The sequence below is a fragment of the Tachysurus vachellii genome, chromosome 6 (genome assembly GCF_030014155.1).
Source record: "Tachysurus vachellii isolate PV-2020 chromosome 6, HZAU_Pvac_v1, whole genome shotgun sequence".
In the NCBI taxonomy this organism is placed as follows: Eukaryota; Metazoa; Chordata; class Actinopteri; order Siluriformes; family Bagridae; genus Tachysurus; species Tachysurus vachellii.
Genome location: NC_083465.1, coordinates 15,386,103 through 15,448,377, shown reverse-complemented (window position 1 = coordinate 15,448,377; position 62,275 = coordinate 15,386,103). Strand labels below are relative to the sequence as shown.

The 62,275-nt window shown below is 36.1% G+C and overlaps 5 protein-coding genes and 1 pseudogene across 7 annotated transcripts; 4 read left to right on the top strand and 2 right to left on the bottom strand.

Annotated features, from left to right (window-relative positions):
• Positions 1 to 4,301: 4,301 nt before the first annotated feature.
• Positions 4,302 to 14,518, top strand: LOC132846789 (nuclear valosin-containing protein-like; annotated as a pseudogene).
• A 3,236-nt stretch (positions 14,519 to 17,754) lies between these two features.
• rassf4a (Ras association domain family member 4a) lies at positions 17,755 to 41,708 on the bottom strand. 3 transcript variants are annotated; one of them, XM_060872491.1, is made up of 12 exons: positions 39,665 to 39,724; positions 32,897 to 32,974; positions 32,728 to 32,803; positions 22,083 to 22,231; positions 21,259 to 21,335; positions 20,964 to 21,023; positions 20,642 to 20,808; positions 19,508 to 19,609; positions 19,341 to 19,392; positions 19,118 to 19,239; positions 18,323 to 18,420; positions 17,755 to 18,111 (listed from the first exon to the last, which is right to left on the bottom strand). In XM_060872491.1, exons 2-12 carry the CDS (start codon positions 32,950 to 32,952, stop codon positions 18,042 to 18,044), a joined length of 1,029 nt encoding a protein of 342 aa, XP_060728474.1. In that variant the 5' UTR covers positions 32,953 to 32,974; positions 39,665 to 39,724; the 3' UTR covers positions 17,755 to 18,041. The 3 variants fall into 3 exon arrangements, with proteins under 3 accessions (XP_060728474.1, XP_060728473.1, XP_060728476.1); XM_060872490.1 differs by lacking the exon at positions 39,665 to 39,724 and adding an exon at positions 41,555 to 41,708 and having other exon boundaries at positions 17,756 to 18,111; XM_060872493.1 differs by lacking the exons at positions 20,964 to 21,023; positions 39,665 to 39,724 and adding an exon at positions 41,555 to 41,708 and having other exon boundaries at positions 17,758 to 18,111.
• On the top strand, positions 24,837 to 25,708 carry si:ch73-6k14.2 (protein DEPP). The gene is made up of 2 exons (XM_060872495.1): positions 24,837 to 24,985; positions 25,149 to 25,708. The coding sequence occupies exon 2, from the start codon at positions 25,150 to 25,152 to the stop codon at positions 25,555 to 25,557; it is 408 nt and encodes a 135-aa protein (XP_060728478.1). The 5' UTR covers positions 24,837 to 24,985; position 25,149; the 3' UTR covers positions 25,558 to 25,708.
• LOC132847317 (uncharacterized) lies at positions 34,335 to 35,601 on the top strand. The gene is made up of 4 exons (XM_060872496.1): positions 34,335 to 34,495; positions 34,697 to 34,814; positions 34,917 to 35,000; positions 35,155 to 35,601. The coding sequence occupies exons 1-4, from the start codon at positions 34,432 to 34,434 to the stop codon at positions 35,264 to 35,266; spliced, it is 378 nt and encodes a 125-aa protein (XP_060728479.1). The 5' UTR covers positions 34,335 to 34,431; the 3' UTR covers positions 35,267 to 35,601.
• On the top strand, positions 38,885 to 40,701 carry cxcl18a.1 (chemokine (C-X-C motif) ligand 18a, duplicate 1). The gene is made up of 4 exons (XM_060872497.1): positions 38,885 to 39,039; positions 39,122 to 39,254; positions 40,061 to 40,138; positions 40,463 to 40,701. Exons 1-4 carry the CDS (start codon positions 38,970 to 38,972, stop codon positions 40,545 to 40,547), a joined length of 366 nt encoding a protein of 121 aa, XP_060728480.1. The 5' UTR covers positions 38,885 to 38,969; the 3' UTR covers positions 40,548 to 40,701.
• Positions 41,709 to 43,815: 2,107 nt separating the features above from the next.
• On the bottom strand, positions 43,816 to 52,729 carry tmem72 (transmembrane protein 72). Its single transcript, XM_060871388.1, has 5 exons — positions 52,605 to 52,729; positions 46,993 to 47,059; positions 45,622 to 45,693; positions 45,342 to 45,481; positions 43,816 to 44,760 (listed from the first exon to the last, which is right to left on the bottom strand). The coding sequence occupies exons 1-5, from the start codon at positions 52,672 to 52,674 to the stop codon at positions 44,378 to 44,380; spliced, it is 732 nt and encodes a 243-aa protein (XP_060727371.1). The 5' UTR covers positions 52,675 to 52,729; the 3' UTR covers positions 43,816 to 44,377.
• Positions 52,730 to 62,275: the final 9,546 nt, after the last annotated feature.

Genomic DNA, 62,275 nt, shown 5'->3' with positions numbered 1-62,275 from the left:
GGTGCATAAAGTTGCAGTGTCCAACAGTAATCTGCAAGCATTGATGGATTCCAGTGTCCCTGATATTGTTTTTCCATTGTAGTAATGTCCTGGTGAATTTCAATTCAATTTAATTCAATTTATTTGTATAGTGCTTTTAACAATTCATATTGTCTCAAAGCAACTTTACAGAAGTATAGAAGCAGAAGAGAAAAAAGTATATATATGTATACTTATATATTAAGAATAAAAATAAATAAATGAATACATACATTTAAAGTTTAAGATTAATTTAAAAATATTTTTGGGTGACGACTCGGCGGTATAGTCACAAAGCCAAAGCTAGCACTAAGACTTGCCCATGGGAGCACCACTCCTCTCTGCGTCACATGTCTAACAGGTTTGCTTTCCTCAGTGAAGCACCCGCTGAGAAACATAAAAGAGCTCTGGGTATAGGAGACTCCATCTTAAGGCATGTGAAATTAGCTCAGCCTTTAGGGGCTCCAGCAGCACTGGTTAGAACTATTTCAGGACCCAGGGTGCCAGACATAGTAGGTAATCTTAGGGTATTAGGCAAGCATAGGCACTCAAAGGTAGTTTTCCATGTAGGAGCTAATGATATATGCCTTTGTCAGTCAGTGATTACTAAGAGTAATATTGTTGAGGTGTGTAAATTAGCAAAGGCGATGTCCGATGCTATTGTATGCTCTGGCCCCATCCCAATACAGTGTGGCGATGTAGCTTACAGCAGGTTATGGTCGCTGAACTGATGGATGTCCAGGTGGTGCTCCAAAAACAATGTGGGCGTCATAAATAATTGGAGCACTTTTGAGGTCAAGATTGGCCTGGTAGGATGGGATGTGAGAGGTGTTGCTCTCATTTCTTGCAATATAGCACTTAATTTAATAACAGGCTTAGTTAATCAGTGACATCCCGGAGCCAGGGCCAGGGAGCAGACAAGCAATTAGTAAAATAAAATTAGCTCATAGTGAATGCACAGCCAGCACCTTTGACCTGAAGCTAGAACTGTTAAATATAAGATCTCTGCGATATAAAGGTCTTATTGCTAATGAAATGCTTACTGATCAGAAGTTTTATGTTCTATGTTTAACCCAAATGAGTATGTCACTTTAAACGACGCTGGTACGCCCAGTTATATTTATGTACAACAGCCACGCCTAACAGGCAGGTGAGGAGATATCGCAGTTATTCATGATCATAAGTTAGGTGTCAAGCAAGAATCTAGACATATGTTCAACTTATTCTAAGTTCTTCATACTAACATATGTAGCCACAAAAAATAAGAATACTGAGTCAGTTCCTCTAATTGTTATTTACAGACCTCCTGGACCATATTCTGAATTTCTCTGTGAATTTGCAGATTTCATTTCAAACCTAATTGTTTCTTTAGAAAAAGCAGTAATTGTTGGAGACTTTAATATTCATTTTGATAAGTTAGAAGATCATCAGACAGTGGATGCTTGCTAACTTCCTTCTGCTTAACTCTGACAAGACAGAAGTGCTTTTATTAAGACCACAGACAGCCAGAAGTAAACTTTCTAATTACAGAGTAACTCTGGATGTTTTTTTCTACTACAGAATGTGCTAAGATAAGAAATATGATGTCATTACATGATGTAGAAACACCAGTTCATGCATTTGTTACCTCTAGGTTGGATTATTGTGATGCTTTAGTGTCTAGATGTTCCAGTAGGCGCACAAACAAGCTCCAGTTAGTCCAGAATGCAGCAGCTAGCGTTCTAACTAGAACCAGAAGATATGAACACATCGCCCCTATCTTATCCTCATTGCACTGACTCCCAGTCAAATTTCACATTGATTATAAAATACTATTACTAACCCATAAAGCTCTTAATGGTCATGATTTTTTATGATCCGTCACGCCTACTTCAATCAAAAGGTCTGACTGAGTGACAAAGCGAGTGACTGACTGACTGAGTGAGAGAGCGAGTGAGTGACTGACTGAGTGACAGAGCGAGTGACTGACTAAAGCGAGTGACTGACTGACAGTGAGAGAGTGAGTGACTGACTGACTGAGTGACAAAGCAAGTGAGTGACTGACAGTGAGAGAGTGAGTGAGTGACTAACTGAGTGACAAAGCGAGTGAGTGACTGAATGAGTGAGTGACTAACTGAGTGACAAAGCGAGTGAGTGACTGAACGAGTGACTGACTGAGTGATAACGCATAACGCATTGATTACTATAATGCACTCTAAGTACTGCATTATCAGAACTGTCAGTCATCACATCATCAGTATACGTTACACACACTACTGCTGCTGTATATTATACAAAAGCATAATATTGCACAATATTGTTATTTGCACTTCCCACACTTTATGTACATAACTGATCAGTCATATATTCTGTATTCATATTTAATACTCATACTGTCTATTGTATCACATCTGCATTGTCTTGCATAGTCTGTATTATTTTGTCTTGTATAGTATAGTGTTATTTATGTCTGTACCTTTGAGAGTCACAAAGAGCTGGAACCAAATTCCAGTCAACCAAATGTCAACTGATTCTAATTCTTATTCTGATTGTACAATTCTATACTTAAGTGCACAGAATTTTGCTGATTTATCAGAAGTGAATTATTTGTTTGCATTGAAGCTTGGACCAAACCTCCCAAACTTTAGCATTCCACAATGATGTTTCAAGATGTTGGCGGTAATGAAGAACCTCTGATGGTATGATTTAACCTGTATGATTTAACCTGTATGTCCATGTAGTGTTAATTTCGTCACCTATTTTTAATTTAGTCTTAGTCTTGTGCCAAATGTCCTTGTTAGTTTTAGTCATATTTAGTCATTCACATATCTTTTTTTGTTAGTCAAGTTTTAGTCGACTAAAAGTCTTGTCATTTTAGTCTAGTTTTAGTCAAAAGAAAACTCAAGGTATCTTAATCAAGTTTTAGTCGACTAAAAGTTTTTTAATTTTAGTCTAGTTTTAGTCAAAAAATTGTAGTCTTTTTTAAAATAACACATTATTACTGAGATTATTACTGATAAACATTTCAGTAAAAAAGTGTTTCACATATCTCAAACATTGGTTAAATGTCGTAATTACCTGACAAAATACACTTGTTGAATGATTTTTGTTGAATGCAAATGTTAAACGTGTCTGGTTTTCAATTTCTGATTTAGGAGACACATTCACAAATGATTAACATGCTCTGAAGAGTATTTTATTTTAACCAACACAATTCAAAAGCTGCGGCCCAACAGACTCCGACTGACAACTTAAGTTACAAAGGTTTTTAAAACTGTTTTGGTTGCCTTGTGTCTCAGGTTTCTGTTCAAATCAGAAATAAAATAAATATACTCAGAAAAACTGAAAAGAATAGGCCTACTTTACTGTGGGCCTAAAATACAACCTATTTACAGTCCGCGCATCACAAAAGTATCAGTGAGAAGTTGAGAACACTCGTTTAAACAGTGCATACACTCGAACTTGACTGCACATCACATTTTTTACTTTATTGATACTGCTTTTAATCGTAATGCAAAGACCGGTCATCGGGACATACTGTAAGCTGTCATGTACAATAAAAGAGCCTGCGCAGCGACAGGAAATATAATTTTTTCGTCAACAATAATGCATGTTAGTTTAGTCTTAGTCAGCATTTTTGGACAGTGGTGCAGTCTTGTCATCGTCTCGTCTTAGTCATGAAAAAAAGGTTGTTGAACATATTTCGTCTCGTCTCGTCTGACGAAATTAACACTATGTCCATGCTAACATTAATTAGGATTTCACCCAACAAGTTCAAACATTTTTTAAAGTGTGTGTGAGAGTGACTGACTGACTGACTGACTGACTGACTGACTGAGCGAGTGAGAGAGAGAGAGAGAGAGAGTGAGTGACTGACAGTGAGAGAGTGAATGAGTGACTGACTGAGTGACAGAGCAAGTGTGACTGACAGTGAGAGAGTGAGTGACTGAGTGACAGAGCGAGTGAGTGACTGACAGTGAGAGAGTGAGTGAGTGACAAAGCGAGTGAGTGACTGACAGTGAGAGAGCGAGTGAGTGACTGAGTGACAAAGCGAGTGAGTGACTGAACGAGTGAGTGACTGACTGAGTGATAACGCATAATGCATTGATTACTATAACGCACTCTATATTGGTCTTAGCCAGTCTTCTCTGTCTCACCTTCAATTAGTCCAAAATGCTGCTGCACGTCTTTTGACTGGTGCAAGAAAATAAGACCATATAACACACATTTTGACCTCACTTCACTGGCTGCCGGTGTATTACAGGGTTCAGTTTAAAGTGCTATTATTTTTTTCAAATCTTTAAATGGTCCGACCCCGACATACTTTACAGAACTGCTTCACCCCTACAGTCCTGCCCATTCCCTTAAGTCAGCTGATCAAATGCTTCTTGACACCAAAAGGTCAAAGAGGAAGCTTAGAGGAGACTGTGCCTTCTCTGGTGCTGCTACTAGGCTATGTAACAACTTGCCTCTGTACATCAGACAAGCACCACCATTTCCTTGTTTAAAAACGGTTGAAAATGCATTTCTATTCCCTGGTTTTTGTTTAATTCTAAATTATTGCTGTTATCATTTAATTTTGCTTCTATTTAATTATTTTACTATCTGTATTTTATATTGTACAGCACCTTGTGTTCAGCTTTGGTTGTTTTAAAGTGCTTTATAAATAAAGTATTATTATTATTATTATTATTATTATTATTATTATTATTATTATTATTATTATTATTATTATGTGTAAAGTGTTTTCTGTGTTTGTTGTCTTTAGGAGTTGTTTAAATTACTCGTCCATATTCGTTATATTGAACTGTTCCGGCGGCTAGGAGTGGGGCCTCGAGTCCTTCTTCATGGGCCGCCCGGCTGTAGGATGGCCCTCTTTGCTCAAGCTGTTGCTAAGGTGAGTGAGAGAACGTTGATGTTGCAAATAATCACAGCCTTGTGTGACTGGCTTGCATTATATGGGCAGAAGTTTTGTTGAGTGTTGAGGTTAACGGGTCTCACTGACAAACTTTATTTATTTGAAACTTGTTCACAAGAGGAGTCACACAGAAATTCATAAATGAAAAAAGAAAAAAATTAATAACTTGATAAAGGAGACTGAGGATAGAGTTAGGTGGAAACTGATTATTCGCTGTGGCGACCCCTAATGGGAAAAGCCAAAAGTAGTTGAAGAAGATAATTGAGACTGAATATTGTTTATTGGCCTACTATTCAACAAAGATTGATGCTTGATTCCTTTCTGTTCTTTAATAGCCATACGTTAGGTATTAAATAGTAACTACTACGTAGCAAATCTAATACAAGTTCATATAAGTGAGTTTGTTGGAGAGGTTTGGCAGTGGTTCTTTGTGATCTGAGAGTTTTCTGTGTAAGTGTAGAAAATGGAGTTGCCCATATTGACGGTCTCTGCTCCAGAGCTGGTGTCGGACATTACGGGGGAACCGGAGAAGAAACTACGTGAGCTGTTTGAGCAAGCTGTGGTAAGTGCAGTTAAACACATTTAAAAGAATAAATATACACTAAATTATTGTCTTGTTAAATGTGGAGTGGACATGTACTATATACATACATATAATATATACCATTATATTTAACACATAGTATTTTTATCTATAACACAGTCACGTTTCTGTTACTGTATAGAGCTGTCTGAAATACCCCATTTTGGCCAAATCTGAAAGCAGCTACAATGCTTCTTTCAGATTTGGCCAAAATGGGGTATTTCAGACATGCTTTCTGTTCAAACATTCATTCATCTTATGCACACAGAAATCATGGAAACCTAAATGTACCATGATGAACAAAATTGTAACACTAAGAATGTTTTAGTATTAAAGCACTTTTTTTGATTTCAACATTGTAAAAAATCCTTTAATGTACACATGACATTTAGGTTCTCCAGATTTTTCTAAATTAGCCACCTATAGAAGATAGCTGTTCTAATGTTACCTTCAGAACCAGACTCAGGACATCAGAAATGCTCCCCAGCTGACAAATGGGATATTAGCGTAGTGACAATACACTGAAGTGTCCATTATAAAATTCGCAGCATATTGCACAGCTGTTTATTGTGTATGTGACTGTTATTCAACATTAATTGACTTTTTACAGATACTGATCTTGCTCTAAACATACACTATATGTATGTGGACACCGAACATCACATTTGTATGTGGTTTGTCCCTAAACTTGTCACAAATTGGGGAGTACTGATTTGTTTAGAATGTCTTTATATCCTTTTTTGTTAATTTCCTTTACTTCCACTAAGAGACCCAAACCTGTTCCAGCATGACAATCCCCGTGTGCACAAAGCAATCTCCATGACAACATTGCCAAGGTTGGAGTGGAAGAACACGGAGCCCTGACCTCAAACCCATTGAACATGTTTGTGATGAACTGGAACACTGACTGCACCCCAGACCCACTCACCCAACATCTGTTTCTGATTTCCCTAAAGATCTTATGGGCTAAATGGGCACAAATCCCAAAAGCCTGGCACTAGAGAAAATCTTTCCCAGAATAGTAAAGCTTATTGTAACAGAAAATTGGGATAAATCTGAAATGAGGTTTCAGAATGCACATATGGATGTGATTGGTCATGTGTTCCACCTTTGGTCACGTAGTGTACACTCAGCTTCCCATCTTATATACACTACAGTATATCATAACTGTTTATTGATCTGTTATTCAACATTTATTTCTACTTTTCCTCTATATATATTTGCATATTTGTCTTCCTCCTGTACAGAGCAGGGCTCCCTGTATTCTGTTCATTGATAAGCTTGATGCCCTCACACCAAAGAAAGAGGTGGCCTCCATGTACATGGAGAGACGAGTTCTTTCTCAGTTACTCACCTGCATGAATGGTGAGTGTTCTGAGATAAGCTAATGATTAAAATAAACCATCTGAATAATGGTTTGTTTCAAGACATTTGGTGAAATAAGCAGCTTGTATTTTTATCATGCAGGTTTTTACATGTGTGTGTTAGTGCTAGAGAACTTTCAAATCTGTTTGTTCAGCAGATGTTGATTTTTCTGTAACAGCAGCTCTGATAGATGATCTAGCATGGATAGGATGCAAAGGTTTGCTCCAAATGTTAAAAAAAAAAAACAACAACAAAAAATAAACGGTAAAATAAAATACAAAAAATAATGAAAAAGTAGGTTTGAAAACCTTTTATAGCTTTTCTGGATCTCCAATAATGGCTGAGATCAATGTTACTGTTAAGAATAATGAAGAGCTGCACAGAGGATATGTTCAAAGACTGAGGAAGTTATGACAGAAAAGTCAATTTTTCAGAAATTGATGTAATTTTGTTTTTCCCCACTCCTTTTGATTTAAAATACTTAACCCTTAACCCTCAATTTGCTCAGTTATATAAAATGAGATAAAAATGTATGTTGCTCTGGATGAGGGCATCTGTCATATGCCATAAATAAATGTTATTATTTAAATCTATGTCTTCCTTTATTCTTATCGCTTTTTATATTATTATTTTTAAGGGTATACAAGCTTTTGCTTTTAACTGTGTGTTTTCTTCGGTCATATTCTCATCCTCTGACTGTATTTTCCTTCCTCTTTAGACTTGAATTCCTTAAGTATCTCAGCTCCGGTCTTAGTTATTGGAGCCACCACCCGGCTTGATTCTTTAGATCCAGCATTGAGAAGGGCAGAAAGTTTTGACAGACTACTCTGTCTGCGAATACCAGACGAAGGAGCGCGTTTCAAGTACGTAGCCCTCAGACCTACACTGCAACTTCTCCATGTGCTGCACCTCTTGCAAAGCAATGACCTTTATTTCATATATCACCTAATAAACGATTTCTTTACATTTTCCTTTCTCCTATGCCACAGAATTCTTAGTATTCTTTGTACAAATCTGAAGCTGGCAGCAGACGTTGACTTTACACAGCTGGCACGGCTCACACCTGGATATGTCATTACGGATCTGATAGCACTGTGCCGGGAGGCATCCAAGACTGCTGTAAACCGACTCCTGTTGCCGCAGCTCGAGAGTCAGAACATCACTGATGTACAGAATGATGTCAGTACCAAAACTAAATTTAAGTGCAAAACTAGGTTTGCTTATATCTGTGCCTAGTATCAAAAGGGGAATTCTTTCCCAGACATTCTCAGACATTTAGGTTTTTGTCTGTCCGCCTCCTGGTGGTCCAGTGGCTGGATCCTGCGCTTTTATTGCCGTGGGCCGGGTTCGATTCCCAGGCAGGGCGCTAACCCAGCCACTGAAGATTTCATTCTCAGTGCCAGTCCTAAGCCTGGATAAAATGGGAGGGTTGAGTCAGGAAGGGCATCCGGCATAAAAACCTACGCCAAATCTAATATACAGACCACGTGATCCGCTGTGGCGACTAAGAACATGGAGCAGCTGAATGAACAACATCAACATTTTGGTTTTTGTCTGTATTAAACCGTGGTTTTAATGAACTTCACCTGTTGTAGCAACTAAATGGATAGGGTCTGATCTATTTTGAAAAACAAAAACACATGCGTGCAAACCGATGTTACTGTGCATAGAAGGTCTAGAAGACTTGTGGGCTTCCACACTGGTAGTCTAGTCTGAAGGAGAGCATGGTTTGCAGAAAAAAATTGTTCATGTGAAAGCAGTCATGTGGCTTGGGAAGATTAGAAGGGAATCTGTAGAAGGTTCCCAACTCGTACTCGGGCCTGTTAAGGAAGTAAAGTAATCTGCGCATGTGTTTTATCATTAGTTTCCACCGAACATGGGACACAGAAGAGGTGAGGTGCCTTACTGTGTTCTGCATGCATGTTTCTGATGACGTAAGCTGAACACAAACCCAGCAGGGGAAACAAATGCTCTCAGATTCTTACTGTCTAGTGCTTCAGTATCTCCTAACAGTCATTATCAAGTGACCAACAAATCAAATGGGATTGTTCTGTTTTCTGCAAATGCAGTAAAGTGAAAATTTAAATGATTCTCATGCACCATTTATATTTGTCTTCAGGTTTTTATTCCTGTTTGTGATTTGCTTCACACATTGAACAGTGTTTAGATTGTAAAAAAATAATAGGTAGGAATCCAGTTAGCTTAATTGCTGATTTATAAATTAGGTTATAAGTCAGAAAGTTCATACTAGGTTGAAGTGAGAATTGCAGAATGCTGAAGGCATATTATGTGTTAGTAAAAAGAATTTCTACACACACAAAGAGGTGGGTGAAAGGAAGAAGTAGTGCCTCTTTTATGCTTTGAAAGCCATTTGTTTTTCTCTTCACCAGCAGGGAGAGCTAGAACGACTGCGGTCTATGCTGAGAAACGGAGACCCTCAGCGTGAGGAGCAGCATGCTGATTTCTGCATCGTCATGGATGACTTCAGGGAGTCTTTGGCACGGGTCCAATCATCTGCCCACCTTGATGGCTTCGCCACTGTGCCTGGTGTCACCTTGGATAATGTCGGTGCACTGCAAGACATTTGGGAGGAACTCGACATGGCCATCTTGGTAGGATTAGCACACAGTTTAGTAATGTTCAGAAATCCATTAGATCATAACATGAGATAAAAAAAAAATGTGTGTGACTGCGAAGCTGAAGCTGTAACAGTACATGTTAAAGCAAAAAGTACTGAATGTACTAAAATATATTCTGATAAGTCCTGATATAATTGTTTATTATATATCTATTATCTTTTATCCTTTAACTCAACTTATACTCAGGCTTGACCTGTATTACCCTCAAAAGTCTCAGTTTGATTCAGTTGTTGATGGAGTTGAATATCTGGTATTTGACTTTAATTACATGAGCACATACAGTACACTTGATACAGTGACTTAGCTGCAGGTGTTTGTGTGTGAGTTTTAAGAATTTCTTTCTGCCGGGCCATGTCATGTTCCTAACTAGCTGACAAACTACCAAAGCCTTATATTGCTTGTGTGTGAATGTAGAGATTGTTCAATTCAATTCAATTCAATTCAATTCAATTCAATTCAATTCAATTCAATTCAATTCAATTCAATTCAAAGCAGCTTTACAGAACATAAACATAGAACAAAAGGTTATTATAAAGAATAATATAAAGATTAATAAAATACAAAATTCAAGATTAATATTAGATATATTTAAATACGTTTGTATTTATCTCCAATGAGGAAGTCTGAGGTGACTCAGGCGGCAGTGGCGAAGAAAAACTCCCTTAGATGGTAAAGGAAGAAACCTTGAGAGGAACCAGACTCAAAGGGGAACCTCATCCTCATATGGGTGACATTGTGATATAGACATTGACATAGTGTGGGTCATGCACTGTGAATACAGGGTGAATAAGGTCATCATTAGCATATATCAAGATCCATTGTTAACCTGTATGTTTAGAGTTGAAGTGTTTATAAAGCTGCAGTGTTTTGTAGCCTTTTAAAAGATTTGGGATTAGAAAGTGTGTGTGTGTGTGTGTGTGTGTGTGTGTGTGTGTGTGTGTGTGTTCAGGCTCCTTTACGTAGTTCAGAGCAGCCCGAAGCTCTGGGATTGAGATCCCCTGCCAAAGTGCTGCTCGCTGGACCTCCAGGCTGTGGAAAGACCCTTCTTGCCAAAGTATACCGACGTTTCCTCTCTAGATTTGCTCTTTTTCTGTATCTCTCAGTTGTTATGTATTCTTAATGATTGATTTGATTTCAAAGCCAACATCAGTTCTACAACTTCATCTAGAAGTAGAAATCCACAAAAAAAGTCTCTAAAAGATAGAGAGTAAACATGTGTCTCTGCTAGAAATGTTGTCTCTAAGCAGGGTTTGTAAATTAGCAGCCTCACAGCTTAACTAACCTTCTCTGTTTATTATTACAGGCTGTTGCCAACAAGTCTGGTTTAAACTTTATATATGTCAAGGGCACCGAGCTACTGAACATGGTGAGTTCCATAGGTGCTCACATGCCATACATTAAAAATCATGCTTTTTAAATGAATCATAATGCTTTCAGAATGCTGGTTATTTGTTAGAAGGCATGTATTGTCATGTAAAATGGTCATTTTCTTGATACTGATGTATATAAGCGATTTGTAGAGAGCTATAAGCTCAGGTGATGTTAGATGATGATGATGAAGATGATGATGATGATGATGATGATGATGATGATGATTGCACCAATGGTCAAAGTAATAGTGATCATCATAAAGAGTTATTAGCAATAAGGGTGACAGTTGTAGTATTAGTAGAGATTGTGTGGTCTAAGAAGGTGGGTGGATGGGTTTGGTAGGAGAAGGGACATGTCTTCCGCAGACTCTCGGATGGTTGTCATATAAGACTCTGATATTGATCTCTGTAACTGACAAAACAAGACAGCCTGCTATCTTAGCATACAGTATATTAGACATGAAAGCATATTTCTGGTCATTGTAATCTCTGTAATCTTATTTCTGTTTTTAAAAACAACAATCTACTCTTATTCTATATAGAACATATTATTTGCATTATAGTGACCTGTTTTAATCCTGTCTATGTTTTTAGTGACATTTGTTTTTCTCCTGCTTTTGATTCTGCACCATCTCTCTCTGATAGCTCTAAAGATAATAGGCCAAAAATAAAAAGAAATTTAATTAAAGCCCAAAGTATATTTGCATGTGGCGGCTGATACACAGCCTATTTTCAGAGTTACTCCTGTAAAAAGACCCTTTTTTCCCTAATCCATTATTAACTCTTTAGAACTTCCAGCTGATTTGGTTTTTGGTATGTAAAAGATTTCTCATGATAGTGTTGAGCTATAATGGCAGATCACAATGCACAAGCTTATCAGTCTCTATTACTTAATACACAGAGGCTTTAATGACTCTGAACTATTTCCTCGTGTCAGGTGCTATGTATAAATAAAATTGTACACATTTTTCTTAAATCAAATTCTTCTGCAGGATGTTGGTGAAAGTGAACAGGCAATTCGCCAGGTGTTCCAGAGAGGACAATACTCTGCCCCGTGTCATCTTTTTCAATGAGATTCATGCCCTTTGCCCCAGGCGTTCTGGCCATAAGGTAATTACACAATATAGCTCTCACTATTTGGTGTGAAGTTACATCAGGTTTAAGAGAACTGCTTTTATACATGTATACATGCAAACGCCGCACACACAAGGCGGAGGCGGGAATTGAACCCCCAACCCTGGAGGTGTGAGGCAAACGTGCTAACCACTAAGCCACCGTGACCCCCATGTGCTGAGATCAATGGTTAATTTCACATTATGTCTTAGTCGAACAGTCTTAAGTGTCTTTCAGCTCAGAGGAGGATAAAAACAATGGGAGTTGTTTAAGTTGAGAAAGCAAGATAGGATTAACTCTGATCTGTAGGGCACTGTGCCAGGTACACACAAATATATGAAGCAACATTTGAGGTGATAAAACTATTTTTTACACAGGGTTGATGAGTAGCTACCTGGACACTTTGTGTCTTCTTTAACTTAATAAGAAACAGTTCGTTCCTATGGAAATCTTTCCTACATTACTGTATAGCACACCTTTACAGTATAATCTTCACTTCTGTTGATAGAATTGAATACATGTACTTAGTGATTGAAAATGTCTCAAATGGCTTTGGTTTGTGTGTTCAGTCTGAAGCCAGTGTACGTATGATGGACCAGTTGCTGACTGAAATGGATAGGTTGGGGACACGTTGCCAGGTTTACATCATGGCTTCCACCAACCGGCCAGGTAAAAAGAGCCAGCAAAGCATTTCATGCATGTTTATGTCTTTTCCAACATTTATCTGATGACTATATTTGATTTGGGTCAGATATCATTGATCCAGCAATGCTTCGACCAGGCCGTTTAGACAAAACATTGTACGTGGGTTTGCCTCTGCCAGAAGACAGACACGCTATATTGCTCACTATTACCAAGGTGAATTTATTTGTTTTATCACGATAGCTGTATTAATCTGCTTGTATAGACCAGTAACAGGTACTGAATTTCAAGTAAATTGTTAATAATCCATGGAATTGCCACAGAGAGGAACTAAACCTCGCCTGGACTTAGACGTGAACTTGGAGGAAATTGCCCATGATGAACGTTGTGACCGTTTCACGTGAGTATTAGACAACAGGAAAAAATAAAGCTAACTTTGATGGAACAGAATAGAAAGTTTATTATATATATATTAGGAAAAAACTAGTGTTAAGTCTGTAACAAATTTAGAAATTAGTTCCTCGGGAGCTCTTGGTTGCACAATTCCACTTGACTACATAATGTTGTAGAAAGGACATTATTTACATTAACATTATTTTCTCTCCAGTGTCACCCAAATAATGATGGGTTTCCTTCTGAGTCTGGTTCCTCTAAAGGCTTCTTCCTTATATTATCTCAGGGAGGTTTTCCTCACCACCGTCACCTCAGGCTTGCTCATTAGGGATAGGTGTTATATAGAAATAGTAATTTAATTTTAAGCTTTACCATTTTTATTCTGCTTCTATTCTTCTGTAAATCTGCTTTGATATAACATCTATTGGTAAAAGCGTTATACAGATAAATTGAAATTAAAGTGAATTTTTAATTGAATTTATTCCCGCTCTGGGCAGCTGAATCCACCTGTCATTGGAGCCTTTGCATGTGGTGCTATTTAAATTTTACATTTCCATTCTATTTTCTGTGTACAGAAATGCCAATAATTCCTTTCTATTAACAAATGGTCCACACTTGCATGTGAAATGCTTTAATCGTAGTGTCCTCGGGTCCATTGTTACTTTGATACAGAGCACACATCCTCCTCCAGCTCCCACTCAGACATACGAGTCAGCAGGAAAAATTTCGAAGAGGCTTTCAGGAAGGTGCGGCCCTCCGTTTCCAAACAGGTAAGTGCACTAAACGCAAGAGTGCCGGGTACAATAATACTGATATGTAGCGATCTGAAAATATACTGTTCTCCCGGATAAATAAGTCAAGAAAAGTGAGCGAGGGAACAGTCCATACCTTGAGCAGCTTGTATAGTGTCTGCAGTTTAGTCTGCTAGACATGTTTATCCAAAATAAGTGCATTTCTGTAACCCAGCATCAAGTCACAAGAGCTAATGATTCCCCTAAGATCGCTATTAGCTTCAAAACCTGTGGCCTAATATATATATTAATAAATAATATATATATTATTAAACGTAGCTGCTATTTATACACTGTTTTCTTTGGTGGAGCAAAGTCAGCTCTGGCTCCTGGTTTGTGGTTGTAGAAAAAACTGGTCTGTGCTACGTGGAATTTGTGCAGCAAATGATCTTTGCAGGCATTGCGTAATTTGTCATTCCTCTGTTAGAAAAGCAAATTATTCTCACCCTCTGGGCCTTTGATGCCAGCTATCATCTAGCTATTATCTAGAATTATCGTCAGCTATTATCTAGAATTATTATGGGGCTTTCAAATTCAGAAGAAGCCAGAATTCTGATTCTGTTTTGCTTTATTCCACACAGGACCAGCTCATGTATGAGAAACTGCGAGAATCTCTCACCAAATAGTAGTCGAGAGGACGGAGAGTGCTGTTTTTCTTATTCTTTCTTAACATGTTTTGTTTTCATTGATGTACTTCAATATCATTCATTCATTCATTCATTCATTCATTCATCTTCTACCGCTTATCCAAACTACCTCGGGTCACGGGGAGCCTGTGCCTATCTCAGGTGTCATCGGGCATCAAGGCAGGACACACCCTGGACGGAGTGCCAACCCATCGCAGGGCACACACACTCATTCACTCACACAATCACACACTACGGACAATTTTCCAGAGATGCCAATCAACCTACCATGCATGTCTTTGGACCGGAGGAGGAAACTGGAGTACCCGGAGGAAACCCCCGAGGCACGGGGAGAACATGCAAACTCCACATAACAAGGCGGAGGCGGGAATTGAACCCCCAAACCTGGAGGTGTGAGGCGAACGTGCTACCGTGCCCCCGTACTTCAATATCATTCTTCAATATTATAACATTCAACAATAACTTCAATATTATTCTATCGACCTTGGTTCCATGAGGGCCGTGTTGAAATAAACATTTTTTGGACAAGTGTGTATGTATGTCTGCAAATACACACACTGAAAAACCTAAATTATTATATGACATGAAGGAATTTTTTAATCTAGTTTAATAAATTCACACAAATGCAGCAAACCATAACACCAAAGCAGGAATGAAATTAAACATGGCCATGTATTATTAACCCACACAGAGATTTCAATGACTGAAAGTCTTTTCCAGCATGGACTCTAATACTTATACAGGAAATCATTTCTCCAGCAGAATCGTCCCTGCAGTCACACAGCTGTACAGATGTTTCTCTTTAGCTTAGCATGTTTGATGCATTCTCTATGGATCCATAGACAATTAAGGTCTCGATTTAAAGAAAGACGCATGCAGAACTTTCAAGATGTTTGGTGTAGTGATTTGGTTGAGCTACCTTCAGCGAGTGCTGCCATTTTGTGTTGCAACCATAAGCTTTGTAAGAGAAGGTTACTATATTTAGGAGCATAGTTACCGCATACAGTAGTGCCTCTGTCCTCAGGGAATAAGCAGTCTTTCAATTGATGTGAATGTTAAATGCAAGTCTTTTTTATGTGTTTGGTTGAGATGAAAGTCTGAAACCACTGCCCTGTTTCTTGAGCAGGTTTAAGCATTCTTACAGTTCATTCAAATTAGCATAACTTTGAAATCGGATTAAGATATAGTCTTCATAAAGGAAGAGTTTGCAATTTGGCTTATGCACATTTCTTCTTGTGGCACATTTGCATTTACACATGCATCTTTGTGAGCAGGATTTATCCAATGTAAAAGGCAGGTAAGAATTAGTATAATTTTGTTTAATGAAGCCACATGATATCTTCAAATCAAAAAGTAAACTTCCACAGTTATTGCATACAGTACCATGTGTTAACATAGCCCCAATATTTGACCACCTTTTTACAAGTTTTCTGGTTTATCAATACTAATAGTCATAATATAACTTTAATTAAAAAAATGTCAAGCTTAGCAAACTATTTCCTGATAACACCCTTAACAACATTTACATTTACAGCATTTGGCAGACGCCCTTATCCAGAGCGACATACATAAATGCTTAAATCTCGATCATTGGATACATTAATGCTGGTTCAAGAAACCGACTCAGACTAAGTTTTATCATCCATACTAATCTTGTCCAGTTATCTTTAAACTTGCAAAAAAAATGTCTCCTGAAATATGATTGGCCTACTGTGGACATGTGTTTTTTTGTTTATTTTAATAAAAACATCATTAATAGAAAACCATTTACAGACTAGTACACATATGGAGCAAAGAGGATAATACAATCAGGGCTGAAATATCAGTCAAAAGCAGGTCCTGAGAAATTGCCTCTACATTGTTTCCCATGATGCCACTGTGTAAGAGTGGCACTCCTGCCAGCAGACACTGATTACTTGTCTTATTCTCATCAAACCAGCTCCTGGAATAGCTCGTGGGAACTGCTACACTGCATAGGTCACTCACAGAACAATGACTTACTCTGCAGGGCTCATTGTTAGCATGCAGGAAACAGCAAATGACTTTTTTTTCTTCTTAAGGAAAACAACTTTCTCAGTGAATTGAGATAATGATATTTCTCATGTAGCATAATAACAATGTATATATTAAATTGAGGCATAAGATTGTATAATATTGAACTTTAGTAGTGATTTCAAAACTCAACATCAAATTCTTTGTAGAAATTCTTCATTACATGCCCATTGCTGATTGGCTACAGTGCAAATCACACTTTTAAAAACTGGCTGATATTTACACAGACAATACAGATACGAGTTTAAATGATTTATGAGCTTTTTTGTGTGTTCATTTTACATCCATACCACTTATCTTGGGAGTCTATCTCAGAGGAAACAGGGAACAGGAAAGGGGAATCCATTGCAGGACACAGTTGCACCCACAAAAGCACACCTATTTACACACCACAGACAATTCACACACATTTGATGGCTTCAGTAGGAATTAGTGTTAAATCTAGTATTCATTCAGAAAAATAATGCTGATTTTTCATTTGTTCCAAAGATCCTGGTTACACAACTCTACAAGACTATATACAGTTGTGAAAGGACTTCATTTATCACACTACCTGCTGTCACCCAGATGAGGAAAGGTTCTCTTGTAAATCTGGTTTGTCTTGTTCCTTCTTTCTCGTATTATCTGTGGGAGGTTTTCCTTGCCTTCGTTTCCTCAGGCTTGGTCATTAGGGATAAATATAATTGAAATTTTATGATGTATTTTTGTAAAGCTGCTTTGAGACAATGTCCATTGTTTAACAATAAAATACAAAAAAATTTAATTGAATTTAGAGATGCCAATAAGCCTACAATGCATGTCTTTGGACTTGGGGAGGAAACCAGAGAATCCAGAGTAAACCCCCAAAGCATGGGGAGAACATACAGAGTCCACACACACGGAAGTGACAGGAAAATAACAGCAGGGGTGATGGCCCAAGACAAATGTCCCTACTGGGGACAATAAAAGTTTACCTTACCTTACCTTACCTTACCTAATCACTAAGCCACATATACTGTCAGTTTTGCACAACATTAACATGAGCATGCAAGCGTTAAAAAAGGAATCCAGGTTATTCAGAAGAATGGACGACTCATTATAATAACATCATTGTCACAAGGCTAACTGAAAAGCAGCAGTGAACATGTGGTATTCAGTATGCTGCGGCTGTATGCTCTCTGCACTAAAGCTGTTCACTAGAATGACCACAGACCACACAGAAACAGTTAGACTGAACATCTGGATCATTTTTTTATTACATATTCTTAAAAAAACAATAATAGTGTACTATTTTCAACCAAATACATTCAGTGTAAACTCATGATAAGCCGTTCAGTAAGGGCCACTAACTAAAAAAAACAGCATTTAAAAATACTTAAGTGCTTTATAAAGTATTTTGACAGTAGCGTCTGGCATTTTGTGACTCCTGAGTATTCTATATGAAATCAGGTATTGGTACTTACAAACCCCTATGTATAAATCTTATTGCATCTATTATGTTCTCAGTCAAAATCAAGTAAATACCTCTCACTAAATCAAGTAAATTATCTTCTCACACACAGTCTGTACTTTCAGAAATATCCTTTAGCTGCTGTAGCATCATCGATTTCAATACACCATACCTATGAAAGAGAATGGAAATAAAGATTGGGTTGGTAAATGAAATACATACTTGGCTTTCAGGCTTCAGGTTAATAATGTCCTCAGGAAAAGAATTAACTTATCTATCATTATTGTCACATAGAGGAGAAACAAACTGTAAAGCATATCAGCTTTGCAGTAGACGTCACGAGAACAATAGTACGATTTTATTGTTTGTGTGATATGACTTACTTTTGTGTCAGTTTTGAAATCTCTCTCTCCTCTTCTTCCCTCAGTTTGGTGACAAAGCTGTTCAACACAGGCATCTCAAACTTTATGTACTGTGCAACCTGGAAAAAATAGTTTTTTTTCTATTGTATTGTGATATTGATATCCGAAATTTCATCAATCAGTCTTATTTGTCCATTTACTGTAAGTGTGGCAGTCTGGGAAAATTGCTCACTTGGTCATATTGATTTTCTACCATATATACTGTAATCCTGGAACCTACAGGCTATAAACTGAAATACGTTTCTTTTCTGCATGCATCTCATTAGACATTGTGTCAGGCAAAATGTGTTCATAAACAATGTATTAGGCCTGTGTCCATTTGTCTTTATATGCTCTATTCCTGTAAGTTTCATCAAAGCCTGACATTCACTGTGGAAGGAAATTCCACTTGGTATTTTTAGACAGACTGACTACAAATCACTAAAATGCTCAAAGTCACAGATATCACATTTTTCCTACTCTAACATTTGATGTGAACATTAACTAAAGCTTTACTGGTATCTGCATGATTTTGTACACTGTACTGCTGCCACATGATGACTGTGCAGGTGTACAGGTGTTTGTAAGTGAACTGTGACTGAATATTTATGTCATTTCTAGCAGAAATATCACACACGATTTGGCCATTTTGATATACGTATTTTTCAGAATTCATCTACAGCAATATCAGATGGATTTTCCCAGACCACCACACATGTGTAATTGTTACTGTTAGACTGTATACATGTGTTTAATGACACAGGCAGAAGGACTTACATCATAAGGAACCTCTTCGCCAAGATCCGTTTCCATAATGAAAAGTTTGGCAATTTTTTCACATGGTCCATATAGCACACGTGACACCAAGGGATACCCATCATCTTTAATCTTTGTCCTTTCTGAATTGTAAATAATATTAAAACTATTAAACATGAATAAACAGCAGGCTGGCAGTAATTAGTAAGGAAAGAGATAGAAAAAGCAAAGAAGCAAAAATTACCTCCTGATTCATGGACAAAATAGAGGGCAAATTCATCTGCTTTATTTTTGACCTGTAGAAACACAGTATGATAAAGTGTATAGCTTCAAGACTGATGAGATTACGGGTTAATCATATAAGACATTTATATGTTATACTCTAAATGAAAATGTATTCAAATACCATACCCGAAATTTATTCAGTAGCAGACTGAGCACTTGTAGTGTTGTCATTGTACTGCTCACACGGACATTAGTTACTGATCCATAAGCTGGGGTGAAGATTGATGTCTGAAAGAATCAATCAACAGTAAAATACTACATTATTATTGCCACATAAAGAACATTTTCAATGGACAACAATTGACTGACACACAATATAAGGCAGCATTAGGAACGCTGCATTAATCTAATATGTCTCTTTTTTATTCAAAACAATAGTCAGTATAAGTAAATACAAAGACCTGCCGAATCCTGCCCTACTTTTTCATGTTGTGTCAGCTTATAAGGATGTCAAAGTATTTAGATATTCATGCGTAATTTGCTTTCATTTCCTGTTCGTTAGTTTACTCCAGCACTCTTGAAGGCAGCATACCTATCCACCATTACCAACCACCCCTGAGACAAATCATAAACACACAGCTTCCTGTCCAGTTTCTCCACATCTGCAGAAAGACCTTTCTGACCAGGCTGACCCTTAACCTTGAGGAGTGCTGATGAGAAAAGCAGGTGACAGGCCTTTGTGAAGAGTGTGCTGCTGTCAGGGGAACGCCTGCACAGGAAAGCACTCCCTTTCAACACCTGCATCCATTCATTACAACTCTCTGACCTGCAGGACACTCACACCACCAACACTCCCCTTTACACTTACTGCTACAGTCATTAGTAAGAGCTCAAGGGCACTTTGCCAGTTCCCTACAAGCACTATTGTGCCGTGCTCATCTTCGCTGACATTCCTTTAAACATCCATTATGCAGACTTTCTTTCCTCTGTTAGAGTTAACAATTAAGCAAATTACCAACGAGTGACTCAAATTACCAATAAGTGACTAGAATCTCAAGGAATTTGGGGTACGAGCTGGGCAAAATCACACACACACACACACACGCACACCAAACAATTTAGGGATGCCGGTCAGCCTAAAGGGCACATCTTTGGAGTTTGTTCTCCCAGTGCTTTGAGAGTACTCCTGTTTCCTCCCCCAGTCCAAACACACAAAAAGTAGACAGGGTTCAAAGCCCCTAACCCCGTAGGTGTGATGCAAACAGCTGTGGCTTATCAGCCAATGTGCCACCCCAATGTGAGATATAAAATGCTTGTCACCTTGTGGTTGTAAAAGTGGCCATTGATGGAGAAGCGATGCCTTTTAACCCTTTGTAAATCTCCTGAGGATCGTTGTTTGGACCGTCTTTGGACGTTCATGAAGCTGGCATCACTTCTCGTTCTTGGAAGTTGAGGAGTTTCCTCTTCTGAGCTAAGACCATCAACATCTACAATAGACAGGACAAACCTGGTGAACACATGAACTTTTTAATATAGCACTGTAACTCTTCAAAACATGCTGCTGTGTACACATCCACCATCTCAAATTAATCACACTTGAATATTGTAGAACAGCACAAAACGAAATTAGCTGCATGAACACCTGCAGGAAAACTGGTGAGCATGTGTACGTGGTGGAAACGATCCGTCACGTAGAAATGATCTAGAAAAACAATATGGTTAAAAATAAACAATACATAAATATAGACAATACAGTTTCACTGTCAGTGAGTCATGTACACAGTCATGAAGTATTGTCTTTGTTTGAGACTTACACACATGTTTACATTGTATGTGGGATTATTACAAACACATCTGATGAAAGATTTATAGTTGTTATATCTTTCCGTCATTGGCAAGCCCATAGAAAACAAAAGCTAGGTTATTTTTGAACTTACTGTTTTTTGCTGGTACAGTAACCTCATTGTTGTTGGACTGAAATGACAACTGAATGGGACTCTTTTGGTTTTCATTTCTGTCAGCAAAGAGAATATATAGTACAGGACATTTAGTGCACTTTAATTCAACAACATAGATCTGTTTAATTAATGTTATGCCACTCAGTGCTCATAATTGGTATCAGATGTATTTAAACAGTTATTTCAGTTTGAAAATTACTAAAGATTATGTATACAGATACAAATTCTTCTATTTTTATCCCATAAAATATTTATATTTGGTTGCATATCTTAATAAATTCAGTTAATACAATACAATACAATACAATACAATACACTTCAATATGTTTTGTAGCACATCCAGCAACCACATGATAAGATCACTGGAGTGTTAAACTTATAGAAGCTTAAGATTTCCATGTGTAGGGAGGATGTTACACGTGAGACAGAGGAGGGAGTGTGACAGAGGAGTATGACTTCAATCAAGCTGTGTATGCTCAGACTTTAGTAATATTGTGGGTCATTCTCTATAAATATGCTATTCAAGTGACACAAATCAACCTGCATCTAGAGGCTATGGATGAGCTCTGAACAAAAAATGATTTGAAATTCTGTTTGCTTCAAATGTATGTGCCAATCTGTTATACTACTATACTTTTTTACTTCATTCTTGTAATACAAATTCTTATATGAACTTTATATAATATAATCAAAATTCCTCATCTAAAATACACAGGAAAGATGATTACACTGAGTTGATGAAAAAAAAGAATTATTGAGATTTAGGTAAAAAGAAGCAGTGGGTGTAGCTCAGTCCCACCCACCTATGTTCTGTCCCTGGGCTCTCTGGACTCCATAATCCTGTGTTAGCAAAGTGAAAGCGCTCATGGTCATCCTGCATCTGCAGTCTGATTGGCCTCCGCAGGCCCCAGGAGATGTTGAGTAAACCCTCCATGATCAACTCGTCCCCTTCCTGCAGTGACAAAAGAAATAATAATAAGCGTTAATTTTTCTATTGGACAAAGGAAATCCTGTTTGGCTCATGTTCAGCCCAGTTTTGTTTCATGTCTACGTGCTAGAAAGCATTCAAGGGCCCAGAATTCCTGTTCTGAGACTCTAGAGCAGTGGAAAGTCACATAGGGAGGTATCCGCTTCAGACAATCTACCTTAGGTCACATCTTGGAGTGTGACACTGAATCATGACACAGCGCTGTCTTAAGTCACGTCCACCTTATTATGTGTAACCTGAAATGCGTATGGAAATTGTTCTTATTTTGAAATAATAATGAAAAATACTTTTAACCAAAATCTCTATCCTTATAATCAATATTATCATAATAATGAATGTTCAATGGCATAGATGTATCTTTTTAAATAATCATTTAAAAAAAATTCTTTTAAATAACACACACACTAAGGACACATTAGAAAGACAAAACTATTTTGCATCTCCTAAGAATCTGCAGTGACAAACACTTACTTTTAAAATACCCTGCATACTGTATCAGTCATTGAATAACCACTTCCATAGTTTCAGAAATTCACATAAGGCCAAGAACCACTACAGAGTGCAGTACAGCAGCTGAGACTAAAACGTGCCATGTGCAACACATGTCTAATCCTTTCAGGAACTAAATGGATAATCCTCATCCAATCCCCATGTGAGTACATCACTTAACATGGCCAAAAAAGCAACAGATTAAAATTGAATGCTGAATATAGCTGCCTTTAGCACACCAGTGTCCTAAATCCTGGCTAGCAACACTCAAAGTTACACAAATAAAATACAATGAATACAAATTGTTTTAAACTAATATTAGTTTTAACTTAATATATTCACTGTTTCTTATTAATATTGTAGTATAGTTTAATGTCTAGTACATTATTACTGTAATGATTTACTAAATAAATAGCACTTAGTTCACCTAATTAATCTGCTTTCTGCTTTGGACTCAACTATGGCTACCCCTAGTTTAAGCTTACAGCTTTCTTACACCTATACAGCTGACAAGATTTAAAGCCAATTGTTACATCTTTAAAGGAAATTACACAATTACATAAATCATTTTATTTACTTACTCAATAATTAAGAATGAATTATGCTTCATTACTCTACATGAACAGAAGATTTAACAGGATTTTGGTATTAAAATTGTATTAATGTTTTTATTTAATTACTCAATTACTTTTCCTGAAAAAGTCTTTGATTAGTTTCATTTTTATTTAGACCGTCCACATACTTTCTGCCCAGTTATCTTTTTTTTAGATATCTGTTTTATCTAATCAACTTCAGTGATGGTCTTAACACAGAAGAGGAAACTCCGACATTCATGCCAGCTTCATAAATATCCAAAGATGGACCAGTGATAAAACGGATCACCTCTCCATCATCTGGTACTTTTACAACCACAGCCATTAGCTTTGTGGAGAAACTCTTAATTTGTCTAAACTGTTCTTCATAATTTATTGCAGGAGTTCCCATCATTTTGAGAAAACAACTCCCAATGGACATTATGAACTTGCTGTGACCCCAAGCCTTTGCAATCAGCCTGCATTTTTTACTCCAGTTATAATTTAGAATTTATTGAGATATTGTGATTATTAACATTTAAACATTTTATCATGCTAATAATGTGTAGCATGAATACAAACCTTGCAAAGGGACCATCATTTTCATGGCACACAGACATATCCGACTACCCTGTTTTCACTGTGTTTTGGTTGAATCTTCTAATTTATCATCATCAGGCTTGTAAATCCATATTTAATAAATATTCTCTGCATACTTTCACATTTGTTTTCTGTTGCTACAGCCAAAGAGTCACTTAATGTTTTAAGAACTAGAAGCAGATACAGTACATCAAGTACATAAACACACTAGTATAAACTGTACCTTGACTTATAAACTAGATGGGAAAACACTGCATTAAAGCTAGTCTAATTAAAAACTAACAAAAAAAAAAAAAAGGTTATGTGGTTAATTTATAGTCATTTGGAGTCATGAATACATTTTTATCAAAAGTAATCAACTCTAAAACTGTTCCCAACCTTGTGCAAATTTATATGGATTATAATGTAATGTTAATTAACTTAACAGCCTCAAACTTAAGTATGTATGAACACTTTTACTCCTAAAATGACAACAAAATGACAAAAAAACAAAAGCGAATGCTCTATTTTCCCCCTTAAACATTAGTCGGTCCTAAAATGATCATTCAACACTCTAACAATAAAAGAGATAAAAACAGATGAGTGAGAAGTTGAAGCCTTCCAAACCCATTCCCACATGGATCCCTGAGGCCCTGTATGAGTACAAGAAGGTGAAATGGTTGATATACTGCTGGCAGCAGTCTGAATAAGGGCGAGTGTGTGTGTGTTCTCTTGAGTGAGCTAGGTGGAGGGCCGAGTGCTCCCAGGGTCTCATTGTGTCTGAAATATAAACAATCAGGGCAGCTGCAGCAGTGAAGCACGGTCATCTGCCAGGCCACAGCTTCCTCCACCCTCTCAGCCCAGCACATACACACTTCCTCCATAGAGAGCGAGGTCAGTGCATGGCTATATTTAGTGTCATGAGCCTTGGCTTACACCCAGCAGTGGTATAAAAGGCTGTGCCTGTAGAGCAGATCAGACTCATTTTACAGACTAAGAGCAAGCAGCTGCTCCCTGACACAGAGCAGTATCAGGACTACATCATAACTCACAAAACACAAGCTTATATCTACTACAGGTGAGTATTTGCTTTCAAATGTATTTGATGTTAAAATTTTTTTAAAAATGTGACATAAAAATAGATTCGCAAAGCCTTCGGTTATTATTATGATTAAAGCTGAATATGCTCCATAACAACCAGAAGTACTGTAGCTCAATTAAACTTTTTGATGTCTCTCCAGCATGAAGCAGAGAAGGCTGCTATTATCTGTGGCTCCTTTGCCAACAATAACAGAGACTCATGAGGATGCTTCACAGACGGGATGCTCCACGCAGTCTATGGAGGAATATGTGGACTCTATTAAAAAGCTGGCTCAGCCTGCATACGGCCCTGTGCGGGTTGTGAGGACTCTGAGGCCTCGTCTCTTTTCCAAGCCTCTGGAAAAACACTTGGGAAGTATCAGCCCACTTCACTGTTCCTACAGGACCCCACGCTCGCGTGTAAACACACTGGGACTAGATGAGCTTGCACACAGTATCAGCAGCCACAGAGACCCAGTGGACTGGCTCTTTGCACAGACACAGTTACCTGCACCTCGAGACGAGCTGCGCAAGACTGACAGTGCACCAGCTGCCCTGAGGTTACTGTAATAATCTACACACAACAGAACTGTGATGCACTGGACTGAGATACGATACACTAAAGGATGTGGGCCGCAGTCTTAATTATGTCATAATTTATTTGTGTGTTTGTATTTAAGTTTACACTGGATGTTTTTAATAAAGTTGAATATTTTGGTTATTGGGCATTTTCCTTCTCTGAAAACACAGTTTGTTTTTTAAGCATCAAACAGGTTTAGTAAACTAGTGCTAACTGCAAACAAACAAACAAACAAACAAACAAACATGGAGTGACATAGTTCTCTAATTCTTTAAACAACCATTTATTAAATCACAATTTATTTTTAAATTTATAAATTTCTTACATTATTATTTATTATCATGAACAATACTGTATAGTCTATGGGTGGGTGGTGCTATTAAGGTTAAATCATCTTTATCTGAAGTTTATTTGTTTAAAAAAGTGAATATTGTTTACCTCTAAACTCAATAGAGATGATAAGAAACAAGACTGTACCTTAAAGGAGTTTCAAAGATTTTTCCAAGAAAAACTAAAACAGGTACAATTCTGTGACCATGAATCTGAACGTGATTGTCTGATTTTATGTGAACATCATCATAGCACTGAGCTACACAGATCTGTGACCACACAAGCCGGTTAAAATATTTTCGGATCCTATTATTTTGTCATTTGTCATTTAACTAAAAATAGATTTTAAAAAAATACAAAAATACAACTCCTACACTCATCTACTCAACCAGCACCAGAGCCAAACACCTATATCTTAATTTGTACATAACATTTTACATAAGCTAGATGTAAGAGCATTTCTTCATCATCAAATAATACATACAATATACATACAATATAATAAATCTACAATAATGGCATCCATAAAGCACACTTAAAAATGTGTATACTGGTGAAAATATCTATAATGAAGCTCGTAGGCACAAATACGTAGGCACAAACACAGAAATATTCATCTGACTATAATTTTGTATTGACTAGTAAAACAGTTCATTTGAACATTATGTAATGAACATTATGTAACCATGTTAATTGTGAATAGTGTCCCCACTGCTCTGAGATCATTGAGACAAGCATGTGCACATGCAACACAACAATATTTTGAAATGCAGATCATTTACATACAGTACAGGGATTGATGTAACCAAACAGGTTTGGGTGAGCCGTCCATAATTTATTCTGTGGTGGTAAAAAGGATCAACGCTGAAACTGTTGGATAAGCAGTACTGATAACGCTTGGAAACTGATGCCTAATGCCATATAAGTCACATTCTGCTCTTTTATACAAGTTATAGACTCATGCTTAGTTGTTATACTGTATCTATACACACACCTAAAGGTGTCATTTCTTCATAATAAATGCAACTGAGTTTAATTCAGATCTATGAATTGTTTAAGCAATAAGTCGAACAAAAACAAGAACCGTCTGTCAGTCAAACATGCCAATATTAATGGTTACTTAAAAAACTAAGTGGGTTTGAACAAAAAGTGCTTATTTCTAAATTATAACATTTAAATAGAAAATATAGGACATTTGGATCCATGTTCTCGTGTATCTTTGTTATCTCAAATACAAATGTCTTCAGTGTATAGGGAAAAACAAAAGATTAGGTCTTTCTATTACTTTTGAGAGGACTGCAGGTCAATGACTGTCAGCTGGCTCCCTCTACTGGTTAAAAGCCCACAATGCAGAATGTGTGAAAAATTTTCCACCACAAACAGAGAACGCTGCTATCTTTCAACTCAAGCAGCAGCTTGTGACTGTAGATTTTACTGGGACAAGATGACATTAACAACATCACAGCTTCAAACAAATTTGAGTCTGGAAGCTATCACACATGACTGATGCTACAGACTAGCATTTAATGAATCCAGTTTTTGTGTGAGCAAAGAAGTTTTTGTCCTTTGGCTGATAACTCTTCGTGGTCGCCACAACAGATCATCCTTTCCACAAAATTGATTTCGATTTTTTTGAGGATTTACACAGCATGCCTTTCCTGACGCATTTCATCCAGGCTTAGGACTGGCATTGAGAGTTAACCCCACAGTAGCTGGGTTGGATTGAACTTGAGCCACAGTGATACAATCCATCCATAATTCAGCCGTAATTTCCCAAATTTTGCAATATACACTCACTGAGCACTTTATAATGAACACTATACCAACACTATGAAGGTCCTCCCTCGCTGTCATACAGACTGAATTCTTCGTTGCATGGATTTCACAAAATGTTGGAAACATTCCTATGAGATTTTGATTGAATTACACAATTCAATTACGCTGCAGATTTTCCAGGTGCACTTTATGCTGTTAATCCTTTTCTACCACACCAAAAAGCTGTTCTGATGGATTCAGATCTGTGACTGGGAAGATCACTGAAGAACACTGAATTCATTGTCATGTTCATTAAACCAGTTTGAGAGTACTTTTGCTTTTTGTGACATGGTGCGATATCATGTTGGAACTAGCCATTAAAAGATGGAAAATTGTGGCCATGAAGGATTGCACACAGTCAGCACCAGTGCTCAAATAGCTGTGGTGTTTAAGTGATGATTTAATGATGATTTGAGGTTGTTTTGTATTATAGCTGTGGTGTTTAAGTGATGATTTGATGATGATTTGAGGTTTTTCAGTATCACTATAGTCTTCCTAATAAAGTGCTCTGTCAGCGTAGATGTGCCACAGTGTGCTTTTTATCGGATGTCTTCTAAACCACTGGTACAAACTGGTACATTTATTTCCTCAAAAGACTTATACAATTTTCCTATTTAAACTCAAACTGTCCATTGGCTAATCAATAAGGGGTTGCTGCTCTAACTGTATTTGAACCACTACGCCATGGGAAACAGTGGAAAACAGGCAAAAAAATAGGAAAAAAAAGAAAAAAAAGAAGAGTCATCAGCATGCTCTTAATTCTCAGCTACATCAGCTACATCCCCGTGTTCATAATTATTCGTAACTAGAGTTGAATATAGCAAACCCACTCATGCAGTGAGTATTTTTTTAAAACATGTACATTTTTTTTTCAAGTGAAATTGGTTCTTTATTTATTAAACAGAAGCACACAAATAGCCCTCTATAAACCACTGAGATGCTTTAAACCACTGAGATGATTGAAGTAAATCTGTTAGCCATGTTAAGAAATGCACATATCAAGTATGCACATTCAAACTTCCCTCTTTTCTTCCCCTCATAAGACAGGAAATATTGCCTTCTATTACCTTGTCTTATTCAGTTTTACATAATCAGTTCCCTCTCAGCCACATGTTGTAGCGTCTCATGCAAGTATTGACAGACCAGATATAAAAGACGTGTAGAGTTTCACATATTTAACAGTAAAAGCCTGTGCTCAGACAATAAGAGCCTGAGGACTAATGACATGATTATAAAGTATAAAAAATCATTCATTATACACAAGATGCCATGTTATTTGATGCCATAATGTTAATTACATCTGTTTACCACATTTCCCCCCCTCAAGGAACAGAGTAAGTCAGTTTATGTGTTTGAATTATGTAATTTAAGGATAAAGCAGTTTATATTATGCTTCTTTAACATTTGGGGTAATTAATTACTTTAATATTACAATTTATTCACATACAAGTCAGAGAAGCAGTATAGCTTCAGCAGGCTCTCAATAACTTCTGCATTAAATGCAACCATCCAAGCATGCTTTATACAAAATATACTAATTATACAGCAGTGTTACCTCAGGCTTGCTTTTTAGGGGTAAACATTATGGCTAAATTTGAATTGAACTTTAAACGTTATCATTTATATTCTATGTTTTTATATTTCTGTTAAACATCTTTGAGAAAATAACAAATGAATGAAATTGAATTGTAATTTTGTTGAGCACTAAGACCATGAAGGTCAAATACATTTTCTTTCACACACACACGCACACACCCTCTTCCTCTGATTGTTTACTTTAACTGACTCACATCCTGCTCAAGAACAGCTCCACTCTGTCAGTCATTATGCAGGGTTCCTACAGGTTTCTTCAAGTTAAATTCAAGTCTTTTTAAGACCTTTTTAAGACCATTTATATAAAAAATGAATACCTATTTCACGTCCCTACCAGCAAAGAAAAACTAAATCCTTGAACTTGTGTTCAATTATTTTTCAAATGTGGAATGGGTAAAAGATAAGCCAAGCAGTGTGAAAAATAAAAACATTTCAGTAGGCCACAAGAAAGTTTGCCAAACTATGTTAAGTTGTTTTTTAACATGAGCTAGCTACTTATTCCATGCTGGGAATATGGGGAACTGAGAAACCCCTAAACAATAAACATCGAAAATCAGAACTCAACAATAAATTAAATTAAATTAAGAAACACAGTCAATTCCTTAGCTCTTCACTCAGGGCAGCAATGTCTTTATCAAGGACAGCCAGTTCCGTCAACTTCTCCTTATGGCCTCTCCGCAAGAGGTTGGACCTGGAGATCAGGTCAGTGTTGGTGTGGACCCAAAAGCTGTGTGCAGATCCACTCTAGTTGCGGCCATAGCTGGAGGGTCTGCAGCGCTAGCAGCAAACTGGCTAACATTAGCTCCTGTTGCCACTTCAGGCACATTAGCAGATAGCTGGCTAACATTAGTTGGTTGAAACACGCAGGCGATGGAAGAAGTTTGTTTTTGTCCATTGAGAACGTTTATGTGCTTGGACGACTTGGCATGAGACTCTCGAATGCCTTCATTCCCATTGTACCTAGCTGAATCCTTTTTTTGCATATGGTGCAAAGCGCCTCAAAAACGTTGTTGTCCACTGGTTTTAACCAATGACAAAGAGTTTTTATCCAGCCACGCTTCATTAAATTTACATTTCCCCATAACCTCAGAATGAAATTGGTAGCTAGCTAACGTAAAAACAAACTTTAAAAATATAACTGCGTGCGTCAGTCAACCTTTCCTGTGGAATGCTGAGATTTTCATTGATTTCTCGCGCTTCTCCTTTGCTTGTTGTGTTGTGTTGTAGTCTACGGCTGTGGTGTCGCAGCGCGTGATCTTCCTTTACTGAAGGCATCGCGTGTTCGCAGTATTTTGTACGGTGACCCGGGGCTGCGTTGCGTTCTCAATTATTGGTTCCGCCACTCTTTTATACTACGTCACTGAATCAAAATAATCGTGGTTGACAAATGAAACTTTTGAGGAAAATTACAATATGGAAAAGTTACATACAGCACAATTTTTAAAACCCAGACATCAAAATTCAAGACTTTTTAAAGACTTTTTAAGGTATTTTTCCAAATTAATAAATTCAATGCTTTTAAGACTTTTTAAGACCCCGTGGGAACCCTGTTATGTTATGCCACTCTAACAAACATCTTTTAAAGCATGTGGACTTGATCAGTGTAACTCAAGTGTAATTATAATTATAATGCTTCTTGAATACTAATCATAATACTTCATGCAGTGAAATACATTTAACTTAAATTCAACAACAACTGTACAGTAAACAGCAGTTTCAGTGTCAGGTCAGTGGAAAACCACTTTATGGTTAGCTCAGTGATGCTCATTAATCATCGTTCATCCTTCATCCTTTAAAGAGGGCTATGTGTGTGTTTCTACTTAACGAATACAACTAAATTCATTTGAAATGTTAGGAATTTCCCAACGTGACCGCCATTAATCATTCACAGATTTCACATGCAAAACGTCAGATGTGACTCTATTGTACACAAATGACAAGTAAAAGCAACAAAAAAAAATCCCATAAAAACAAACTGAAGCAAGTAAGTAACTAAAAAACTAAAAAAATGTGCCTGAAACGTGTTACGTCTCAAACTCGCCTGGCAGCAATGATCTGACCTTTTCACTGAAATCTTTTTAAAAAGGCTTTCAGAGAATGACATTCATATGAGCTGTACCATCAAAGAGTAAATATTGTTCTGCAGACTGTAGACTGCTGTGGATCTTTTGTTACAGCAAACCTACAATCACACAATCTTCATGCAGTATACAAACACTATAGTGCTTAAAAACATGCTGAAAACAAACCATCCATGCGTGGCTGTGGGGATTTGTGTTCTGGTGCTGAGGCACTATGAGAAGGCTGTTCATGTCAGTGGGGTTTGAGTTCATCCCAAAACTGTTCAGTGGGGCTAAGGGTCAGGGCTCTGTTCAGGCTAGTCGAGTTCTTCCACTCCAAACTTGTCAAACAATGTCTTCAAGAGCCTCACTTTGTACACAAGAGTACTGTCATGTTGGGGCATGTTTTAGCCTGTTAATTCCAGTGGACTTATTTGATACTGTGCAACACTGAACAACATTTTCTATCTGCCTGAGCAGACATTATTAAGCCCATAGACAGCCAAGATCATGAAAGGATCATATGAAGACAAAGACAAGAAAGAGTAATATAAAAAGGGAAATTGCGAAAATATCATAAGGCCAGTTGTGCTGTTGAGTTCTACAAAACATAACTGTAGCATTGTACAAAAGCTTGTAGCTTTTCTAGCACCACTGTTTCTGCATAGATGTAATTGACAGACCTGACTTTTTTAAATGAATTTTTAATGAATGTATAGTTTTATTGTTTAGTAAATTCTTTGACAAATATTTCCATGTCTCATATGCTTAGATTTATATTTAGGAAAATTAAAAAGAAAAAAAAGACAGAAAAAATTAATGCGCCAAAAAGAAAAAAAAAAAGAAAGAAAAAATTAATGCATTCTTCCTAATGCATTTTGGAAAATATAGGGGCCGGGTGACTAAAAGGATAGATTTCTCATGACTCTCATGGATTGGCTGGCTGCTAATATTGTGTTTGGTTTAGAAGTGGTGATAGTCAGATTTATCTATTACAGACACACTTGAATGAAAGCTGATGGGGATTTCTTTTACTTTTTTTTTCTCTTTTATTTCTTTTTATTTTATCTTAGACAAAATGTGTCTATAATTCTTCTTATTTCTTACTAAGGTTGTGTTGGCAACTGTTTTGTTTTGTAAAACACAATAATAAAAAAAGAATGCCCGATTAAAATAATTTTAAAAAGCTTGGTGTCACATTTAACAGGAAGTCTAGAGTATAATAACACAAAAAGCTATCAGCTAATCTACTTCCTGAACCATTCAAGGACTTTCACTGATGGCACACAGAACTCAAGACCAAGAGAGTAAACATTATCTAAGAACCTGGACTGAACTTTCAGTATCTGAGTTTGCACATACCTCTCGGAGACGAAGCTGAAAACTCTTTCCTTCATGGTAGCAGTTATAAGTTTTCAAAATGGATAACAGCTCTGTCCTTAAATTAGGATTGAAAAAAAAGGGTGGTTAGGATTTTGGGCAGCACATCGGAAATGCTATAAATAAAGAGCAGTATGAGAGTTGAACTCACTTTGAGATGACTTTCTCTTCATTAACTCTGAGAAATGAGAATTGAGCAGGATTCATGATGGAAGATTTATCCTCTTAGCTAGAAGGCATGAGACAGATAGATAGATAGATAGATAGATAGATAGATAGATAGATAGATAGAGAGAGAGAGAGAGAGAGAGAGAGAGAGAGATCATTTAAGCAATGCATACAGTACACAAAGGCATGAAACACTGCCACGGTGTTTCATTCAGCTGGAAGAATTGAAAGTTAATGCAGTTTGGGGAAGGCAAGAAAAATAATGTTTACTCTTTCACCATTAGTCATGTCACAACAGGTGAGGTTGTACTGGCATGTCTTGAAGTTCAGATTTAAAGGTGAAAAACGACCTCATAGATTTTTATATTTGGCAGCAGAAATGAGTTATCAAAATTGTTTATAGTAATATTATAGGAAATGTTATAGTGTTCAGGTTTCTATTACTGGAAAACAGATATCTCTCTCTCTCTCTGTCTGTCTCTCTCTCTCATACACACACACACTCACACACACACTTAGCTGCAAAACATTAATAATATATTCATAAGAAATCAACTTTTTGTGTGTCCAATTGTGTGTGCATGAGCACTTAGACCATTAAGAAAAAGGCTTAGGGCTTATCTTATAAATTTGTAACCATTTAATTTGTAATTACTTGAATTCATTATACTGATACAGCTTTTGTGTAGGAAACCAAAATCTTTAGGAAATCCAATTATGTTTATTATTACTCATTTAGCACTCTTCTAAAAATTCTGTATAACGTGATCCCTAAAAAGGACAACCGAAAGGTGTGTCTAAGTCCCTTGGGAGTGGACAAGAGAGTCTTAAGAGACTTCAATAATCTTTGATAGCTTCTATAATAGCTAACTTTAAGTACAGGACTGGTCCCTGTTAAACCTAGTTAAAATACAGCAAAGTATTTACAGAGTTACAACACTCATTTAGTTTTAGTAGGGTTTATGAGAGAAATGTATTGTGTGGGAACGATAACATATTGTGAAATGTATTGTGTGGGAACTAATCCCACATAAAACTACTGTAACACAAATTGCTGAAAAGGGTTAATGGTGGCTATAATACAAAGGATATAGGTCTTGTTTTGGTCTCACAATGAGGAGCTACACACTTTTAGTAGTGTTTTATATACATTTACACATACGCGGATACACACACACACACACACACACACACACACACACACACACACACACACACACACAAGGCATGGAAGAGAGGTAAGCAAAGCATGGGAAATACAAAGACAACAAGGTTTCATTCTTTTGTTTCATTCAGTGCCTGCTGGAGATGGACCAAGTGAAAGTAAATAGCAGAGATTGAGGTGGGGAAAATAATAAAATCACATGATTCCCCTATTCAAGGCTGCTCATTCAAAGCCATTTCTTATAAATCCCTATAGTTTACCTCAGCAGTGAAGGAATTTTCAGGGCGTGGCTGGGAAACCCCATTCACACAGTTTATAAAAGCCACTCTGTACAAAACACTGGCAGTGTTACAATGAAGTCCACACTACACACTTTCTCTGCTCTTCTGGTTCTGGGAATCTGCATCCACTTCACACGTGAGTAATAATCAATCACAGATCACAGAGAGAATTACAGGCTTTGTTGAAACTTACAGTAGATTTAGAAAAACGATTTTGGGATATCTTGTAAATATGTAACCAATCAATTTGTCATTAATTGAGATTTTAACGATGTTGATTTATTACATAAAATACAAAATCTTACAAAATCCAATTATGGCATATTTCTTTAAGCAGAGTGTCAGCATGTTCCTAACCGATGCACATGTGTAAAGTCCAGGAACGGAGTACTGGGACCATTTTCAGATTTCACACTCACTTTAAAAAGACCTGGATGTACGAGAGACGAGATCATGTGAGTCACATGGCTTAGATTAGTCCACAGTTTCCTCAGTTTACTCATTTAGTCCACGTTTTCCTCAGTTTGCTCATTGTAAATCTGTATTTGTAAATGTAGAGTGATCCTGAAGAAGGACAACCGAAAGTTGTGTCTAAGTCCTCACGGACCTCAAGGCAAAAGACTGTTGAAATGCTGGCACAGGTAAGGTATCTAACTACCTTGAACTTTAAACTTTTTAGTTTTACAACCTGGAAAGTGTGGAATAATTGTTCAGGCGATGAATCTTTTGCAAGGATATTTTGTACTTTGCATATCATTTTATTTAAGTTTTTCATTGCCTTGATTTCTTTTAAAGAAAACAGGAAGAGGGCAAAAATGTGAAGACATGCATGGGAAGACTCAGACCACGACAAAAGAAAAAGCAGCATGGCAAATCGAAAGAGAAAAAGATAACCAGTGCAGCATGATGGCAGCTAATGTGGTCCTGTAAACACACTACTTTCAGTAATCACTAGCTTCATTTGTATTTGTATACTTGTAGTGGTATGATTTACATTTTTTTTCTTTTTATAAAACAATCTTTAGGCTGGCCTAAAGGACTGTCCTGTTAAAGCTAGGTAAAAATCCAGCAACGTAATAAGGCCAGAGCTAAAATGAATTGTTAGTTGTAAGATTGAAGTGAAGTGAACTGTATTTTGCACATGTTTGTAAATTTTTTTTTAAATCAGATTTTTATATGTGTATAAAATATATAATTTTTTTACTCATCTTTATAGAATAAATGTAAAAAAAAAGGGCAAAAGTTCTCTTTCAATGTTTCTTACTTTCTTCTTATTGCATGCATTTCACAAGCAATAATCAGTGAAATAGACCCTTTTCTAATGTTATAAACTTCCAGTCAGAAATCTTAGAATCATTATTAGTTAATTAATTCATTTATTAATCTCCAGTTACAGAATTATCAAGATCACACTAGGTTACAAATAAACATGTACAACATACTGCTCATACGTTAACCAGAAGTCGTCTCCACAGTTCTATATGCCATGACTTTTATTTTGCAATAATTTTACTGCTGTGTGTTATTGCTGCCTGTTGATTTGAAAACTAACACCACATCAGCCATAACATTAAAACCACCCTTCTAAAAGTGTATAGCTCCACCTTTTGACACCAACAGCTCTGACCCATCGAGGTATGGACTCCACAGTACCTATATCCTTTCTATCATAACCAGCATTAAACTTTTTATCAATTGGTGCTACAGTAGCTCTTCTGTAGGATCTGATCAGATGAGCTAGCCTTCACTCCCCACAAACATCAATGAGCCTTGGGAGCCAAAACCCTGTTGCAGGTGATCAGTTGTCCTTCCTTGGACCTCTTTTGGTAGGAACACCCCTCCACAAGACCTGCAGTTTTTGAGATTCTCTGACTGAGTCACCTGGCCATGACAATTTGGCTATTGTAAAAGTAGCTCAGATTATTACGCTCGCCCATTTTCTCTGCTTCCAACATGTCACCTGTGAAGAAGTGATTGTTTACTTGCTGTCCAATATATCCCACCCCTTGACAGGTGCAATAATAAATGTTACTCATTTCACCTGTCAGTAGTTTTAATGTTAAAGCTGATCCGTGTGTATGCAAGGATGTATGAATTAGGGCTGTACAGTAGCTATCGAATATTTTAGTAATCGAGTATTCTACCGAAAATTTCATCGATTAATCGAGTAATCGGATAAAATGTATTTTTGCTTAATTAAAGAGCAATATTAAATATGCAAGAGAAAATAAGATGGGTCTCTTAAAATGAACAACTAATTGGTTTCCATGAACTTTTGATGAAAAAATGAACTTTTATTTTTTAACCCTTCTACAGACCTGGGGTCTATTTGGGGGTGTGGTAGCTCAGTGGTTAAGGTGTTCGACTACTGATCGAAAGGTCATTGGTTCGAATCCCAGTAGACCAAGTTGCCACTGCAGGGCCCCTGAGCAAGGCCCTTAACCCTCAATTGCTCAGGTGTATAAACTGAAATAAAAAAAAATGTAAGTCACTCTGGATAAGAGTGTCTGCTAAATTCTGTAAATGTCCTAAAGAAAATGTCCTATTTGACTCATCTGGAAAGTTTAAAGTGTCATAACTTGGGTTTCCTTCTACAAATTGGCCTGAAATTTACCAGGATGTAAATTTTGTCTATTTTCGTTGAACTATGTGTTCGTAAAATAAATACTTTCCTCATTAAGTCCTCCCGAGTCAATTAGAGGGGCAATAGGTCACACTTTTGCCCTTTTCAGCGCAATGAGCATACATACAGACACAAAAATGCAAACATAAAATGTCCACTAACAGATGCACCCAAAACACACACACACATGCACACACACACACAAATTGGGCATTGCATTTCATTAGGCCTCCAAAAACAAAAAAAAGCCACACATTTGTAAATATTTCACACTTTTGATATGCCTTTGCCTATGAGAGGGCAAAATATGATCTACCAAAATGATGCCCCACACCCACACACTGTTGTGTTTTCATATTCAAATCATATTTGTTTCCCAGTCTCATCAGTCAGCTTTGACCTGGGGATGTTTGACATACACCAGCCAGTTGTTATCCAAAATAATATTTAATAATTTTTTGCTTATTTTACTCAAAAACATTGCATAATTTTATGAGATTTATTGTTTATAAATTAAATATAATAAAAAGCATAAGAGGTGTAAAGGAAGTTTTATTCACAATAAATTATGCCATGTTTTTGAGTGGTGTGTGTGTGTGTGTGTGTGTGTGTAGCCCGTTTTTGGGTGATCAGATGGCATCTGGTAGGCAAAATAGACATAACAAGTGTAAAATGTTCACAAATGTAAGGCTGATCACACAGAATGGTGAACATTGTAGAATTTTTGATTTATAAGCATTCAAGTCAATTTGACCTGGAAAAAACAGGTTTTATTATTTACTGACATTAAAAATGGTCAAAATGGTTTCAAAACAATCTCCTGGCTTTGAAAATACCAGCCTGTAATTGTGCATTAACTTTTGTGCCTCTATAGTGAAAATAATTGAAAATTTCTGTTTTTTTTTTTTTTTACTAGAAAATGAGGCATTTTTGCATATTAATGAGGTCAGTCCTTTACAAAAACCTTTGCAAAAATATATGTTAATATGTTGTAAACAAGTTGGACAAAAAAAGGTGAAAAAAAGGCTATCATATATACTTCATTTTTTATAAGCAGTCAAAACAGACAAGGTCAACTTGACTCGGCGCTCCTAATTTGCATAGGAATTCAGATGAGGTCTGCAGGAGGGTTAAATGCATAGTATGCAATTCATACAACAATATTTTCTATCGAAAATAAACATTTAGATATTACCCTTTGTTTCTCTGTCTGTACTTGTACTGTGAACAATGACAAAGTTAACTGAGAAGAATTAAGTATATTTAAGTGCCAAACATTCTGGGCTTTAAATGAACCCTTTTCTGAGATGCAAAAACAAAAAAATAAATTACTTTCAAATTACTTTTTAAGTATCAAAACTAAGGCATACATTAAAATATATAATAATAATAATAATATTAATAATAATAATAACAATAATAATAGTCATAATAATAGTAATAATATTAATAAAACAAAAATACCGCCTTTAAGCCATGCAACTTAACTTTCAGAACTAAAAGATTCAAAATCTACAGCTCCATAACATAAGCATTTACTGTCTTCTTGGAAAGACAGACAGACAGACAGACAGACAGATAGATAGATAGATAGATAGATAGATAGATAGATAGATAGATAGATAGATAGATAGATAGATAGATAGATAGATAGATAGATAGATAGATAGATAGACAGACAGACAGACAGACAGACGGAGTATGTAATTTATTTACTTCAAATTGAAACTTTAATATTCTTGCTATTTGATGTTTTTCCATAGGAAATAATTTCCTTTTCATTACTGACTGCCATTAAGTTAAAAGATAAAAAACAGTACTGTAATTTCATGTTACTAGAGTACTAGAGATCATGTGACATGGTTCTGGCTAAATATGGGCAGGCAGGAAGAAAAGGAGGGAATGGCAATAGGAAACACATACCTCTACCAGGAAAGAGACACACAGACTTTTCTTTGCCTTCATTACGACTGCAACAGTATATAACATGACTTTCAGGAGTGTGCAAGCGGCTTTAACTTCCCTGCTATTTCTCCTCTGCTTAAACCACCTCAAAGGTACAGTGCCATCTGTGGACAACTATAAACACTTTACATGTGCCTACATTTGGATAATCCGTTGTTTTCTTTTTTTTTCTAGATAAGAATACAGCAGCAGTAAACATTCGGGAGAAATGCATGTGCATCACAGAGGCTAAATCTCTATCATGGAGAAACGTGAAAAACTTCAGAGTGATCGATTCAGCACCTCTTTGCAATAAAGTTCAGATTATGTAAGTATGCCACATTGTTAAGAAGATGCCATGTGACTTCTGTGTGTGCTGTGCACAAGAACATGCATGCAACTTCATAGTGATCTTAGAATAGTCAGATGTACTACATGAATGCAAACTGAAAATTAAAATAATTTTCTAAGTGTTAAGCACGATGACCTCAGAACTAAAAATGAATTAATGCATGATCCAGAAACCGTGCATTTTGCTTTACAAGTGTGAAACGTAAAAGAAATGACAAAAAAATATTGTAAACTTCCAGGGTACTTTTTGTGATTTGAAGGGTCTTCAGTATTCCGGACTGAATAATATCAAGCTCTTATACACATCTCATATGTAGTTTACTATGCTTAATTATAGTTCAGGTTCTTTCATTTCCTTAAAGCTCTTTAAAATATCTTCATGCTTACCTTACTCTCAGTACCTGCCATTATTGTGCTTGAGGGAAAGGACAGGTTTCTCCTGATTCTAAAGAGCTGTCAAGGCATCAATTCCAAACAAAGGTCTACAGAAATTTCGATAACATTTGGTCTTTTCTAACTCCTTTGGCCACTGAACAAAACTGTGAAACAGTGAGCTCTAAAGCTCTAAAGCCTTCTGATAAGAAGAAAAGATAAGAAGCCCATTTTCCTTTGTCTTTAAGGGAAATAACATCCTGCTGCAGCAGGATTGTAGAATTTTATATATAACAACCACATGTCTACCTATTAAACTTAGTCAGAAGATTAACAACCCAAACCCCATCATTAATAACGGAAAAACAGATTTGCTTGTCAGTGTTAATAATGTGTTGATCTCAATCCTAGCATCTACACAGTGTCTAGACAAGTTTGTTTGGATCCAAATTCTGAACAAGGGAAGAAGCTACAGAAATGTTGGAAAAGGTACTGTATTAAGACATTTCTATAAACAAGTAGATTTTTATCTGATTTCACTATAATTATAAAGAAAGTAGTCAAAGACTCAATCACACGTGAAAATATAAAATTAGCATCTTATATTACTTAACATATTTACAAAAGTAAACAAACTGAGATAAAGAATGTCTAAAATGTCAGTGAAGTGTTCAGGCATGTTCTGTATGTTTTTGTTACAAAGAAATGTGTTATGAGTGATTATATAGAGATGTTTCCAGGACTATGTACTTCTGTTGCTCTCATCTGTTTGCAAACTGATAATGATACCAATTATCCCTTTTATTTCTGCAGGATCAAATTCAACGAGAGGAAGATGAAGAGTTGCCTGAAGGCAAGACATGTCAGACGTAGACCAAAAAAGCCAAAAGCAACTTAAATCTGGTCAAAGAGTTTTTAAAAAGTTTTTATCAGCAGTCAGCTTTTCATAATGATTTACTTTTGTAATGTTTCTGTATTCGTTTTGTAACACATTAACAAAAATAAGCTGAAAAACGCACAAACTCACAATAAAAGTAAACAAATAAGAAGAAGTATAGCACTCTTTCAGCCTAAGTGATGGCACTTTATTTACAGAATTCCTTATAAAATAGCATTTTAACAGAACTGAATATTTGGATGACCCTACCTCCATCTATAGCCATAGATTTTTAAATAATTTTAAATCTCAATCTTGATAAAATAAAAGGCTTCCATATAAAATATGAACAAACCAGTTATTACCAGGCAAAAGGTAAGGGTGTGTGTGTGAGGGTGTGTGTGTGTGGGAGGGTGTGTGTATGTGTGTGTGGAGGAGGGTGTGTGTGTGTGTGTGTGGGAGGGTGTGTGTAAAGTCTAGGTGTGTGTGTGTGTGTGTGTGTTCCTGCCTTTACCCAAAGTTTCTGGGATGGATTATGGTTTCAACATGAGTATAACCAGTGAAGTGTTTCTGACCATGAAGTTTTGCATGTTATTGCAGTATATATGCAGGAGCATGAGTCTGATCATGCAGCACACTTCACACCCACAGCATTTACATCTATCAGGTTTAGTCAGTGGATATGTATGTAAAGAGAAGCTATTTTGCAGAAGTTCTGCAAAACAGATTAGCCACAAAAAGTCGATACAAGGAAAAATCCCTTGCTGATGTAACTGGCATGAATGAAGGCCTGGTTGCAGAGACAGTGTGCTTCATAGACTGTCTAATTAAATGTCAAGCAGCTTTACAGCTAAACACTCGACTCCAGCTTAAATCTGGAAGATGTTATTTAGCAGGGATCTCAGTTACCTGGAGCGTTTTTTACCTACAGAAACATTAAACAGTGAAAATAACCGGCTAGTTTCTCTCTCACTTCAGCCACAGGATTATAACATTTCTGTCCGGTTATTCGCCTTTAAAAAACATACCTTATCATCTCATCACACGTCGCCTCTTCTCTCAGCACTAATAAATAAATGACGGTATAACGGCTCTCTTTATCTTCCTGCTCTCTTTATCTTCCAGTCTCTCTGTAGTCTGCTTGACCGTTCAAGACGCTTCGGTCAAAATAACATAGTGAATGGCGGCTTTGCGGACTAATCAAAATCAATCATGTGATAAAAACAGCCAATCGAATACGTTCAAAGGCGGAGTCTTTTTGGTTGCCACAGAAACGGCTAGATCAGTGCTTTTCAATCTGCCAGACGCTGTTCCATAATGTGCTGTTCCTCAATTAATAGTATTTTTTGAGTCATTTGTTTCACAGCTAAATATACTGGAAAATGTGCGCCATACATACAAACACACACACACACACACACACACACACACACACACACACACACACACACACACACACACACACACACACACACACACACACACACACACACACACACATATACATATATATACACACTCATATATATACCCACATACACATACACACACACACACACACACACACACACACACACACACACATACACACACATACATATATATTCTCTGACTGCATTGGTGGGCTTCCTGTTTTTGACTTTAGTCTGAGAATACCAGCTAAAAACATGTGACCATGTGACACCAAAAAAAGTGAGCAGATGTTTGAGGAAGCTGAAGCATTATGCTACCAAGACACATCACTGACAGGAAGCAAGCTTATGGGAAAAAGGATAAGATTATTATGAGTGCAATAAATTAGTGATTTATAAAGGGACAGGTTTTCAGTTGTCTTTCAATCTCAATTTCAATTTAGAGAACCCTAATATTGTATTATATTAAAATAATAACTTTGACTTTGCTTGCTTTAAATAGCCAATTTAAATGCTTATTCGCTTATAAATCTCTTGAGCGTGAAATTATAATAATACACCGTGATTTCATACATGACCACTAAATAGCTGAAATAGCTGAAATTTCTCTCATATTGTGAGAGAAATTTACACGTTAATTTTTTCTTTAAATATTTACCCCAAGGGGATTGCAGATAACCACTTGTGATGGAAAATAATCATGTCTGGATCTGACAAGTAGGAAGCAGGATGACAAATGGACTTTTATTGATTTTGGAGACTCCATGTACTGTAGATGATACGGTCTTAAGGCAAAGCTTTCCTAATGGATGAGTGTGTACAACCTCATGGGTCAGGTGTGAACTGCATGAATGTATGCAGCATTTTAAATGTAAAGCACTTATTTCAAAGAATTCTCCAAAACATTAAGAGCATTACATTTTAAATGATAAAAAGCAGATGCAGCAGTGGATGTGTACTTGCTGTAAGAAACTACACCTAGCATCACCATGGTTCATCTCTCCAAGGCTAAGCCCTAAAAGAACTAACAGTTACTAAGATGATCTTACAATTTTCATGTTAATTGAAAGATGAGACATTAGATTTATGACATCTTTACATCGAAAAATTAATAACTGAATATGTATATATTATATAGTTTAGTTATAGTTTAGCTACATACAACAGAAACATGCTGCATGTATTGACCGTATACATTACCCAAAAACTGTTTTATCTTCTTCAGCGTTGCTTTGGATCTGGAGTTTATCTCAGGAACACTTGGTGTGTGGGAATTCACCTTCTATGCAATTGAGCATTATCTACCTACAAGCTGGTTTTTAGACAGTAGGAGGAAATGAGAAATCCCAGAGGAAATGGACATGGAGAGAACATTTAAGGAAACTCCAAACAGACAGCATCCTGAGCTCAGAATCAAACCCTGGAGCTGTAAAGCAGAGACACGTCACTGGCTGCACTGTCATGCATTTCTATCATTTTTTAATGCATATTTACCAGCATCCTTACCATTAATATTGTGTGATTTCTGCTTTGGAGAGAATGACTGTACTAAATGTCTTTCCCTAAAAAGGTTGAAAGCACAGGTTGAGGGATCTTGGTACTCGTCCACGCAAAGCATTTTAATCTACTTCTCTGACCTTCTTCAAGTCAGACCATGGGTTTCAAACAGGGTTTAAATACATACACTGATAAATATTGATGAAAAACAGTTTGTGTCTGTGTTGATTTGAAGAATGATGTATGGCTCATTATCTTATTAAAAACTCTGACCCACTGTCACAAAACTGCCCCAAAGCATCAATAATACAGCAACATATTTTATTATTTGTGTTGTCGGAGAGTTTTCCTTGTATACAGTCTCTTTTTGGTGTCAAAAGTGCTGATGGTATGAATGACCAACAAGTACTTCTAATAAGAATGGAATCTGCCTTTATTTAAAATATTCCTGAACCTCTTGCTTCAAGGGTGTCAAAGATTTTTGCACTATTATTACATAACATTCTAGGAAAGATTGAGATAAATTTAAGAAAAGATAAAAATAAATAGTTTCTTGTATTGATTGAATGAAAATTTTGAATTATTGTGTAAAATATTTATTTCATACCACAGGTTTTGTTTGTTTATATAAAGGAAGCCATCACCATGGAGGCCATTAGGCTAATTATTTCAAAATACTTTAATCTTCACTGTTTAAAACATACTGTAAATAATATAATTATTCAAATTATATTGAAGGACAGGTGCTTAATCTGTATATAACTATAACTGTAGATATTTCTTAACAGAAAGCATGGAAATGTATCTGCATATGAAAACAAAAGAATGAAACATTTCCTGGATTTTATAGCAGATTCTGTTTAAGTCATATTTCAACATGAAGTACTTTTGTAATTGCATGATTCATTGAATAACAATCCTTTCCTTTCCTGCAGCCTCAATTCACATTCTTATCATTGGTGCTTTATCTGAGGTGGTTTCATCAGGATCCATGACAAACTCCTCCAGCTCAGTGTCATCCTCTTTAAAACTCTTTATGAAGTGCGTGTTTCTTTGCTCAGCTTTGCTTGGTAGATTGTAAATGTTCTGTCCGGAGTGATCTGCTCCAAGCATGGTCTGAGAGCAGTCAGAAGAGTTGTTGTGTAGGCGAGAGGCTCGCTTGCCGGAGATGATGTAGAGGAAGGAAAAGGTTTGCTCAGGTTCATCCAACTCAGTAATGCACTCAATTGAGTCTGCATAAGTTTCTCTGTCTTCTTTGGGAGGATTTGTCTTTTTTCTTTTACTCAAAATAAAGTTCATCAGTCCTGTCAGCAGCAGCATAGTCCCTAAAAAGTGAAAAAGACTTCAGTGTATATCAGTGATAGTGAACTACAATTTGCTGTAATCATAAAGACTGTTCTGTGTTCATCCTTGAACTCTTCTTAGCAAAAAGCTCATACTAAACGTCCTTTCAGCACAGTGAGTAATGTTTGACTTTACATGTCTAAAATAGTGTACTAAAAATTACATATCTGGTGTCTCTAAGAGGAGTTTGGGTTCCCTTGTGAGTCTGGTTCCTTTCTCGCTTTCTCATTAGGAATCTAAATTTATATCCAGACACTTGTATAGCTGATTCTGACAAGGCCTAGAAGCACTATAGAAATAATACTTAATTGTTAGTCCTGCAGTATAAATGGTTAGTAAATCTGCAGTGTGTAGTGAAGTAATTCAATGGTTAGTTACTCAGGAAGTTAGTATCTATTAGTAGTATGCCATACTAAATGATAGAATTGTATAGCATAATTCTGAGTAACTGGATATCATTGTTTTCCTGAAAACATTTATTTGCCGATCTGATTAGTGACAAATTATTTTAAAGGATCACAGTCCAATGGCTTGGAAAGTAAACAAATATCCAAATATGTACCTGGTATGACAGCATGCCAGACTAAAACTGGATGCAAAAAACACATCACGGACAAAACAGTGTAGTAGAGGAATTTCTGGAAGCCTCCGACATTAGCCATCTTTTTCCAAATGACAAAAAATGTAGAAGTAACTGAATACCTGCAATGAATTGAACATGACAATATACAGAAAGATCAATAGCCATAAAATAAATAGAGTAATTAGTATACTAATATACAGTAGTAACGTAATCCATGAATGAAATTGTTTTTGCAACTGCTGTATGATTGGAAACTTACGGAAACCACGTCACAAAAAAAGCATCAACGAAATATGTCATTTCAAAAAGCATCATGCCAGCTGAAGAGACCCTTTAAAAATCAAGAAGCAAAATAATGAGATATCAAGAGGTTTATATCATTTCTCATGTCTAGATATAAACAAATCTAAATCTGCTCTGAAGGTCTTTCTCAGTAAATATATTGTTTCTTCTTTAGTATACAAAAAGACATCAGGCAGAAATTAACAATATAAACTGTTAAAATCTAATGCTGGTTTAGTGTTTTATCAATTTCTGTCTTAAGACAAGGCTCACTCTATATTCCACACCATGAAGACAAATTTAAACACACTGAAAAATTGGTTGCTTAAAAATCTGAGCCAAACCCAACATACATCATGTCATACATAATCCATGATATATTCTTAGCCTAAAGAATGTCAACTGGTGACAAATAAAAGGAAAACCCCATACGGTGAAGACGTCTAGTGGTTTTTCTTGTGCTTTTATAGGGAAATTTTGGTGATATATATAAATCGATCTTTAAAACTCATATATTCCTCCTCTTGTTTCAAATATATAGCAATTTTACAGCACTGTGGACATTATATTATATATGGTCAAACATTTTTGAAACACTATACATTTTCTAAAAACTCTATAGCTTTAGAAAATGTTATAGTTATAACACATTTGAAATTATTTTCTTGGGTAGTTTTGGGTATACATTATGATAAAATTTACACTATGAATTTTCTTTGCATGAAATTTCTGAATCTGCACTCCATATATTTGATGTGTCTCTATAGTTCAAAAAGAAAGTTAAATATAACCATGAGTGAATATTTGAACAGTTTTACTTTTATACTTCCATGCTAAGGTTGACATTATATGTTGAATTGTCATTTTCTGATTGATCTTTAGTCTTATTATAAACCATTTCTACCCTAATCGGAGTGGCCTTTTTCACACATCCCAGTCCAGAGGTCACAAGGGCTTACCTCTGGAATGGTTTGAATGGTTCGATAAGAAAATAATGTATATGAAAAGTTTATGGACTTCAAAGGTTTATGCAAAGCACCTTTGGGAGATTTTAGAGCAGTGTATTAGAGAGTTCTCTCCTCCACCGTCATTAAAACTCCAGTTGAGGGGATATCTTTTAGAAGAATGGTGTTCACTTCTCCAGTAAAATTTCAAAGAACGCTGCTCGGGAGTCTTGTGCTGACCCATCACATTACCAATATACTTTATATTACTTCTTCCTTTAATTTCTCACTTGCTTAGACATAAAAGCAAACTAAATATACATGAAAATGTTTTGTCTCTGTTTTTTGTTGTATAAGTTTCTGCTGAATGTGATCATTCAGATTAAAGTAATGTGAATACTTACAGGAGATAGACAGCCAGGCTGAAAAAGTCTGTCTGATGTAGTGTTTCTACCCCCACTGCACACAACACTGAGACGAGAAGACTGAGAGTCAGCGCTCACACAAACATTAATGTGCCTACTTTTTCATTTGCTGTTGTGTATATTTATTTATGTAGGAATGCCTAATACTTCTTACTTGTACAGCAAATGTTAGCTTCACAAGTTGAATTTCAACAAATAATGACAACCAATTAGGAAAATGTTACACATATCACATGATTGTTATTGTTATTGAAGATGAGTTAATGAAGACTTTGGTCTAATGTGTAGGATGATGTTGCTTATTATTTTCAATTACTTTTTAATAATAATAACAACAACTTTCAATTACTGTTTAATAATAATAATAATAACAATAATAATAATAATAATAATAATAATAATAATAATAATAATAATAATAATAAATAAGTAAATAAATAATGAAAAATAAATAATAATAGTAATAATAGTAATAATAATAATAATAATAATAATAACTACAACAATCTACAAAAAAGTGCCACCCACAGACATTACATCAGCATAATTGTAATGTACAGTATGAAATCTATAAATATGTTACTTATAAAATATTTTCATACTGTATTTTTGTTGTTGAAGAATTTTGTGTGATACAGTTGAATAAAATGCTGATACTTAATTTCGTATGCTTTCCAAATAGTTTTTCCAAATTGTTTGTTTGTTTGTTTATTTATTTATTTATTTATCTATTTTAATTTTGGATTGATTTTTTCTTGATTTACACTTGTTTTTTTTCTATATACTATTTCAGTGGGCTCAGTGATCAGATCCCATTGCTTCTGTGACCTGTCTACACTATGGCATTAGACACACCATGAGAACAGATTCTACCAAAATGAGCAGCTAATAAAATGAGTATCATTTATTTTTTAACCTACAAAGTGATGATAAAGGACACTATAAATGCGAGAATGATAACAGAGGAGGAGGAGCACAGGAATTTTCAAAGTTACATCAGAAACTCGAGTAATGGTGAAACACTTGGAAAGGGCAAATGAAAACCAGAAGAATAAGCAAAGCATGAAATATATGAAAATCTAGAACAGATTGTAAGATTGTTAGTTTGCCGTTTAGTCAGAGGCCGATAAGGCTCAAGCAGAAACGTGCTAAAACAGCTGAAAGATAAAAATGAGGACATAAACATGGTATTTAAGGTTTCTATAGATTTCAGGGCAGACAAACGAAAAAGGAAAAACAAAAGTGGAGTATCCTGAATGCACAACAAAAATACAGTTATCACAACAACAGCATCCAACACCAGTACTGTATATCTGCCAGAATTCACATATAGGTCAACTTTTACTAATCAGCTCCATGTTTTCAGGCGCTTCAGAGAACTACTTGATTACATGATTCACTATCCTAATGGTATACACATTAAAATGGATCTTCAATAGCTCCCAATTTGGGGAAAGATTTATGGATTGTTACTGCGAAGTCACAGACCTGGCACACTCTGGCAGGACCGCTGTTCTCTCTAAAGTTGCTATTAATATCATCTTAATTAAACTACCATGATCTAAGCTCACATTTCCATATACTCTAAAGATCTTCATGTTTGTCTCTTCGATGGCTAAGGGTATGGCTCAGTTACTTTAATTACATCAAGTACATATTTCAGGACTTGCCTCTTTTTGTTTTCTGACCTGAAATTAGATTACCACCCAAAGCAGATGCCTGGTCTACCAGTTCTGAGAACACAGAGCTATGCTAGGATATCTGAGCCTTGCTTTGCTCTATTTTCTGATGTGCACTGGAGCCTAGAAGTCTGAGACCACACTGAAAATCTGGAATTTATTTTCCACTTAAAATTGAATATAAAAAGAAAGTTTTAGGAGGTTTTATGTTCTTCTGAAATATTCAACCAGGAATATTGAATATTAATATCTTGAAGATTTTATCTAGACCCTTTAATATGTAAGCAAATCTGTAATACTGACCATGTTAAGTGCTTTGCATAAAAGGTCAGATTTTCCTTGTGCTAAATTTGCTCTTATGAACTTAAATAGATATTATATCAAACTTGTGGAATCCTGCACGAACGCACAGCATCATTAAAGCAAAAAATAGGAACAAATCAAATACTAAAAAACTCTAAAATTCATGTAAATGTTTTTTAAAGACTCTACTTTTCACTCTTGCCAATAACATACTTTCTAATGGAAATTGTTGTATTAAATTAAAGATTTATTGAAAAATAGAAACTTCTCGCACATGCGTTCAGATCTATGGATCTTATGTTTCCATGCCTACATACCACAATTTATAAATACACTGGCACTAGATATGCATCTAGTATTCAAATTCAGGACAAAACTGGGCAGAGTTGTTTAGTTCCTTCACTAAATGGTTCCGAATTATGTTTTTCAGTCATTCACTTTATGACTAAGGATCTATGATTTTGTTGTTTAAACATTTGTTAAAATGTTGACATCTGGACTGAGGAAAAGATTTTATTCCAGGACATGTGCTCCTGTAATCATAAACATGCCCGCACAAATACAATGTGTAGTCATTGTGAAAATGTTTGCAGATTAATCCAGATAGAGTGTCAGGCCTGAAAACTAATTGTTTGTAATTAATTTGCAAGGTCATTGTTTTTTTCCCCATGTATTTATAATTTACATAAGACTGTAAACTTTGGTTTTAGCCCAAAGAACTTGAGTGTTGATATGATACGTAACAGCTAGAGGGTGCACTAGACTATGCTATGGAGCAAAATTTGCAACATGATTAAAAGACCTGTAATTTAGACAATCTGCTTACTCTATATTTATTAAAAATGATTTGCATTATTTTTGAGCACCACTTTAGTAGTTCCACAATGCCTTCCTTTCCTAACAAAAGATTAACATAGAGCCATCAATGCTTTTCCCCACTTTGTAGCACAAATGCACAGAGTTGGAAAATGACATAATTCTAAGTTCCAAGTTCAATTATCTGATGAAAAATGGGACATCTGGGGTCTCTGAGCTCATGTATGCAGAAGAGGGTAGACAGAAATTTCCTCTGAGCGTGTTCTGTTATTATTGCTTAACAGTTCTGTGATCAGTATAGTCAGCAGTATACCATCATGCAATAGGGTTAGTTAGTGAGTGGGAATTATCAAGAGCAATGTTGGGTGAAAAATCCTTTGTGTCTGCTAATGAACGGAACCTGAGAACGCTGTTTGTGCAGGAGACATGTAAAATGTCATTATCTCCTTCCACATGAGCTCATTTTGTTGTACAGTACAAGAACAGACCCGATGCACTGACCACCATAGCTCCAGATTTTAGACCACAAGTGAGGTAAAAGCTGATTGTGTCACAACCAGTGATAATTTTACATTACCTGTTACTGCACACTATCATGCCTTGGCACAGCAGGCAGATATTGCCCTCACATGATCCTTTACATAAGCATTAATTTATATTCATTGCAGCAACTGAGGTACTATAAGGTCAGAACTGAATAGGACTGAATCCAGCGGATTATTGCTGGAATGCAGTACACAATGTTCGTGGCTGTTAAGGGAGCTGTTGCACAGGAAGATGGCGGAAAAGGCTGTACCTCCACAATATAAAGGTGTTTTGGGATCACACTATTAAAAAGTCAAGGACTGTGGTCCCAATAATTATATTTATGTTGGATAGAATAACTGGAAGTTGTAATAAAGGAAAAGTGATTTTTGGAAAAACATCCTGAGTAAAATTCTCATTGGACAGCAGTTTCCTACTCCTACTGAGTGATTTTGATATTGTGTTATACTTCTGTGCAGGCCCTTTTTATTTATTTTTTGAGATTTGTGTCTTTGCTTTGATTTTTATTGAGTCATAATATTTTTCAAGTGTACTGGGTGCTAGGAGAAAAGGGGGATGACATTGTGAGGAGGTGTAGTTCTAATTCAGAAAGTAGCATTACTGCCCTCAGCTCCAGCTCCACAGCCTGAGCCTGCTTCAATCCTGAATATTGTCTAGTTGACATATTTCTTCTATTTCCAAAATATATAGTGGTAGGTGTACTAGTTATGCTGAAGTGCCTCTAGGTGTGGACAAGTGTGCGGATGTTTGCATGCATGATGCCTCTAATGGACTAGCATCCATTCCAAGGTGTATATTCTGCCTCACATCCAGTGTTCATGGTAGCTCTGGGTTCACTGTGTATATTGTTGTATATTGAACCAGACTATGAATTCTACACAAAATTTTGTGAATTGTGTAAATTTGGAGACTTTAAGAGGTGAGAAATAAACTTTCAGTCATAAGAATCTGTGACTGGTGGATTCATTGTTGTTTTCAGCCCATTTTGTTTACATTACACTTTTTACTCTTTTCATAATGTGGCATTGCCCTGCGATGGGTTGGCACTCCGTCCAGGGTGTATCCTGCCTTGATGCCCGATGACGCCTGAGATAGGCACAGGCTCCCCGTGACCCGAGGTAGTTCGGATAAGCGGTAGAAGATGAATGAATGAATGAATAATGTGGCATTAGCAGTCCTTTACCAATTTAAGAGTCCATGATTTTATAGTTTTTGCTGATGATTGGTAATGAAAAATGAGGAAAATTATGTTTTTTTTTTTAATTGCATGTAACCCTACAATCCTGTGTATGTGTATAATAGGTGTGGAAGACTCCAACACGTTCACCACCTCTTAAGTGAAAGAAAATGTGAGCTCAATCAGAATCTACAGTATGCTGGATATAAACAAGACTCATAAAGCAGCTCAAAGCAACACAGCTAAACCTACAAAGTATACAATTAATTTATAGCAGGGAAAAATCTACACAGGAAAACAAAATCATAAAGTTCTACTTTAAAATAAGCAACTAACCCGTCACTTAATACAAAAACTACATAACACGTACATCAAAATGGAAAAGAAATCTTTAGGAACAGATAAAAACATTCTGACAAAAACAACAAGAAAACAAGTTTTCTAATAGATTTTTTCAACAAACTGATTTATGACTGCTAATGGTCATAAAAAAGTTAAGTCAAGAAATATGTTTCTTTAAACATGTTTGAGATTATTTGGCATGAGCATTTAAATCATGTCCTCCTCAGGGAAGCGTTAAACAACAAACTCTCCTGTGAGATACTTTGGGGAGACATCCGTTCCTCTTCATGATTTAAGGTAACCATTTGTGGTAGTATAATGTTTGCTGAAGAGGTGTAATGAAAAGAAAATGTCAGTGAAAGAGCAGCATGTGGTAAACTCCAATTCACAGCTAACTATGTGTTTAAAGAATGTGTGCATGGTTCCTTAATTGGTCCCATGTTGCTCAAGATGGGATCAGTGTGGGTAAAAAAGCTTTTGATAAGTAAATCACAAATCTACTAAACTGAATATCACATTTATTTGCCTTTCAATTATTTGATCTCTTGGACAATTTTAAAACACTCTGAACAGCCTGTAATTGTGTCTAATCATTTTTCACTTCTGAGCACATTTTAAAAAAGCAGTTATCCTCCATAAGGGACTCTCGGTGTGAGTGCTTAACGGTTTCCAGCATAACAAAGTGCTTTTTTATATATAGAGTTGATCTATTATTCCATTTTTCCTACCTGCAGCAGTAAAGATGCCAAGAATTCTGCATACGGGCTCCACCACAACCCACAAAACTGAGCTACTCATATTGTAAAATCCAAAGTTCTGCTCCTTTTTAGCATTCCTTTACCATATCAATGTTCGTAATACTGTTCCACAGGTAAAATGAGCACAAAGCTGCGGCTGTGTGTATAGGTAGCTTAACCATGCAGCATGGGCTCATGGCTGATAATCTTGCAGCCTTAGGGTGCTGTAAAATAGCTACAAGGGAAAATTTGTCCCTGTTAATCTGCCTAATAAAATAGCTAAAACCTACACACTGACCACGCCTGCTGGTTTCACACACATTCCACTTCCTTTCAATGTGAGGGATAAAAGTCTGGAAAAATACTTGAGGATTACCTATTTTTGTGTTAGCCAATATTGTGGCTAGGTCCACGCTCTCTCCAGGGAACAAACCATAAATGCAAAGACAAAGAGTCTAGTGAAGTGTTTCCCTTGCATACAAAATCATTTGTTTAAGAGCTGTTGAGGGATAAGTGACCTTGCTCAAATCTAAGCTATCAATAAAAAAAACATGCATGCCAGGGTAACAGTTCTATATCTCCTGAACAGGATGTGCAGTTAGAGACTCTAACATGTCTGGCTGATAAGCCAAGCTAAATGAAATGATTAATGGTAGGCGGTGCAGGCCTGCCATACATACAAACATGTAAAGACACCAGTTCTGACATGAGGCAGACGCTCAGACACCGTATCCAGCAGCCTAAATATTCCTGTATCAGAGGTCGCACATGCACACCCTCTCTCCTTCACAGCATATTATAAAAGATTAAAGTCAATACAGCATGATTCGATCAAAAAAATCAACAGGACAATATAAACAATAAAAATTCCAGAGTCAAGAACTTTGGTGTCATGCATAAGCTTTATTTTACAGTAAATATCTAAGTTTGCATGATCTCATGAATGCTGCAGTTAATTTAAAATGGATAGATAAACACAAATTTAACATACTACTACACAGATAATATATTGATTTTTGTATAATATTTGTACAACAATGTGCAAGATATGGGATGAGGTTGGAATAAATGATGGTTCCGGTAATACAGTAAAAGGAGTATTAGTCATATTTACATGAAGTGAGGTATTGTTCACTGTACATTGTGTTATTGTGTTAATTAATTGTGTTATTGGGTAGCACAGTGGTGCAGTGGGAAGCATTTCTGTCTCACACCTCCAGAGTACCTGGTTTGATCCTGAGCTTGGGTTCCTCTCTGTGTGTTGTTTGTTGTCCCATGTTCATGTAGCTTTCCTCAGGGTTCTCTAGTTTTGACTCCCTGTCCAAAAACATGTAGGTAGCTAGACTGGCTACACTAAATGGCCCCTAGGTATGAATGAGTTTGTGTTTGCATGATGCCCTGAGATCAGCTGAACCTCATCCCAGGTGAAGTCTCATCCCTTGTATCCAGGGATTGTTTGTGGATCCACATAAAGCCAGAACAAGATCAAACTGTCATGATGGCTTAGACAATTCCCTGCCTGAACACTAGGTGGCGTTTGTTTGCATCTTGTACCATGTGCTTTTGGTGGCTTTGTGTCTTCATGTGTCTTCACCCAAACTTTATTGCTTTCCTGCCTAATCCTTATCCCTTTCCACCCAATCCTTGTCCCATTACCTACACAATGTATACCTGTTGTCTTGCGTGTTTTTACTGAGTGCTTTTAATTTTTCTCCTGATTTCGTCTCCTGTTTTTTGGCTACTGGTTTCATGTTTACGGTTTTGTGTTTGTAATTTTGTATTGTTTGTCTATTTTTTCCCCCAGAGTTTCCATGTGTCTGCAGTTCTGTTATTTTTAAACAAATTCCCCTGTTTGTTATGCTATCCCTGCATGTGGAGATTAAATTTGATTACATTTACTCCTTCTATCATAAATTTCAATCATCATATTATGAATAAATAGATTTAGACTTTACAAAGCATACAGAAATGCTGTATACTCAAAAACCTACAAACCTTTGCACAAGGAACCAGATGAGGCCTCTTGAAAATCACAGTATGAGGTAAAGGTTATGGCAGTTAAAGCTGTATTGTACTGGCCTGGAAAAAAATGCTACCAGTTTATTGCGGGTATCTTGACCCCTGTTGAGAGGAAAAATTTAAATCTCCTTACACACACAAGACTAGCTTTGTTTTCAGCCTGGCTTAAATTCATACTTTATTACTTCAGGTATGCATATGTGTGTGTGTATGTGTGTGTGTGTGTGTGTGTGTGTGTGTGTGTGTGTGTATGTACAGTATGTGTATGCCTGCATGTGTGAGTTTTCCTGACCCAACAGCAGGCATCTGAACCAGCCATAAACAAGTACAGAATACTAACAAGATCCAGTGATCTTGATACAGTCCATATTTTTTCTTTTTACCATCTTCCAGTGCACTAATTAAGCAGTCATGGGCATAGTCCAGTGCAGATTGGATTAATTTGCCAAACAATGAACTTGATTTTATCTTCACTACTTAGTATGAAAAAGAAAACGTAACCATTCCAATTAGTCACAAAAATCAATAATATAATAAACAAGCAATTCAAATTCTATCTATGTTTTTATCCCCATGCTTTTCAAAATACTTGGCAGTGCATTTTGGAATTTTTCTTCTGAATCTGGTGTCAATGTGAGTCAGATGAGATTCATGCCCTCTCCCATCCAGAGCAGGTTGTTGGTCTTCTGCCAACAAAGTGTGTAGCTCCAGCTGAGAACCCTGTCTGTTTGTTCTTTAAATGGTATCAGTTCAGTGGACCATCATTTTTGTTTATCTATGCGAAAGCAAGGTCAGTGGTCTTTGGGATATAATATATATCTTATACGGCTGTAACAACTGGAATATTTTGGTATGGAGAATACAGGATATAATACTACCATCTATATAGCGTACTCACACACATCACTTATTTGATGATAGGAAATCAGAACATAGAATATTTTAACAACAAATGTGCACTGAATATATGATGAAGCATAAACAAGTTAAAGCTTGAATATACGCTCCTATATATCTCCTGGAGAACTGCTAACTAGACACTGTAACACTTCAATCATTACTAAGCATATAGAAAAGCTTAGAAAAGATATATCAGATTCTATAAAAGTAAGACATATGCATAAATTTATTTTTGCTATGTTTTGTGTGATTGGTGATTATCCAGAGGACAGACTGAAACCCATACTGAAACAGACTGGACAGACTGAAACCCAGAAAAGAAGGGTGGGAGGTAAGAAATGTATTCTTATGGACACTAGTGTAGACGTGTAGCTTGACTCTTATTTGTTGGTCAATGTGTAAATGAGCTCCTACTTGCCACATAAAAAGTTTCAAATAGAGCTTAGAATGTTCTCTAGGAAAATATTCAAATCAATTCTGTTTAATTCAACTTTATTTGTACATCACTTTTAACAATGGGCATTGTCTCAAAATACAGACATTCAAAAAATTTACAGACATTCAAAAAAAAAAAAAAAATAGCTTTACATTCAGAATAGAAACGGCAGATTTAAATTATACTGCACACACTGGTGGCTAAATGTCCAAATATTCTTAGTTTACTAATCCAATGTTTACAGTCAGTATAAATAAATAAATAAATAAATAAATAAATAAATAAATAAATAAATAAAATGCAGTATTGCATCTTATTTTGATGCAACACATCTTAATATCCATCCATGCAGTTATACTTTTAATGTTACTGTTTTTTTTTTGTTTTTTTTAATCACTCTATTCTTGCAAACACATATAAATGAGAATGATGATGCATGAAATTGCCATTTTCCTAAACCTCCTGAGACAGGCTTATCTATGTTGAGGCGCACATATGATGACGTGTGCTTATGACACATCAATCTTATTGCCACACAGGCCACAGAGTAAAATAAAACAGAGTAATAAGTAGAGACAGACTGCTACAGTGCACTTGGGGTCATTTATGTTCATAATTTCCAGGAATTGCATGGCAATCTTACATTTATTCAAAAATGTAACAGTGCAGTGTTAATGACCATATGTTGAAGCCATCATGCCCAATATTGAAATTAGTTGCAGCACAGGATCCATAGTGATCTAAACAAAAACAATGTAGCTGGATCAGATAGTACAACCTCAAAATGTGCACTATGAAAACAGTACAAACAAAAAAATTGCAAGGAACCAATATCACATTACATCAATCTGGATTTAGTTTTATAGTTTCAGCTGCAGGGACACGAATAAGCATGTCCACAGCAGGTCAGTTATATAACAATCTGACCCCAAAAGGTCATCAATGAACTTTTGTTATTGTTTGTCTAATCTTGTCATAGCCAAAATAAAGTTGCACTTTACGGTTACGTACTCCCACTTTTAATCCAGTTTCTCTTGTAGATCTGTTTTTCATCACCAAATCTGTACTTAAGCATGATAACAAATAAAAAAGTTACATTATGAGTAGACAGAATCAATATTAACACAATAACAAAAGTACACTGCAGGAAATGATCTTGTTACACTGTCACACGATGGGTTTTGCTATAAAACCCATCAACTCAACACCAGAGAAGTGTGATGCTTTGTTTCAGGCCATTACCACCCTGAATTAACAGCACATCTGAAAATGTTTTATTCCTTTTATACCACAACAACTCTTTGGAAACTTCTGATCAACATGTTATGCTTTTTAACTGTTTATCCATAATAATGTAAGGTTTTTGTTATAACAGTTAGTCCCTCACCCTTTTTCTATTTCCTAAAGTTAAGTGTTTCCTAACACAGAAAAGCTTGTGTTAGGAAAGCTTTAAAAATACAAAACTCAGACTGCAGAGACTCATTCTATAAATATTAAAGAAATGACTTCTTCTAGAAAGGTTCAGCATGTCATAGATTTTTTATAATAAACACATTTTAAATGAGTTTATTATTAGCATTAGAGTATACAGATCATCTGCCTGTGAGTTGTTCCTAAAGAAGAAGAATGTATTAGAATCAGCACATTAATATAAACCTTTCAATCGAATTACAGTCAGAAGTCCTTTCAAAGATGCTGTTATAGAAAACTAAACAACACTCTCTGACCAGCCAGAATCACACATTGAAAGACACTGTGGTATAATACAACAATAACATATGTATTTAATTTAATAGTGTTATACAATAGCTGAAGTAATACTCTCATGACGTAACCTCGTAATCAAGAGACTGCAAGCAGCAGCCAAAAGCCTTATTTAATATCACCTCACACAGTGAAGGTACAGTAATAGGACTGACCTGAGCGTTCAACTATAGAGGATGAATTATGGCACATGAGCAGTGGCATTGCTGATGACAGGCCTGTGGCTGCATGTGGAGTCTTTTAGAGGAGGCAGCTGTCTGGTGTTTAATACCAAGCCAGACCTACCACAGCACAAAATGACAGAAATACAAACCTCCAACCTAGTGCACAGCTGTTTTTAAATTTGCTATACAGAATCTTTATCAGGTCCAGCAGCTCTTCAAACACTGCACGCTTAGAAAAAGGTCAAATCTAGAACACTTTAAGGAGGCTAGGAAGCCACCATTGCACAAAGAATGCACTAAAGTTCCATCTTCTAAAAGTGTATACCAGATAAAATGACCACATATAATCAGTGTCAAGGTCCTCTTTGTCTGACAAACACAAACCTATGAAAGGCATTACTTTTAATTCAGGAAGCGGGAGTCTTTGCCATGAATGCCAGGAAAAGCTCGAATGACAGACGCAAATGCAAACTGGTCTTGTATTTTTAGTTATATTATTTGGAAGAAAAAAAATTACATTTGAAATATGCTTTTTCTGTCCCCAAAGGACAGGAGTGCTATAAAGTTATGGAAAATGCTCATGCTGTACTTTTCCCTGAAAATAAAAAGCTTTTGGCTACTGATGAGTTACAGAGAGACATTTCCCATGAGGTTCTGGAGTGGGGATTTCAGGATAGCTTATCTGATGAGTCAGTTTCTACTGAAGTGGGGAAATTAATTTGAGAGCAATGTTCATGAGAACACAATGAACAAGCAGACTATTAAAGCCATACTAAAGCCATATAATGAAAAACTGTAAAGGATTTTTTTTTTTACATAAAAATGTTAATACATAAATAACTGGATAAGTTAGAAACAACAGCAAAGTGATTTTTTTTTTTATTTAAAAGCAAACTGTATATAGCAATTTAAAGGTAAACTGTATATATAACGATACCAGATTTCTGTCATTTGCATCTTGTCTTTGTAATAAATAACAAACATTCAAACAGTCATATTAAAGCATACAGGAGACTGAATGCTCTGGGTGCATTTATAGCATTTTCCTGTAGATTAATGGCTACAAAAATCCAGAACTAAGGGAGGAGTCTGTGCTTAATGGTAAGTAAACTCAGAAAAATTATGATTTTAAGATTTTAAATATGTACACCATGATTTAACAATGCCACATAAATTCAGAAAATCATTTAGCTTGTACTAAATTACTGGTGCAGGTTAGAAAAACATGACGCTGGTGTCTACTCTGGGTCCTGTTGTAAATTCGAGATTTTATTTTAATATTCATATATTCAAGGTACTGAACTGAGTTTTAAATGGCATAATTATTTTTTATTTATTTGTATTTTTATTTGTATTATTATTTGTATTATTTTATTTTATTTTGTACACAGAACAAGCTATAGTTTTCATATCTTTAGCACTAAATATCCAGATTGTAAATATATAATGGAATGGACCTTCAGACGTTTTAAGAGATTTAAATCCTGTCAAAGGGTGTAATTATTATTAGAGATGCACCGTTGTAGACACTGAAGTGTATGAAATATGTGTAGCAGACGGAGTGGAAATGTTTGCAATATGCAATATATCATCCATATAATCTGAAACTAAAGCGTTTCTAAAACAAAACACAAGAAATTTCATCGTGTTGAAGAATTGCAAGAATTCATGTATATTTAATACACTGAAGAACTGTTTTTCTAAAAACTGATTTACACAGAATGAACTTGAATAAACATGAAATCTATAATAAAAATATGCTACATATTTTGTCATATATTATTTAGTTGATTCTCTTTTGTTCTAGTGAGTTTCAGGATTTTTATTCAAATGTGGATATGTTTGACGTCTTTATCTTTTCATTGGTGAATTTAACTGGTATTGTGCTCATTTTATAAGATAGTAACATCTGTTTTTAAACTCAAATATGATTAGAAAATACACCATGAAATCATCAGGTCAAATATGACTACACTAACTACTAGATCTTTGTATTATTCACAGACTTTTCTTCTATTCCATTCTTATATAAAGGACCTAAAAGCCATGGATTTAGGATTGGTTCATAACTGATTTGCTTGAATTGAATCCATGTTGAATTAATGATATGTATGTTTAGTCTCTTTTTATGCCTTGTTCCAGTCATGTTTAGTCAAGATATCAAGTGACAAATTATTAATCATGTGTTGGAGTGTGTCCAGAGTTGCAGTCATGGACATGGAGAAGAGAAGAAGCTCTAATTATCCTCTCTGTAGCCAAATGGTTGATTTTGTCAGGGAAATGAATGAGAATGAATTAACCTGGTGCAGACAACACTGTCATTGAGGATGAATTGAATACAAGCTTTTGCCTCACACACTATGCTCATATCTCTAGCAGTGTTTTCATAGACAAGAAACATGGTTTGGAATTTACGGGACAAAGAATCCCCAAAGGAAAATGGCAATGTTTTTTTAATGAAGGCAGAATATCACGTAGCAGCATCAGTCGGAAAAGCCTTGTGTCTGTAAAAATGATCGAGAGTAGCTGCTGAAAATTCAGTCAGAGGTAAATTGGGGATATAATAATTGGCCAAGAGATTCATCAAGTGTGTTTATCTTTTCAAGTCTTATATATGCAGAATGACTTCACAAGATTTTATTCAAACCAGGTGAAAGAACAAAGGACTTAAGATTTATTGAGTATTGTAGTAACTGAATGAGTTTATGAGTTTGCCAATACAGAAATCAGCAACTTTTATTGTGTACTAATGCAAAGTAATGCAATGTCATGTTACAATATCTTATGTAATATGTTTTATGTCTTATGTAATATCTTATGTCTTACAAGTATTATATGTAAGACTCTGGATAGTCTTTTTTTTTGCAATTGCAGTCAACAGCACTAAGAAAAGGTTTCCCCATTCTAATGGTAGATGTGAACATAAGATTAATTAATTAATTCATTCATTCATTCATTCATTCATTCATTCATCCGTTCAACGACACTAACTGTTTTAACCTGGTCAGGGTTGATATGGATCTGAAACTGCTTCTAGGAACAATAGGTGTGAGGTGGTAATCCACCCTGAATGGGAAGCCAGTCCATCACAGGACACCATGCACACACAGACACAGACCCGGGGCAAGTTAACACAACAAATCTACCTACTGACATGTTCTTGGAAGGATACTAGGGAACCCAAAAAAAAGCCATTGCAGACACAGAAAGAGAACTGTTTGTATAGTGCTTTTAATAATGAACATTATTGCAAAGCAGCTTTGCAAAATTATGTGCAGTGCATAAAATGCAATTAACTGGAAATGAATATAATTCTAACAGTCTGATTAGAAATTGCTAAACTATTTTATACTCAAGCACAATTAAAATGAAACAAAACAATTGAACAGATAACGGCTATTGGCTTAAACACAATATGTTTACTTATTATCTTTTTACTATTGAGTAAAAAAAATGACACAGAGGAGAAAAAAAATCTTGGGACTCTAGATCGCTAACTCCTTCTGCCAATAATTACCTTAAAAAAGGGACATTTCTAACTTTTGATGCAGTTCTTATTCCCCCCTAAACATATAATAGGATCACCTCCCATTAGGATTTAATATTTTAATGTAACAATGTTTTCTGAGACCAACCAGGTTACCTTTGAGACTATGGGTTCTCCCAGCAAAACACATTAAGGCTGAAACATAGACTAGCAGAACCAATTACAACAGTCCTTAGATGTTAATATAATAAATGTGTCAGGTATGGAGGCCAAAAACACAATATAGAGTAAAACATGAAATACAGCAAACTGCTCTGCCAAAAGTGCCAAAAGATTTGTGGCTCATAAAGGCTTGAAATGTATTCAGTGTTTTAAAAAAAGCATGAGGAATTTGTGAGTCTATTTTTTGCATAGTACATTTGGCTCAAAGCTGTGAATTTTATTGATTGTGTGTGTGGAGACAGTCAAAGTTAGCAACAGCTGAGAACTTCCAGCACGGTCACTTTCCCCAGTATGGTCATGTTCAGAGGACAAACAGTTCTGAACTTAGGTCCTACATTCCATCATGATTTAGTGGTGCTACAGCAGTGATAACAAATACTTAATTAATCACCAATTAGTGTTTTAATTTAAAGTGTCAAACTGAACTGTGCTACATTCATATATGTGGTCTTATTGACACGTTCATTCCTTTGCATCACTTTAATTAAACAACATTTTCGAACAGAAAGTCAACTAAGATTTCACTTCACTAAAAATTGATCGTAGCACGCAAAGGCCAGTCATAATGTAGAGTAAGACTGAAAACTACCTCATAAAGTTAAACAAGCACTATATGAGACCTTAGTGCTTGCACAAGCCTTTGGCAATGATCCACACTTGTCATGATGTC

Coding starts and splice junctions, on each gene's coding strand:
- tmem72 (XM_060871388.1), bottom strand. CDS start 52,674: ATGAGTAGCTCAGTTTTGTGGGTTGTGGTGGAGCCCGTATGCAGAATT. Junction 45,694..46,992: donor AGCCTGGCTGTCTATCTCCT/GTAAGTATTCAC, acceptor TGATTTTTAAAG/GGTCTCTTCAGCTGGCATGA. Junction 44,761..45,341: donor CTGGCATGCTGTCATACCAG/GTACATATTTGG, acceptor TTCACTTTTTAG/GGACTATGCTGCTGCTGACA.
- rassf4a (XM_060872490.1), bottom strand. CDS start 32,952: ATGAATCCTGCTCAATTCTCATTTCTCAGAGTTAATGAAGAGAAAGTC. Junction 20,809..20,963: donor GCTCACCAGTTTTCCTGCAG/GTGTTCATGCAG, acceptor TGTCTATTGTAG/ATGTTGATGGTCTTAGCTCA. Junction 19,610..20,641: donor GCCACTTTTACAACCACAAG/GTGACAAGCATT, acceptor TGATTCTTTCAG/ACATCAATCTTCACCCCAGC.
- cxcl18a.1 (XM_060872497.1), top strand. CDS start 38,970: ATGACTTTCAGGAGTGTGCAAGCGGCTTTAACTTCCCTGCTATTTCTC. Junction 39,040..39,121: donor CTGCTTAAACCACCTCAAAG/GTACAGTGCCAT, acceptor TTTTTTTTCTAG/ATAAGAATACAGCAGCAGTA. Junction 40,139..40,462: donor CTACAGAAATGTTGGAAAAG/GTACTGTATTAA, acceptor TTATTTCTGCAG/GATCAAATTCAACGAGAGGA.
- LOC132847317 (XM_060872496.1), top strand. CDS start 34,432: ATGAAGTCCACACTACACACTTTCTCTGCTCTTCTGGTTCTGGGAATC. Junction 34,496..34,696: donor AATCTGCATCCACTTCACAC/GTGAGTAATAAT, acceptor TTCTTTAAGCAG/AGTGTCAGCATGTTCCTAAC. Junction 35,001..35,154: donor CTGTTGAAATGCTGGCACAG/GTAAGGTATCTA, acceptor TTTCTTTTAAAG/AAAACAGGAAGAGGGCAAAA.
- si:ch73-6k14.2 (XM_060872495.1), top strand. CDS start 25,150: ATGAAGCAGAGAAGGCTGCTATTATCTGTGGCTCCTTTGCCAACAATA.